Raw genomic sequence first — 72,089 nt, 5'->3', positions numbered from 1 at the left:
GGTTTTCTAATTTTGTTTTTTTTTTTGTTTTAGGTATTGGGCTAGTTTAGTGGGCTTAGGGTTTTTAGTTACTGGGGTAATTGTATTGGGTTTTAATGTTGGGTCAAAATTGGGCCTCAACAAACATCACATAACATCTTAGAGTTTATTCATTTCAATATTGAATACTAATTTTTCAAATTATCACTTGAACATATTTGTTAAATATTTATATCATCATTTTTCTAAAAATAATGATTGAAAAAGAATTGTGAGGAAAAATATTTTGATAAATCTTCTTTTAACATATATCATCTTTTCGACTAAACTATGCATATAACATTATCTTTGTACACTTCCGTTGGACCATTTTATCTAAAGAATGTCACATGTTTAATATAATGCATGCTATTACAAAGATAGATCGATGCTCCTATAGCACTACAATATGGTACTTTTAGACCAACTAAGATAAGGTGCTTCTGGATCGAAGATTTCTTTATCATTCTCTTGAAGATGTAAGAAATTGTTTTGATTCACATTAGAGATATTATAATCATTGGGGGTATTTAATAGATGTATTTTATCAATATCGAATCTCTTTTTAAGACTTTATTGGTATATGCCAATTTATATATGAATATTTCATATGTTAAGTGCTCAATCTATAAGTCAAGATAAAACTTTATTTTTCTAAGATCTTTTATCTCAAACCCTTCTTTAAATAATCTATTATTTTGTAATCTCTTCAGGAATTCTAACAATAATCATAATAAAACTATAATCATGATCTCCCTATAAAAAAAATACATATAGGCATGTTAGATCATTTTAAAATTTTCTTTCAACTATTATTCACTGAGTCGAATTAACTGCATATGTTTAAATAATTTTAATTCAAATAAATATTATTTATATAAACATATTGATCAGTTTCGTGAGATTTTCTATATGTTTCTAGCATGCTAAATCATATAAGGATTTTAATATAAATTTCACTACAGTGATTCATATAAAAAGTTGTAACAACAACCATTAAATACATGTTAAGTTTTTCATGAAGTCCAAACTAATAAGGAATCTAAAAGTTATTACATTAACCACAAAAAATTATTATATCTTTTCATAATCAATGTCAGAACTTTACGAAATCTCTTATATTACAAGTCATAATTTATATCTTAAGACTTCATTTTCTTATTTTCTTTTTGCAAGATTGTCAATGTGTACCTCAATGGCTTTACACCACTTTGGTTAGTCATTTCTATTTCTACATTTCTAGAAAATTTTATATTCAAGATCCTCATTTTCTTTCATTATTTCAACAATAATATTACATGCAAAACTATTATTGATAACATTTCATATTAAAATCTATTCATTTTTATTATTTTCGGTTTTAATTCTAAGTATCTAAATCTCTTTTGGAGTTTTAACGATAGTTATTTCTTGGGTCTCTTATAGAACACCCGTCTTTGATTATTATTATTTAATAGTGTTAATAGTTGAATCTAAATTTTGAAATTTAAAAAATAAAAGACTAATATTTAGAAATAAAAGTATATAGATTAAATTCTAATTTTTTTAGAAATATAAAGACTTATGACATATTTTAACCTAATTTAATCTAGTTGATTTATGCAATTCAAAGAAAAAACATATAGAAAGTCTGAAGTTATAATTTTAATGGCTACAATTTTTTTCCCTTGCAACCTTCTTCTATACCTTCTTTCTATTTTACATGTATTTATACGAGGGAGATTTACTTACATTAATATAAAATTAAAACACTTTTGTAATTCTTTATATTATTAATATTTTTGTAATCGAGTCATCATATTTAAGTTGATTAACACTGATCATGTATGTCAAATGTAGCGACGTAAAAATTTTAGCTTGGTCGCTAATTGTGGCGATTTAGTGAAAACTTGACAAACTGAAATTTGATTTTAAAATAAAGAGGGGAGTCGCCACCGACCCCTTTCTTAGGTGTGATCGGACACCTAATGAATCATCTTCTTTTGAAAGAAAATTCATTTTTTAAATAAAAAGAAGGCCGAGTTTAGGTCTACGTCAAAAGCCAGAGAAAATTAGGGTTCGAGAGTCGGTTATGCGCGAGGAAGGTATTAGCACCCTCGCGACGCCCAAAATTGGTATCATGCAAAACACGTGTTGTCTTAATTTTCAAAAATACGAATTCAATTTGACATTTAATCGTGATCCGATTGAAAATACAAGAATTTTTAAATTTTGATTTGTTATAAGGGCGTTCCGTTTTCAACATGAGCCGATGTGATTCATCCAACATAGCGATGAAATCAACGACTTAGTGTTAAACCGATACGTTGCCTCGTGTATTGAAATTAATTAGAAGACAAGAATAAGATTTTCGAGGAAATGCAAAGCAAATTGATATGAAATAAAAATAAATAAAAGAAAGAGCCAGAAATATATTGAAGCAAATAATAAATGTGACAATAATATTAAAAACGATAAGGATATATGCGACATTAAACATAATTCTAGAATTAAACATAAAATGGAAACAATGAATGTATATGTATACGCATATAATAATGGTATTTAGAACATGTACACAATAAATATGAAAATGTATAAATAACATAGTATTAAAAAGTATGTATTTAATGATGTTGAAAGATACGTACATAATACGGTGTTACAAAAAAAAATACATCATGCAGTTATTAAAAATATATATATATAAGATAATACAAAAACATTAAAACGTATATATACATGACATACATAATAGGAAAAAAATCTATGTAATATAGTATTGAAAATATATACAATATGATATTGAAAGGATAGATATATAATATAGTATGAAAAGTATAGGTACATAAAATATATATATTTGTATATATATAAATAGTAATAGTGTAGGGATATACTATATAGTGTTTGAAATATATATCTAAGATAGTAAAAATATAACTAGTAATGTTAAAATATATACGTAATATATACATATATATATAAAATAAATATTGAAAAATGTATGTACATGACATATATGAAAAATATATACATAATAATATTGAAATAAAATAATTAGTGATAATAGTGAAAATAATAGGTATAATAATAAATACAATGATATATGAAAATAATACTATATGTAAAAGTATATACATACTCATATAATAAAATGTATGTACTAGTATTAACAGTAAATATAATAGGGATAAAAATAGTAATAATACGTACATAATATGGTATTAAAAATTTATATTATATATATATATAACATAGTATTTGAAAATATATATACATAAGATGATATAAAAATGTATTCATGGAATAGTATAAGAAACCTATGTAGCTAATAACATTAAAACACATACATAACATATAAAATATATAATATATATTGAAATGATAAATATATAAAAAAAACTATTCATATACCATGTAAATACATACACATATATATATAAATAATAATGGTGTTAGAAATATACAATATAGAGATATACATACAATAGTACAAAGGGTATATAACTAATAATATTAAAATATATACATAATAGTATATAAAAAACATAATACTAAAAAAATATATACACATAATACATATAAAAGCAATATATAGTATAAAAAATGTACATAATATATGCATTGTTAGAAATAAAACAACTAATAATAATACTACCTAAATATATACATACGTAATAAAACATTTAATAATAATAATAATAATATTGGAATGCAAAAAATAAATATAATATTTAATAAAGAAACAAAAACAAATAAGAAAGGACTAAAATTGAACTAATAACAAAGTTTTGGGTGAATTTTAAAATAAAAGATAAACCAGAGGATCTATTTGAATGCGCGTGCAAATGTAGAGGGTCAAAAGTGCAATAACCCCACTTTTCCCAAAACGCGCAGCATTCAGGGGACTAAATCAGAAACCGAAGTAAATTGTCGGGCCAAATTAAAAAATAGCAACAGACTTGATTGTAAAATAATAAAAATACGAAAGGGCTAAACGCGCAAATAGCCCTTCCGTTAAAAAACACGCGGATCCTAGGCCAGAACGGGTCGGATCGGGTTGGGCTATGGCAAAACGAAGTCGTTTTGGGGCTAAAGGGCAGCCTCCAAAACGACGTCGTTTTGGGAGGCTATATAAGGGCCAAAATTTTTAAAATTCTCATTTGCAGTAACAAAAAGAAAAAAAAAGGAAAAGGGGAGAGGGGAGAGGGGAGAGGAGAACTGGGGCAATTTCCGGCCATGGGCAGGTGGCTGGTGGCCAGTGGAGTGGTTGGGGGCAGAGGGTGAGTGGGCTGCTTAGGGTTTCAGTTATTCTGAAACCCTAAGTCTAGAGTTGGGCTTGTCAAATATTGGGCTTGGGTTTAGATTGGGTTTTAAGGTTTGGTGGGTGTTGGGTTTAATTTTAGGTAATTGGGTTTGATTGTAATGGGTCTTGGGTCATTTGTATTTGGGCCCGGGTAATTTGGGGTGGTGGGCTAGGTAGATTTTGGATTGTAAATGGGTTTGGGTTTTGTGGGCAAATTTTGGGCTTCTACATCAAATTTTGTGGATCAATATAATAGAAATATCAAATTGATTTAACAATTTACATGTGTAATTATATTAATAAAATTTAAGTGTAAACTATAAAAATAGTCATTTTTTTGCCTCAGATTATATTGTAGTCACTTATATTTAAAATGTTATATTTTAGTCACTTATGTTATCATTTTATTACGAAATGGTCACTCTACCATTAAACTTCGTTACCTCTCTAACGACACTACTACGTAAGACATCTAAGTTGCATTTAAAACTCATTTGGACTACTACGTAGGACTGTTATTAAGGAGGTAATGGAACTTAACAGTAGAGTAATCACTTCGTAACAAAACAATAACGTAAATGACTAAAACGTAACATATAATTTTTAATATATTTAAAAATTATAAATATAAAGAATCTTTAAAAGCTATATTTGTATATTCATGTTCAAAATATGTGACAAATATTTTTAAAAAAAATGTTTAATATTACATATTTGTCAAACAAACATCCCTTAGTGCTTAACAGCATCAAAATTTGCCTTTATATTTTTACATTAGTTTAAGGTTTGATAAAACCCACTAAGAAAACAGAAAAGCAGACCACCTGAAAGGCTGTTTTGTCTGCACTTTGAAGATTTTTCACTTCCCATTTTTTATTCTTCATTGTCTTTTTCTTTTATTATTATTTTATATTAGTTTTTAAGTCTCTAGAAGAACAACATATGCTGTAATTTTCAATATTTGTTTAATTCTCACAAGTGTCTCTTAATTAATCCAAAGAGGCAAAAACATTTTAAGCCTTTTTTAAATCACTCAATATTAGTTTTATTATCTGATGATTGGTTGGAACTGAATTAAAAATTAGCTTAGCTTTGCCTAATTTATTGACTGCCTTTTTGAATTATTTTATATGCTTCAGCTTGAGAGAAATCATTGCTAAAAAGAGTGTGAAAATTTCGATCGGTTAAAATAAAATTAAAATCGTTTAATTAATTAATTAATTATTAAAATTAATTCAATTAGAGTTTGATTCATTTTTGTTAAATTTCGATTATCAATTAATTCAAATCAAAATAGACATGCTCATAGTTCGTGTCACCTGTCTCGACCTAAAGACCTACTCGAAAAATAAGAGAGTTTGAGCAAAAATATAGGTCCAAAAAATGAGCTTAGACAAAAAAATAAGGCTCATTTTAAAAACGGGTCAGGCCTTAAGTAAGACATTTTTCACCTAAGCCCAGTTCGGCCCGAATTCGCTAAATGAAAAAAAAATCTGCTATTTTTTCTGTTATTTTAATATATTTTCTTGTTGTTTTCTCCCTATCTTACTACCATTTCACTATTATATTATTACTATTTTGTTATTATTATTTGGATATTGTATAACACTTATTTTATTGTTAATTTTGTTATTATTTTAGAGACATTTTCTTGTTAAGTTGCATATATCTTAGTATTATTTAAGTATACATATTTTTAAAATTTTAATTAACTACTAAATATTTTAAAATTTTAATTAATTCGGTTAATGATAATTCAGGTCAAATATTTTACCTGACGGGGGTCTTTACAATTTATGGGAAGTGAAACCTAAGATTTATCTATATATTTTTTAAGAGTCTAATTATGCTCTCGATCTTTAAATTCTCCGCCCATTTTGTAACACACTTCGCCCGTATCCCTCGCCGGAACAGGGTTCGAGGTGCTACCAAATTTAAACTCATTCATTTATATAAAACCATAGCGTAAAAATTTTTGATCAATTTTAAACTTTTCATACACACGTATATTATCCTTTAATCGGGCTTACAAGGCCCAAAATATTCATGAGGCATTATTAAGTATTTACCAATATTTTAGTCTTGTATCATTTACTTACTCAACTTTACAACACTATACATGTCATAGACTCGAAACACTAAGATTTACTTACACCGATAGCGTAGACTTGACAATGTGATAATATCTCTGATGGCCTCCAACCCGAGCTAACCTGACAACCCTAGGGAATATGGGAAAGAAAAGGGGAGTAAGCTTTACGCTTAGTAAGTTCATAAGAAAACAATAAGCAACTCATTAACAAGTTTTATCAATGTTTACAACATAATCACAAATTCACTACAAGTTGTCTTCCTGAGCAATAGTCACTAAATTATTTATAACTGGAGCTACAAAACTTCAAATCAATTGCCGTTAATTTTCCCTCAAAATAGACTCATATATCTTTCATCCATAAAATTTTCAGAATTTTAGGTTTGGCAAATAAATACCAGATTTTTCTTAAAGTTTCCCCTGTTTCACTGTTTGACTAATCTGACCACTCTTCACTACGAATAAAATTTCTCATTGTACAGAATTCAAAATATGTTATATTTGATTTCATTTGAAACTAGACTCATTAAGGAGTCTAAGCATATAAATTTTATCTTATAACCATTTTTGTACAAATTATAATGATTTTCTAAAAACAGAACAGGGGACCTCGAAGTCATTTGACTCTATCCCACGCCACTTCAAATATCTCATTATTAGCAATTCTTTTGCTTACACGGTTTCTTTTATAAGAAACTAGACTCATTAAGCTTTAATTACATAATTTATTCAGCTTCTAATTCAACTCCAACAATTTATTGTGATTTTCCAAAATCACGTTACTGCTGCTGTCCCAAGTAGATTTATTACAAATTTACTCTTTCACACATTCTTTGCATTCACATTATTTAAACATGTATATCACCAATCAATTTCATCACATATCTATAATTTCACTCAAGCATAATCTCAATACAATACATCATGCTCAATGATTCGCATACAACCGTTCAAATTAGCAATTATAAGATGATTCCGCACATAGTCCACCCTTATCGATAATTTACGATGGTTTTGCCCTTACTCACATATATGACATAGGCATTTTCACCTATGCTTCTCATTTCACACTCATGATTCAATTCCAATCGATCTAATATGCATAAGAATATATCACATACCTGGCCAACTTAATGCATTGAACAAATTCAATTGCCGATTTAACACAAGGTCTCATAGTCTTAGACTTTTATCAAATCACCGGCATTTAGCCTGCTAGGTTTTAAACCCGATAATATTATTCACCAGCTTAAAGCTTGCTAGGCTCAAAGCCCAAATATCACCATTATAAAGTCGTCTCATAAACAATTCATATAATATAGCATGTATACCTGTTCACTTTGCTCTATTTAATCATTCAATCACAATTTATAATTTCCTTTTGAATCATTCGATATTTTGCACACTAAGTGTCATTCTCAATATTTCGTACACTGAGTACCATATTTGATTGCCCCGCACACTAAGTGCCACATTTTGTCGATATGTCGTCAGACATTAAAATATTCACGTATATACAATTTATACAATATTAAAGCATTAGAAACATCAATTTAACAATGCTTATTGCATACAAACTTATCTGGCTAAATTGTAGAGATACCAAAGTTCAGTGGCATTTTGGTAATTTTCTCATTTTTCTCGATTTTCCACCCGATCTTGATCTAAATTAATAATTTCATTCAGTATATTAATTTATACATTAAAACACCTCATTTCATACAATTTGGTCATTTTTGTCATTTTTACAAAATTACCTCTAAAGTTTTACTTTTATTCATTTTAGTCCCTGAGCTCAAAACATGCAAATTAACCATTTTTAACCATAATTAAGCTTAGCCAAATGTTCATGGTATCAAAACAGTCCATAATTCACTTTATGGAAAAATTATAGTTTTGCCCCTAATATTTCAACTTCTTTACAATATAGTCCCTATATCATAAAAATGCAAATTCATGAAATTGAGTAAAATTATACTATAGACGAATATCACTAGTGTCTCTAGCAGCTCACACATTTCATTTATTTGACATTTTAACCACAAAGTTTTCACATTTATCAATTTAGCCTTTAATTGTCAATTTCACAAAAATTCACTTAACAAAAAGTGTTTAACTATCAACAAGGACTCATATTCTTCCATTAAACTTCAAAGCCCTATTATACTCATCAATGGCAAATATCAAACTATTCAATGGTTTTGCAAAATAGTCCCCTCATTAGATAGATTAAGCAACAACGATCCCGAAAATATAAAAATAATTAAAAACGGGACTAGAAATGCCTACCATGCATTAGCTGAAAGTTGGAAGCTTCTTCCATGGCTTCTCAAGCCTTCATATTCGGCTGGTAAAAAGAGAATGAAAAAGATGACACATTGATTCTTTTATTATATTCATATTATTATTATTTTTAACCAACTTACAATATTAACCTTTATACACTTTATTTATTACACCAAATGCCAAGCCATCATATCCCACTATCTCTTTAATGGGCTAATTACCAAATAAGGACTTCTACTTTTAAGTTCTATATCTATTTAATACCTTTAGGTTATAGAACACAACTTTTGCACTTTACACAATTTAGTCCTTTTTGTTTAATTAACTATCAAAACGATAAAATTTTTTAACGAAACTTTAATACCATCTTATTGCCACTATGTAAATATTTATAAAAATATTTACAACTCGGTTTATAGAAACAAGGTCCCGATACCTCATTTTCTAAACCCACTTGACCTTAGGGTCATACCACTTGAACTTAATAAATCGCTTATAAAACAAAAATCACAATATCAAAAATATTTTTAAAATCATAATTAACTCGTAAATATTAAATATAATATTTACCAACCTACTCGTTCGAATTTGGTGGCCCCGAAACCACTGTTCCGATCAACCCTAAAAAAAACGGGCTGTTACACATTTAAAATTTAATCTTTTTATTTTTTATTTTGAAAATTTATTCCTTTTACTCTTTTAGTTTAATAATTCAAGTTCAATACACTGTCGTAGGACTAACATTACATGGATGAAAAGTCTATTTAAGTAAAAAAAATTGGTGGATATGTGATTGTAAGGTTTTCGATTCTAAATATGAGATTGTAAAGATTTTCAGTACTATTTTAGAGAAGTAGAGTGAAAGTCAATTTTTTTTTCTTACGTGGCTTTCATGCGGTTTTAAATTGGCCACATGAGTATTTTTTTATTTTAAAAATACTAAAAAATCTAATAAAATGGAGAAATTATTTTATGGACTCTTTTCACCACATCATCCATGGTCCTTTCTCAATTATTTAATGAAATTTCAGCATTTTTTTCTATGTCATTAACATGTAATCTTGGTAAATTTTTATCAAGAACCCAGAACACAAAATCCCGATCTCTGAACCTTAAACTCAGAATCTGAAACCTGAATCTTGAATCTCAAACACTAAACTATAAACCATAAACTCAAAACCCCAAACTCAATACTTGAACCTCGAACCATAAACTCTAAACCCAAAACTTGAAACCCAAAATTTAAAACCTTGAACTCAGGATTTAAGATTCAAGGTTCGGGTTCAAATTTAACATTTTAATAAATAATGATCATAAATTTCAACTAATGCTTGAATATATAGAAAAGATAAATATTGAAACCAATACTTCAGAAAATATCAAAAAAAAAATGTAAGGTCGCTTTATATAAAAGAAAAATGAGTGTATATGAAAATTTGATGGCATTTTGAATGTGATTGTGTCATTTAATGTCAAAACTTTTTGAAACTGAGGAACTTATTATATACACAATCTGGGATTTGTGGATACACCCTGAAATCCTGGACCCATGTTTAGCTGATGCAAAAGTTGTACCACAGGATTGCATTTTTTAATGTATTTATATACATAAGTAACATAATTTTATGGAAAAAAGAATTCACATTTGAATAACATAACATTATTAAACTTTTATTTAATGATATTTTAAGTAATATAGTTTTTTTGTTCGAAATGTAACTGTACGAACGGTATCGATACAAAATTTACTTAATTTTAAGTAGTTGGATTATGAGAAGCTTAAAGTTTTGCTCAAATTTTTTAGTCAAATATGGTAAGTGATGGTTGCACAAGTTTAATGTAAACATCGAGATATATAATTATTGATGTCAGTTGAGTCGAGTGATAAAGAGTTTGATATTTTTAAAGTAAAACATTGAATTCGAATTTTGTAATTAAAAAAAGTATTAGCAAACATCATTTTGGAACATTTTAAAGAAATTCACTCCATCGTCTTGAAAGAAACTTCCATAGAAACTTTATGATCTAACATATTACAAGACAATTTTGCATCAAACCTTGTTCTACTTCAAAAGCATGCCCCCTACCAAAATAGAAAATAATAACAAAAATCTACATTTCTACTATTTTTATCTTTCACGTTATTCCGATTCTTCATTTTTCTTAAAAAATATTCGTATTTAATACGTACTCGAATCCGAATAACGTTTTTTTTAGCCCCTGCAATGATCTGGCCTGTCTTGTTCTTCAAAAACAGGAATGTTAGAAGCTGACAAAGAATAATATCCAACTTCACCTACAATCTTAGTTGAGGCCATCATCTTTTGAGCTTGAGATCGTTTGCAATGTGCAATGGCTCCTTGAATTGGATTCTCGATTTCCGTATTAACGCTGCTGCTTCGTTTAAGAAACTGCAGGTAGGGAAACCCGTTTGAGCCATTCGAGTTTGAAGAAGAAGAAGACGATGATGATGATGATGATGAAGAAGTGGAAGACTTGTTCGTCAAAGAATAACCTTTCGTAGCCGCCATCGAGAACGATCTCCTATGACGATTACTATTACCATTACCGTCGCTATTGTCAACTAACTTCCCTTTGTCCGCATTATTTCGCTTTTTCGGTTTCGAAACCGTAGTTTGATTGCCATCTTTAGCCGCGGCGGATGATTCATCCGTGCAACCTGATTTTCCAAACAAGGCTTTGAGGTAAGCTCTCGAAGCCTTCAACTTTGAGCTGAGCTTGAGTTTTTTAGTCCAAGACTTCTTCGGGTTCTCATCGAAACATCGACTAACTTCCGTCTCGGTCGAGTACTCGTAGAACAACGACATCGACGAGTACTCATCCGGGTTCAGCTCTCTACTAACATAACACGAGTCACAAGGCGAGATATTGCAGGATTCAAACGGAGTGCTCGTCGAAGTCGGTGTCGTAACAGTAGTGGTTAATGGTGTGCCATACGCTTCTTCAGCCACACAATTGTTGAAGTCACCATAACCCGAACCCGAAAATTGAAGCAGATGTGGAGGAAGATGAAGGGGAAGAAGCTTCCCGTTGTAAAAAAGTTCATCAGCTGGGGAACTTGTGGGTTCCTTTTCAATGGAAATTGAAGACATTTGGAATTCAAATTCCCTTGAATTCCTTGAATTTGTGAAATAATTGGAAAATGAAGTGATTTCCATGTCAATATATTCATCATCTTCTTCATTCTCAATGAAGCTCATTGCCGTATATTTTTTTTAATGCAAAGTTTTTTTGAGGGTTTGGAAAGAAAGAGAGCTCATTCCACTTTTTATAAGCAAGAAAAATAACCGCTTGGTACGACTAATTTTCAGTAAAAGAATTAAATTAAATATGGGGTAAGGAAATAAAAATTATTTTATGGATACTTTTCATCACGAGAAAAGATTGTATGAAACTGTGATTCCACGTCATGCTTTTTTAATGAGGGAATGACAAATCAAATTTTTCCTTCTAATTTTTAGTATTTTTAATTAGATTGTTTAATTTGTCATTCTCCTATTGGAAAGTGATAAGGATGACATGAAATCACAGTTTCATACAATTTATTCTCTTCCATCACATCATTTATGGTCTCTTTTCAATTATTTAATGATATTTTAATATTTTTTTCATATTATTGACACATAATTTTGATTATTTTTTACCCAAAACCCTAAATCTCAAATCCTAAACTTCAAACTCAAAATTATGACCTTAAATCCTAAATCTTGAATCCGAACCTTAAACCTAATTCGAATTTGGAATTCAAGGTTCGAGATTGGGTTCAGGGTTCAAGGTAAAAAAATTATCAGAATTATGTGTTAATGACATGAAAAAAATTAATAAAATACTATTAAATAATTAGAAAAGAACCATAAATGATGTGGTGGGAAGGATTTATAAAATAATTTTTGAAAGAAATATATTATTTTGTAAACTATTTCATATGGTTCCAAATATAAAAAAATTGGGACAATTATATATGGAAGTTATTCCAGTTGGGGGACCAACCCTTACACTAATGTTTGTTCTTTTTAATATGATAATGTAAAAGAAATGGTTTGATGAGAGGACTAGGGACCAAAGTATTTGTTTGACATTTTCCTAATTCTTTCACTCACCCCAATCTTTTTCATTTTCCCTCAATTTTTTGTCTACTTTAACATGAATATATTCGTGTTTATTCAAGGCTCAAACTTGAATAATATAGCTCCCAGGGGTGAATAAAGGAGGCAGACAACGACATGGAACCCTAAGAAAAATGAAAAATTGCCTTTTAGTCCTTTCATGAGTGATGAAAGTAATGGTGAAATTGTACTATAACCCTAAAAAATGAAAAGATTTCTATTTAATTTTGTTAAATAATGAATTCATTAAGTTAATATATGATGAAATTTTACTTTGATCACTCTAAATTTTAATAATTCAATTCTAGCCCTCCCGAGGTAAATATGAGGGGGCAAACAGAACTCTTATAAATAGAGAAACTAAAAATTAAAACATAGTGAAATTACACTTTGTCTATGAAATTTTTTTAATTCAGTCCTCTTATAAATAAAAAAACTATAATTTAATATTTAGCACCCCTAAAAATAAAAAAAGATTCTATTCAATCCCTTCAAAAATGATAAAATTATCAATCAATACATAATAAACTTATATTTTAATCTATAAAAAATTATAATTAAATTTCAATCCCTACTAAAAGAATTTCTAAATTTTCCCTTGCAACCCTCTTATTAAACCTCTAAATTGGCCTTCAATAACAAATAGATAATGTGTGAGAACTTCAAGCCAAAAAGGTTCTAAATTGAAAGCAGCCCAAGTTTCAAAACCAGGTTTCCAGCATCATTCATCACCATAAATGCTTGCATGGCTTGTTCAAGAAAAATATAAGTAAAGTTAACTTTTTTTTTATTAGTAAAATAAAATAATGTGATTAAAGAAGAAAGAAAAGCTAAACAACCACTTTTTATTAACATGTTTTCACTACTTTTTACTGGATTCCAGGGTTTGTTTTTTCAACTCGAGTTTCGGAAAACGATATATAAAATTAACATCTGCAATCGTATTTTATTTTTTTACGGATAAAAAAAGGATAATATATTTTTATAAAAAAGGGGAAGACAATGAAAGAGTACTGGATGAGTTGTTGACATCAAGAAAGAAAGGAACAGATGATCCGACAGTTGATGGTGGATGGGGAATATATATCCTGTGAAACTCGAGGACCCTTCCTATTTTTATTTCTTTTCTTTGGGTTTTGGTTTTAAGCTTTGTCTTCCCTTTTAATACACTCTCTTCCACCCCACTTTTTTTATTTTTTCTTATTTTAACCCACTTACTTATGTTGTTTGTTCAATGGGATCCTTTCCTCCATTTAGTTTGTAATTTAATTTGGTCCTTATGTATCAGTTTGTGTGATGGTTGATGTTCGATGTATATGTGATGATGGTATTTTTAACTTATGTATTAGTACTTGTAATTTGATAATGGTGATGTTTAGGGTGTTGAGTATTTTTCTCTCTCTCGTAGATGGTGAAGCTTCTCTATTTATATGATATAGGTATTCATTCACTGATATGCCATACTAAGTAGGTTACATGCATATCAACACGCACTCTAGAATTAACACGTGTTTATGTAGTTCTATGCGCGATTTCATGTGTGACATCACAAGAGAATATCCTGTGAATACCCATTATCGTGCAAGTTTAGTCTGTGAGCTCGATAACATTTGACCCGAACCCATTCAAGTCACATTCGAGTTTTAGGCCAATAAAAATAAGTATCATAACAAAGGGCAAACCTTTTTCTTGGGTATGACTTGATTTTTGATTAAGTGTTGATATTTTTGGACTTCATCTTGAATGTACTAGTGTTTGTGTGGGTAGAGGAAGGTGGTTTCAAATTATAATTTATCAAGAATCAGAAATAGGAAAATTACATTTCAGCTACTGATTTTGGCTGAACTTCGTATTCTTCAATGTTTGAAACCTGATCTGGATCGGTTTTAAAAATTATGTTTTACTATTTTAAATGACATTAAAATATTAAAAGACAAGTCAATTTTTTGTTGTGGATTTAATCCTTATATTTTAGTTTGATTAATTTTAATCCTTATACTTTTTAAATTAATCAATTTTAGTCCCTTTACTTTTTAAATTTTAAAATTTTAGTCCTAACCTTAACAATAGTTGTTAAATTCATTCAGTTAAATTATGTTGTTAGTCATGTTCTTCAATTTGATCATTTTTAATCTTGATATTTTTTAAATTTTAAAGCTTCAATCTTAATGCAAACAACAATAATTAAATCCATTAACTAGCTTTTTTTTTAACTTATGAAAACAAGAAGCTAACATAAAATTACATGTAATAATATATTTGTTGCATATCATCTTAGAACTAACATAATAAATTTAACAGTTACTGTTTACTTGGGGCTAAAGTTTCAAATTTTGAAAAGCACAGACTAAAAAGGATCAAACTAAAGTAAAGCTAAATCCACAACTCATACATGATACAAAGATTAATAACACAACTTAACCAAAAAATTATTTATTCAAAGAATAAGTAAACCGACCTTTGGACATGGTACACTTTCCAAATCTTTTGATTTAGTCCTTTTATAAAAAAGTGATTTAGTCATAATTCTAAAAAATTATCATTTCCTTGAATAATTAATTGCCGCCCATTAACTAAATAACACAGTAATTAGAGTTGTTTATGGACTAGGATGTCTTTACCTTCCCTACTCAAACCCAACCTAAGTTGAGTTAGGCATCCAAATTAAATAAAATTATTAGAAACTAGCTTTTATTATTATATGAAATAGCAAAAATCTTAAGCCGGTCCTGGTGAATTTTGTAAAATCTTAGCTACTGGACATTATTATGATAAACTGTACCTTGTCCATTTTCTTCATATATCTCTATTATTGAAACCATTTTCCCCTATCATTTTCCCCCTTAGCGGGTAAAGAAAAAATGTGTGTCCAAAACAAGCAACAATAAGGGAATTGCTAAGTTGATATGGGGCATAATTATGATAAACCCTACCTTGCTTAACACCTTGTGTCTTTAACAAGGCAATGAGTTACTAGACCTAAATAAAGCAATCATAAACCAAAAGTTAAAAACAATTTCGGATCCTATTGTCTGAGTTCCTGGATATGGATATGCGTTTGACATAATATATTCGACTTTTTAACCTCTTTTTTTTTCTTCAAAGTGGACCGGAAGAGGGGCATCGTTTGCCGGTTATCCGGCCAACACTGGCACCAGCAAAAGCAGAGTAAAAAACAGAAAACAGCACAGTTGCTAGAAAAGAATCTTTTGGAAGAAATAGTGGGGGTTGGAAAATTCTCAATCTCTCCCATCCCACTAGGTTCTGTTGAAAAGCAATGGAGCCCCCCTGCAAAATGATGGTGTTATGCTAAAGATAAGACAAATTCCAAATTTCTATATCAGGAAACCCTTTTTTTCGTTGCAGCTATTTCTTTTTTCTTTTTTCATTGGGGTTCACTATTTCACTATTTGGAAACCTCCCCCCCCCCCACCCAAAGGCTCTCAGTTCATTCATCTTTCTTTTTACCTCTTTTCCTTTTCCTAGTGACAAATATCACACTTTCAAACAATGCGATGTTTTGTGTTTTGTGGCTGTGCTGCTTTTCTTAAAAGAATTCGTGATTGAGATTGATTCAGGCAAGAGTATGAGCTTCTAAATAATATGAGAAAGCTTATACAGTTGCGTGCCAAATCCAAGACTCATACCAAATAACTCAAAAAGAAAGTTGAACCTTTCACATCTAACCCAACCCTATCACACCCTATCAGACCTACGAATTCTTCAACGCTTGAGAAATAATACAGTAAACTGTGAAGAGATGAACCCTGATACAGATTCATGTTTTCTACGAATTCCAGGATTACAGGTATTTACATAAGAATGAATAAATTGAGACCTGATCCAATGTTACAGAGGTAACAGTGAAAACCTTGATTCTAGAATGCAGGTTATACATATATCAATACATGTCATAGTATAGCACAAGGGCTTGCCTATTATAATATATAAGATAATTTTGACCGAGTTTCCACAAGGTTAAATTACCTGACCTATTTGCCTGGCACAGTATCACCAGCTCTCAGTTCCCTTTCAAGTTCATCAAACTCCCAATCACCTATCTCCTCGGTCGAGTAGTCTTGGCTACCCTTCCCAAACTCTGACTCCAGCTTTGCTAATTCTGCTGCAGGATCCAGCAATGGTTGTGCTTCAGCCTTTGCCTTTGTATTATCAGGTTTAGGTTGCGTGGATTCCAGAACCATCTGCATATTCTCGTTAGGAGTATCAATCTTTGGAGTCTCAATTTCCAAAGTTGGCCTTTCAATAGCTTCAAATTCCACTCTTAACTTTTCAATGTCATTGAATAATTCTTTAACCTTAGGGTCACCTTTCCTGGATAGAAGACCGGAAAATGGATTCACAAACCCCATTTAGAGGGAACCATGAAAACACAAGGATAGGAGTACACAGAGAAATTGGAAAGGATGAGTTTGTATGCAATATGTATATATCTAACCTTGAAAGTGTCTCGTGCTTACAAAACTGATCTTTCATGTTATCCACCACACTGAAGGTAGTTATAATCTGAAACAAGGAACTCGACAACGGTAAGAGGAAAAAAGACACAGGGATTTAAACAAAAAGTGAATAAAACTAGTGAATAATAATTAATGAAGCAATATGTGGTTTCATCGTTGCAAAAAAAAAAAACCTCTAAAAGAAAATAAACGAGAGAAGGAAAAAAGGGAGGGAGAAAATATGCATCAGCGGGGACTGAGTGTACCTTGGCTTCATAATCCAAATATTCCTCCTCAAGATGTTTCCTTGGGTTTAATTCTTTGGCATCCTCATCACTTGGACCAGAAGCCTTCTCTGATCTGTCTTTTCGGGGATAAAGATTTAGAAATTGCAGTAAAAATAAGTAGGCCAGAATTATTTATCTCAAACGATACAGATTACCTCTCATTTAACTTCTTCAGGTTCTCTACAAATTTACCAATACGACTAATGGAAGGGGTCAGCTCTTTCTGCAAAAGAGTACAAAGATTCCCAGAACAATGCATGAGAGAGAAAGAGAAAAGGAGCAAAGGTGGGAATTAACCACAACTTAAGTTCACAAAGTGTTTCATCAGTCAGAATGCATTGAATACCTTGTAATCAGAGAGAAGATTAAAGGCCAAGTCCACAAAGAAATCCTCATGTTGCTCCAATTCCTCACTGGAAAATGCAAACAAGTATCAACCAAAAAATTAAAAGAATCCAGTATTAAGTATTAAATTAATAGAATTAAGAACAGACTTCATAATATTCTCTTTCTTCGATGCAAGGAGTTCGAAAAACAGGATCAATGGAGGACGATAATTAGAAACATATTGTCCTAACAGAAGAAGAGTGTTGGATTACATACTTGATTTGCTTGTTCTTAGTTTCTGCATATGTGGACTGGATAAGCCAAGTATCTTCCAAGAAATTAATCCATGTATGGAGAACTTCAGCTTCTGCTCTACAAGCAGAAATGGAATTTGACAATTCATCTTCCTGTTAACATGCCAAAAAGAGTTATTAGATATTTGAATTTCGAACCATGAGACAGGACGTAAAATTATCAAGATGGAGTAATTTATATAAATTTTAGCTTTACATGATTAATATAGAAATTAGGTAAAAACACCCACATGCACACCTTTGTTTTCAAATGGGAAACAATCTGATTGTTAGCTTCGTTAAACTGATCTCTTTCTTCCCGGACATCACGTAGACGTGCATTAGCAGCAGCCAACGATATATTAACCTACGCACATTCCACCAAAATCGTAAAGGCCATAACCCAGAATCCACCTTTTTACACTAAAGGAAGTTAATAAACAGATAGAAATTTCTATGGCATGAACACAAAACGTAAAGTTTTCAAAGCCGCGTGGCTTGCATGGTTGTATGGGAGCTTCACTACTTCATAATTGGAAATAATAACCACTCATTACCAATCAAGTGGAGCCAATTATAATTTAAAATGGACTTAAGTAGAATAATGAAATAAACTGTATGGACAAATCATTCTTATATATGCCATAGCAATCTATTTGCAAAGCTTTAGTAACTTGTGAACTTCACCAATCACCCACAAAGAAAAAAAATATACAAAAGATCTGCTTCAGTAAAATATACAGTCACCTCCAGCAACATGAATAAGTATAAATAAAAGAAACAAAAAATTATTAAAGTAAAAAGAGGGAACAATTCACTATATATGAAGGTAAAGAGAAACAAACATGTAAAAGCACGTTGCAGGAGATTTTTATAAATTTTCCAATGTGTAAGCAACAACTAGAAAACGGAGTGCAGTAGAATAACCTTTTTCAGCTCTGCTTCAAGTTCATCTCTTTGTTTCTCAAGCACTGAAATCTCAGCTACTATTTCCTGGATATCGTTCATTGGAAGAAAATGTCAGATTTTTCATCTAAAACAAGTTAATACGCCAAAACTCACAAGCTGGTTTTCCCAGATCTGCATGGTTTTCATTGTTTCAGTGAAAAGATAATTTATGATGCTAATGAAATCCTAGGCAAAAACAGACAAATAAACCTTAAAGAATGGAACATCCTTAATTTCTACAACATAAATAATTCTTTTTATATATATGGACATGCATTTGGCCTTAATGCTTAAGCTATACAAATGGAGCTAGCCCTCTCCCATCCCATAAACCCACATCCTCAAGGTGCAAAAATAAGACCACCAAATCGAGGCTCATCTTCTAACCAATACCAATGTCCCCTAGGAGACGTTTTGAACAGCATATAATGACATCTAATAACAGAATTATCACTGCTATGCAGTACCATGATGCATGAAATCATGAAAATATGGAAATAATCCTTTGAATGCCAATTTTAGATGATATCATCCAGTAAATAATTTGACATGTTCCATATTAAACCTCCCATGTCATCAGCCTTTGATTAGGAAGTGTACAAAATCCTCCGCAGCAGATCTACCTAAACTAGATCATGATTTTTGACATCACATTTGATTATAGACAATAAGAAAACAACTAGCTATCAAGTTCCAGACAACTTCCTGAAATCAAATATTGTACTCCAACCTAAATTGCAAGATAATAAGATTTTCCTTTTTATCTAGCAGTGCAGAAAAAGAGAACACATCAGTGCAAGTAGACAACCTTCTCTTTTCCTTCAGCTTCATTTGCTTTGGCTACACGAACAGTCAGGGCCTCCTCCTTCTGAAGTCTGGCAATAATAAAACCAATGACCAGTATGCAACAATAACATATTTCAGGAAGATATTTAGATAATTCAAAGCAGAATCAGTTAGAAAGAGCTTCAGATTGCTTTATATGTTGCTTCAGTGCTCAGTCTTCAAGAATTTCATCCAAAATCCAAATATTAAGCAGAAGTAGAAATATTCCAGGCAAGCACCCCCAAGCAATCACCAAAGATGGGATTCAAACAATTTTTGCCAATTAGCATGGCCCAGGGCTACCTTTTGCATCATTAATAATAAGATTGAGAAGGAAATTTAGGTCAAAGGTCATACATAAGACATAAGAGATATAAGTCACACCAAAGACTTAAGCAGACATCCTCTTAAAGCAACCATGAATTCTGGTCACTGTTAAAGTTTCAACCCATGTTTTCATAATAATCTTCATACTTTCTTGGAAGTTTTCAAGTAGGAGATATCTAGAAAAGGTCAAAGTAAATTGTACAATTTCAAACTGAACATCAATAACTGCAAATTTTCTTATAGTACCTAATGAGATACTTTTAAAAAAAGAATCAGCCAGGCCTCACTAACCCTTAAACATAAAACAATACATCACATATAAATGCAGCTGCTATTCTAAAGTAACAGCATTGATAAAATCAAAAGTTACTCAGAACAACTCTAAAAGATCCTTGGCAAACCTGTGATCTGATATGCGTTTCTCAGCTTTTGCACAGGAACTTGCAAGAGATTCGGATAAGATCTTCAACTTATCAACCTGCTCAAAGAAACAATATAAAGTAGCAAGTTACAAACAGACGCCCCAAGAAATGCTGCATTTGCTAAAACAGATACCCATCTTCTATTTTTTTAGCTTCAACTGCAAAAAGATGATAAACCCCTAAATTAAATATTTTAGCTAGATGAAGCAAACTTTAACAGAAAGCAGGTTGCATATACATATTCGTGCATAGTAACCTAATCAGGAAACAACCAAATATCAAGAAATATATACCTTTTGAGCATGAATCTCAGGAGAGTCTCCGTTGTTTAGAGACTTCTTTTTCAGTAAAATCTTTTCCAATGTGGAACAGTTTCGTATATCTGCAAGTGCCTCTCTCAGAGCCTACCACAAAGATAAGGTGGTCAGATGTCATATTTTCCTCCAGGGGAAATGTATTGAGAAGCTCATATCTGTTTAAGTGGAAACGTAGCCACAGTAAAGATCACTAAATAAGTATAATCAGCTAGTAAATTAGAAACATGAGTAGCTTCAAAAAAATTCAGGACTTTTTAATTTTTCTTTGGGGAGGAGTAGGCCTTGTCAACTTGATTTCAAACTGTTGACAAGAGCTTGTAGCCACAGTAAAGATCACTAAATAAGTATAATCAGCTAGTAAATTAGAAACATGAGTAGCTTCAAAAAAAATCAGGACTTTTTAATTTTTCTTTGGGGAGGAGTAGGCCTTGTCAACTTGATTTCAAACTGTTGACAAGAGCTTGTAGAATTAGATATCATATAGAGCTCTAGGTTCTAGCATATCATGCTCTCGATCTTCAAGATGCATCATGTCAAGAACATCAGCAACTTCAAATTTAATTCCACCCTCATTTAATTCAAGGGCAGGTACCAACAATCCTCCTACTACACAACTTGTAGTCGATAATCATGAATGGGGTTTTCTTCCTCACCAAGATCAGATTTATCAAGGAAACTACCTTCTGGTATGTCAAACTAGATGTGGGCACCTTCCAGAATCTCCATATGGGTTCCCACTTGTTCCTGTCGCAACCAAGCATAAATTGCACATGACGATTCTTCAACCACAAGTTTCACTGCATTCAATTATGTTTCTTGACATTGATTTCCTCTTCGTTGACCACAAGTGTATCAACCTACCTTAAAAGTAAACCCTAATATAAACCCTAGGAACTAATTAGGCTATGATACCAAAATTAATGTGGTTTAGGGGGAAACAACAGTAAACCAATGGAATTAGGGCTGAACAATCGAGTAAGAAAGAATATGGAACTCTAGAAAACGTGGGGCCGTGGAAAACCTTCTCTCTATTAATTCAAAGAAAACAATATGAATAATGATACTCTGACTAATAAATATTTTACAACTTGTTTATAATATTCTTTCTAGCAAATAAATTTCTAATAGCCCTAGATTTAAACCCTAAAGATAACTAATAATCTTAGCCCTAGATCTAAACCCTAACGGTATCTTATAATCTTAGCTATCCATAATATATCAATAATTTATAAATGTTACTGAAATAAAAAATAATATTTAAAAGCTCATGTGTCACTCAACTATGAGTCTAAGCTGGTTTTTTGTTTTGTATATGAGTTATCAAGATGCACCAAAATGAGAGCAAATGAGACAAAAAGCAATCCATATAAAGACAATTTGCAGGGGTAATCAGTAAACAATGATTAGAACATCACTATTCTGCTCGAGAGAGAGGCAGAGAGAGAGAGTAATAATCTTAGCCCTAGATCTAAACACTAACGGTATCTTGTAATCTTGGCTATCCATAATATGTCAAAAATTTATAAATATTACTGAAATAAAAAAATAATATTTAAAAGCTCACGCGTCACTCGACTATGAGTCTAAGCTGGTTTTTTGTGAGAGAGAGAGAGAGAGAGCAGTCTGGGAAACACCCAGAACATATCATTCTGTGGCAAAGCAATATCAAATAACACTTATTCCAATAAGAAATCCAAGAGTTTCTGCCACATTCTTTTGCAGCTTTATCAAGTGCAAACAGATTATTCCACAACTGATACTTTAAAGAACCGTATGCAAGAGCAACAATGAAGCAAAAAGAATAATTAGCCTCAAGCAACTGCAAGATAAACAAGCAAATTAAACCAGTATAATGTTATACTAGCAATTTGATTTGTCCAGATTGAAAACTAACAGGAATTTTGAAAATCATTTCCCTGACATTAGACCAGATTTTCTACTTAACATACAATACACTATAAATTCCAAACTTCCGCAAAATAGATAAGCAAAGTTTACCATAGCTCAAATTAAACTCATTGCTCACCTCGATAGTCACTTTAGCAGTCTTTTCTGATGCATTATCATGACCTTCTTTTGGTGTGCTCAACTTATTGAGTTTTTTCTTCAAATCAGAAGCTTCAATATCCGATCTGTCATTGGAGATGATAAGATACAAAATATTAATTTCTCTTGCTTAAGTAAGTGTAGCAATCAAAAACCTCAAATTTCAATATCTAAAATTTCTGGAAAATATGGTAGCTACACAACATGAGCCAAAAAATATGATACTGATTCCTCCTCTGTTAAAATAGGATAAGCAGGTAGATTTATGCCAACATAGATGCAAACTGGGCACATGAAAATATGATCAAAATTAACTTTTATTCATGTCTAACAGAAATATCTTAGCTAGATATTAGAAGTTAAAACTCATTCTAAGAGGGAAAATTACACTATAATTATTAAAGAAAAATTCAATTAGACACTGCCAAAAGCTATGTCACCCACTCAAGAGCGTTGAATATGGGTATCATCCATCACAGGTAAGCTCAAATTTTTTCAGTATTTATTATACAGTTGGAGAATCTTACCTCCGTACCCAAATCCAGATAGACATTGGATATGGGTGTTGGAAATGGGTATTTTAGGAAAAATGAAGGGCCAGGGTAAAATAGTCCAGAAACATACAAGATGTTGGCATTGTCAGAAACATGAACCGAGAACCCAAAGCCAAAGTAGAGAAAACATAACAGGGAAGTGTAGGCATTATAACATGGGCTGAAGGACAGGAAATGGAAGTATTTTTGTTTTGAACTACCTTAAAAGATCTGCACTGGTTTTCAACCCTGTTATGGCACTTTGCACAAACTGAAGCAGTTCCTCCCGTTTCACCTATAAATTTCCATGTTTGAGGAATAAAAGAAGGGAATAAATTAAACTTTGAATCTTTCTAAATTGCACTCAGAATGTAGCATGGGTTCCAACAAGTTACCAGCACTTCATCTTGGTAGCTAGAAAAGGCAAAAGCTAGATCCTGTATACTGCTGACTACAGCATTGTGAACTTCTTTTCCTCCAGTAAGGCAAAGCCTGCAGGTATTATTATTTAATTAAAGGAAATTACCAAAATCCTATTTAAGTTTCAGGCTAAATGTTCATAATAATAAATTATTTGTCCCACTTCACCAAACAAAACATACAAGAAAAGGCAGAAAATGAAATTATTCTGCATATGTTAGAAACAGTCACTTTTAAACTCTGTGATGGCAAAACCTCAACGTTGGCATTCCAGCGTATAATAAATCAATAGAGATAAAGTGAGAGGACTTACCGAAACATCTCCTGGAGCAGAGAAATCTCTTCCTCATTAGGAGCTTCAATAATCTGAAACATACAAAATATTTAACCTGCGTTAACCTCAATGATCAGGTATTCCAAAAGCATAAAAGTTAAATAGAAAAGTCCATGCCTTTGGAAATAGTAAGCTCTTTCATTCATGATATTAACTTGTTAGCTAATAATGACAAAAAGGTCTCACAAATTCTGAACATGGCTTGATAAAAATTACAGAAAATCAAACATACAATCTTACATGAAGACATCTAAGATACTCCAGCAGAAAAGATAACATATCTATAAATAACTTAAATGTACTTATATTGATAGAACACAACAAACTAAGAGCTTTCTTATAATTTTCCTTAAAGATGATTCAATCATTAAAATTTCTACTTATTGCCATACTGAGCTCAGTAAATGTATCACTAATTTTTTTTGTTTTTATGATTTTGATAGCATAAGGCATAACAGGTATTGAAGGAGCTTCATAGCTTACTGTGTTTGATAGGATTTAATGATCTTAGAGAACATTTAAAGATTAAAGCTCCAGTTCTTGCATGGAACTAAAGACTAAGAACAATTTCCAGTAAAGCTGTTATAACCCTCGTGAAGTGCAGGAATTCGGCATTCATTTGTTTTTGTTTGGAAAATCATTACTCAGTTATCATTAAAAATATCAAAAACTTAACCAGGCCCATGATAAAATATAACTATCCGGATTGTTTATTTTAGTTTTTTTCTTTTTTCAGGGAAAGATTTAGATCCAGAATGACCACACCTGAAATGTTGACTTTTCCGAAACTTCATCTAATGCCTAATCCTCTAAAAATTAGTCAATATCAATGCTAGCAAAGCATGGAAATAAATGCCTAAAAATGTTTATGATACATTCAAGATTCTACATTATCTTGATGAATTCTGATTAAAAAGAAAATAGGAACAAATGACCAAGATACCAAATCATACCATAGATATTGTTATGCACTCCAAAGCCTGGCTTTGAAGGAAAACCTCTTGAAAATTCATCGGTGCATCCCCAATATCAGAGTCACAATACAAAACCTATCGATCATTAAAAATGATCAAAAGATAGAGTCATGACACAAGAAACTTATTCGAAATGTAGCATTAGTTCAGCAATTGAACCTATTTCAGGCACACAAACAATTAATCGACAGCATTAGTTTCAAAATGCAACAAATAAAAATACACTTCATGCAACAAATAAAAAGGAAATCTAAGGATATGACAATAAGGTATATTAAACTATTTAACCTAACTCATGAAAGAAACACAATATAATTTGATCTCAGACTACGCAACCAAAGTGAACCTACCTATCCCCTTGTTGAGCAGACATTGAAAAAAACATTTAATTTACAACTCAATAAGTAACCTTAATTCACTGCATTCAATTTGGTGTTTGTTAACAAAAGGAATAACTCACCAGTGACGGCCTTTTTGGGGTGTCCTTTGCTTCATCAGAAGCAAGAACTTCCTCAAGGCTCTTTTGACTGCCATCAGATAACTTCTCAATTTCTTTGAGTGCAACCAACCATCTTCTCAGCAGCATAGCTCTCTCAAAACCCCTACAAGAGATTGCTGCTTCCTCCAATCTTTTCACAGTTTGCCTTACACTTCTGATACTGCGAGACCCCTGCATAACTACGCAATTTAAGCAAGTCCAACAACAATACTATAGGATGCCAACAACAGGAAAAAGAATTTCTAAAAGTAAACAAGGTAAATAACTATCTAGGAGCGCATTAAATCAAGTCAGAAATGACAGCTGACTATGATGTGACATCTGACTAAATCACAAAGCTCTTACTTAATATCAGTTTACAACATCACAAGCCACATTTAAGATTAGATCAAATAACAGCATAACAATATTACTTGAACGGGAAATTGCCAAATCCAATTAAAATTAAACAAAAAAATGCAGTAAAATATGTATATGGATGTGGCTAGTGTATAGAAAAATAATTTATTCCGCCAAAGAGACACATTTCTCCAATTATAATTCGATTTTAATCGCATTTTGTTGATTTAGAATTTTTTAAAAAAAAACCTGTCTAGATTATTACATACATTTCAGTATCTTCTAACTGAACAACCAAAACACACAATCAATTTTAAACCAAAATGAAAACGCTAAAACTATAATCTAGCAACTTCATAATAACAAATTAATTCTTATGAAAATAACTCTAAATTTCCAATTTTTAAAAAAGAAATCAACATTGCAAACCTTTCAAGCTAAAAAACCATTCAGCATGAAATTGCAACATGAAAACCTCAAACTGCAAATAAATAACATTTATAAAAATGAATGGCAAAAAGAAAAAAAAAAGAAATTACAATGCGATCTTGAAAGAGTTTGGCTCCTTCAGCGACAGCCTGGCCAGCATGATGAACAACAGTATCGGCATAGTTTTTGATGTTTCGCGTGATGTTATTATTGTTCCCAACCTCCACCGCTTTGTTCACCGCCGTTCTCAGCCACGACATTTCGTTTATTTTCTAGCTTTACCGCTAGGTCGATCAATGCAATTAGGTTTAAGCAATTTACTACTTTTTCTGTGAGGAAATTTTAGGGTTTTGGAGTTCTGAGACAGGAAATGGGGGAAAATGTGTTCTTCGATCGTTATTGTACTTTTTGTTCAAATGATGAAGTGTAAGAAAACGACGGCGTTAAATGTGGAATTCTAGGATGATGCGACGTGCTGTGACCAACAGATTTTTTTCTTTTTCTTTTCTTTTTATCTTAAAGCTAATTATGTAATTTTTTAATAATAAAAGGTTCAAAAATAATTTATTGGGCATTGAAGTTGTTATTTACTTCTTTAACAATGGGTTATAACAACAAATTAAATAAATTAATTTAGCCTTTATATTATTAAAAAAATTAAATAAATTTAAATTATAATAAAATTAATATTTATAGTATAAAAAATGAATTTAAAATTATTTTTTATAATTACGATTCAATTCTAAAGAAAATATTTTATTAACAATATTATAAAAACTTTAAAAATCTTAACTTCGCTAAAGAGTAAATGATATTTTTTAAATAGTAAATATTAACTTTATTTTAATTCGGCATTATTTTTTAATAATATAAGGATTAAATTAATCTATTTAACATTTGAAAGACTAATTTTATCAGGTCCTAGAAGGACCTCTCAGGTATAATCACCTTTCATAATGTGTTACTATGTTTAAGTCAGTTCGATGAATTATAAAATTAAAAACAACTTGATGATGAAACGATGCGTTATACATCTAAAATAATGAGTATGTATTTAAATATACTTACGATGATAAAATATTTGGTATGATGAAAAATTATCATTTTTAAGGAATTAATTAGTTAAAACGTAATACGGATATTTAGTATGCACAAATTGTTTTATTTCCTTGGAAGGTAACTTGCCGCTGGAAGTTTAATGGAAAGTTACTCCCTTGATAATTGGTGAGAGAGTTAATTTCCCATGTGATGGAAAGTAAATAAAAAAAAATGTTAAGACAAATCAACTTTCTTTTGTTTATGTTTGGGTATTAACTTATACGTCCTAAAAAAATACATAAATGTTACTTATTCTCTCGTTCTCAAGCCTTTACAGCTCCAATTTATTGTTGCAAAGTAATTTTCTTTTGCTATTACATAGCAATTAATTTAAGAAAAGATAAACTAGTAACATCCTCATACAGTACATTCAAAGCAAAATCAGGATATGGGGACCAAGCGTAAAAGTTAATAACCATTCTTTCTACAACCTTTGCTAAGTAATCGACCATCCTATCGCATTATTGATGCACATGCCTAATACCAATATCTCAATCTTAACGCAATAGGTCTCAGATGGCATGAATTACATACGAATCCGATTGTTGTATCATCAGTGATGCAGTGCTTCCAAACAATCTATTTCTAACAACACATCACGACAACCATGGATTATCTCGAAACATTATTAGGATTATCTAGCTGACAATACACTGGATCAATCTATTCAGACAGCAACGGTCCTAAAGATTTGGCACGACTTTGTTTTTTCACACTTTAACCCACACTTGGTTATCTCATGCATAAACGTACCAACCCCCCTCATTGCATGCATGGGATCTTTTGAAGAACAAGCAATAAAGTGGCCCACTAATGTGTTGTCGTCCTCAATGATCACAGCTGTATGATTCGATTCTAGTAAGGTAGTAGAACTAATAATGACCAAATTGAAATTAGGTGGGATCCAAGGCTCATTTCCCTTACTTTCTCTTACCCCTATCTCCTTGGATCGATCTTTTTCAGTGGTAGATTGTGGCTCTTTTCCATTAGCCTTCATGATTGGCTCACCATTAATTTTTTCCTCCACGTCAATCATTCACCAACCGCTCATAATTTGATCCCTTTAAAATCTCTCACATTGATTCTTTCCCTTCCAAATGTGTCTTATTTTTTGGTTTAGGATATTCAATTTCCTTATTGTTCCCCTTTTTAACAAGTCATAGTTGTATCACTAGGCAAATATCTTTATTTTCTTTACTATCTTTTAAAATATTTTTTAATTGATATCAAATTTTAGTATTAAGATAATATTAATACATATATCTAATATATGGATACACTTTAATTTATATCTAAATGTAATGAGAAAAAAAAGCTTGCAAATTTGTACATCTTCACAATACTGAGGAATATGCAAGTTGTTTTTAACTGCATTCATGCAACAGATCTAATTAAAATGTGAGAAAATCATATCTTTTAAATTAATACAAATATTTGTGAATAAAAATCGTTAAAATATATGAACACTATATTATATTTAATAAGGACAATTTTATAAAATAACATTAACATTGTAAAATAATTTTCGTAACAATTACATTTTTATCATTCACACATTCTATTGGTATCACAATCACATGTAACAAAAATAAAATGATCAATGTTAGTATTGTCAAATAAAGGGCCTATTGAATCCAATGGACTTTCTTACCTCTAATTGAAAAATAAGAGTTCGGTTGATAAAACCTATCATTGTATCTTTATCCAAATATCAAATTATGATGAATTTGAAATGGAAATTGTCTTACAAGTTGTGCACGAATGTTTTGATAGAATCCAAATGAAACCTAAGTATTGACAAGATGAAGGTTAAAATAAAGTTGAGTAAAATATTAGTAGATTGAAAACTTAGCATTTTTTACATGAAAGGCTATATTTGCTTGCTTTGTGAGTTTCGTCATATTATCCTTATTATGAGGGTGGCAACACTTTTAATATGATATGATTGCTGATAATTAATTGTTTTATTGTGATTTTCAGAAATAAAGGCATCCTGTCATTAGAAGGATTAACCACAGAAGCTTTATGTTTAGTGTTAGTATTTAGCAATGTTAGTAGTCATACATTATTAACAAATATTGATTATAAAGTGAATAAATAATATATTTTTTTAATTTATATAATTCGGTAGTGAAAGTTCATTTCCAAAATCAAGAAGTGGTCAAGTTAGATATGTTTAATATGGCAAATTACATAAGACAAAAAGACAATATGGTGGCTTTATTATCTACATTGAAGATTTTTTGTGTTTTTCATCTGAATCTCCAGCCACTTCCAAAAGAGATACCAATAGATTCTAAAGCTACAATAAATGAAAAAAGTAAAAAGCCTAAAAGAGGAGCACATTTGTTGCAAATATGTATTAAATTTCCGTATCTATCAACTGTATGACCTCTATAGAAATATGATTTCATTGAAAGCAACATGAATTGCACTTGATAACACTTATGGAAACAAGAAGAAATATATAAAAATGTTTCTTACATTGAGATCTTTTGAATTTACCATTGCTGGTATAAAATTTATTGTAAATCAAGTACTTGAGTTGCAAATTCTGACCTGCAAATTAAGTGAAATTGAGGTTAAAAATCACTCGAGATGCACTCATTATTGTTTGAATGGAAATTTTATTAGTGAAAAAAGATCTTGAAAGATAAAAAGAGCATTGAATTTGAAAGATATAATTCAAATGAACTAAAGAAAGAAGTACTAATGAAATGTGTTTCTATTGTAGAAAGAAATGGCATTTTATAGGAGATTGCAGATTAATTTTTTTTAGAAAAAAAAAGACTACTTATGGTTCTGTAGGTACAAACACAACCAATCATGTTGAACAATATATGAAGAAACATATTGCAATGGTAGCTAAATGCAAATTCGCATGGAGAATGAAGCTCATATGGCTACTACAATAGAATCTTCCAAATGGTGGTTGGATTCTGGAGTTAATATTTATGTGTGCAACAACAAAAGACAATTCAAAACATGTGAAAAATGTAGAAGACCGGAATAGATCCTAATGAAAACTACAATGTATCTAAGGTCATTGGAAAATGATCAGTTAAATTGAATGTACGTCGAGATAAAAGTTAAACTTATAATGTTCATTAATGATTATTTTCATTTCACCTATGCTTTTTATTAAAACAAAAGATGAAGCTTTTGAGAAGTTTAAATAATTACAAATCAATTGTTGAAAATTAAAAGGAAAATAATACTAAAATTCTTTGAAGTTAGACTTGCACTTGTAATTACTCAGGTTTCATAACTTGCCTTGTTTGAAATTGATAATTTTTTTAAACAAAATAGTTGGGCCATGATCTTATTGATCTCGTGGATGCATGTTGTCTCATATTTGAATATTGATCATTTGGAGCATTAAATAATTGTGCATCGGGTCGAATTAGATCCCTTTTATTAAGGAGATTGGATCGACTAACTTGAAAACTTATCTTGTAATATCCTGATTTTGGGCCTAGTCGGAATAGTGGTTTCGTGACCACAAAGTCCGAGATAGAAATAATTATTTTATGATTATTTTGAGGTTTATGATATGATTGCATGATTGTGTGAAAATTTCGTGAAGAAATTTTATGCATAAAGTGCTTAAATTAAAATTAGGGACTAAATCGAATAATTTGCAAAACTTGCATTCTAGAAGTTTCTAGTATGAAATTGTTTTGAAATATTAATTAGGAGGTCTTAAATAGCAATTTTACCAATTTCTAAGTCTATGGACAAAAATTGGACATGGATGGAATTTTTGGAAAGTTTAGTAGTAAGGGCATTTTGGTCATTTAGGGGTAAAATGAATTAAAATACAAAATTAACAGCCAATTTTGCTCATCTTCAACCCCATGGCCGAATATAGCAAGGAGAAACCATGGCTAGGGTTTTTCAAGCTTCCAAGCTCGATTGTAAGTCCATTCTAGCCCCGTTTTTCAAGTTCTTTACGTTTTTGGAGTCCCGGTAGCTCAATTAAGCTTATGCTAGCAATAATTCAACCCAAGGTTCATATTTGGAAAAATACCCATGGGTGAAATTTGTGTATTTTGTTGTTTTATGATAGAATATGAAGTTTTAAATTATGTTAGACAACTTGTGCTACTCGGTTTTAAGCGAAAACTAGCAAAAGTGCTTAATCGGTAAAAATACCTAATAGTCATAAGTACCTGTTAGAGTGACAATTTGATGTTGCCATAGAAGGGAAAAATGATCAGCATGTCATAAAACATATGAAAATAGGCTGAAGTTTAATTTACGAGCTTTGGGGCAAAAGTGTAAATATGCAAAAGTTTAGGGGCAAATTTGTAATTTTGCCAAAATATGATTTTGGGTCAATTTTAATAATGTGAGTCCTAATTAGACTATATTTTAAATGATAGAGCAAGGAAAACTAAAATTCGGGCTAAAATAGGGAAAATACCAAGTTGTGGACGAAATGGTAAAAGTAGCCATTTTCGCATACGAGGTAAGTTCATGTGTAAATGTAGTAACATAATTGTCATTTTAAGCAATTTAATGTTGTTTATATGATATGATGCTGATTATTATCATGAAATATTATGCTTTGTGGTTTTTGTTGAATAATATGTAATTATGTGAATTACTTGATGAGTATGAACTATCACCGAAGTATCAAATTCGATATTCCGTGGAAGATGGCAAAGATGAGTGATCGAGGAAAACGCCCGATTGAACCTTAGGAATAGATTAGGATAAAAGTGACATGTCACTAGGATGGTTGAGCATCCGAACTCGTTGAGTTGAGTCCGAGTTCACTTATGGATGCAAATGTCCGAACTCGTTGAGTTGAGTCCGAGTTCGAGAGATGTAACTAGGCATCCGAACTCGTTGAGTTGAGTCCGAGTTCACTCATGGATGCGAACGCCCGAGCTCGTTGAGTTGAGTCCGAGTTCACTTATGAGCGGGTTACATAGTAGCTTGGCTACATATGTGGCACTTATGTGCAAACTTTCCATGTATCCGAATTATATTCCGATGTGTTCAACGGGTAAAATTCTACTCAAACGGAGGAATACTCGAGATGAAAGGGACGTATTGGTAAGTGTTGTGAAATGGACACTTTAGGCAGGTATGTTCTTAACCCTCGGGTTGGAAATAGATACAACAACGGTAAGATCGTAAGATGATGAATGATATTTAGAAAATGTGATATGAATGTCTCGGTGATGATTATGCAAATGATGTTTTATGTTTGCTTATATAGTTATGTTGCTTGCTATTTGCATGTGAACTTACTAAGCATTTATGCTTACTCCCTCCTTTTCATTCCTTGTAGTGTTGACAAGTCAGCTCGGAAATCGGAAATGGGCGGCACGCTCACACTATCCGTATACCATATTGGCATAATGGCTTGTATATTTTGAGTATGGCATGTATAGCATTATAATCATTTTTTGTATATGGCCTTATGATATGGTTATTGAGTGGTATGGAAATGCTTGGTAATGATTAGCCATTGGAATGGCTAATCATGATCATATTTGGTATTATGTATGCTAAATTGCTAGCTAATCCATGGAAACCATGAAATAGGTAAAATTTACCATAAAATAGATTCAGACAGCAGTAGTGACGTGAGTTTGAAAAATCACTAAAAATAGTAGAGATACAATTAGATGATGAATAATATATGGAATTGAAGAATTATGAGTCTATTTTCATATGGATGGAACAAAACAGGTATATGAGTTATATTTTATGAGATGTTTAAATTTTTGTGAAACAGGGCCAGAGCAATTTCTGGATCCCTTGTTCTGACTTTGGAAATTCACCATAAATTTTTCAAAGATAATTAGAAGTCATAATTTATATGTACAGATTTCTTATTGAGTCTAGTTTTATTAGAAGCAAACAGTATAGTCATTGAAACTCTGTACAGGGAGATATTTGATTCGTAATACACAGAGGTCAGAGGAGCCAAACTATGAAACAGGGGAGACTTTAACTAATAAACTGTACTAATTTGCTCGGCCAAAAATTCTATAAAAAAATTAGTAAATATATATATGAGTCTAGTTTCAGGGAAAATTTACGGAATTGGATTTCGAGTTTCGTAACTGGAGATATGAATTTTTAAGCGACTATGACGCAGATTGTTAGCTTGACTGAAAATTTTAAAAATAAATTGTTTGAGCTGTTTAAGTAATGAATTAAGTCTATCAACACCTCGTGTTCGACTCCGGCGACGGTCTCGGGTACGGGGTGTTACATATCTTAAAGATATATAAATAATCCTAACCTTTATTAGGATACTCTCAATACTATTTTGAGGCTATATTTGTGGGGATTGTGATTGTGATTCATCTTTATGTTAGCAAGTACAAAAAGCTTTATTTTCAAGACTTACATGGATATAATGAACAAAGAGTTTTTAACACTTAATTTGTTTATTAGGAATTGTGTTTGAGAGTGATGTTTGTAAGTAAAACAAGTGTGTCACTTAGTTTTATAATCTAAATTTTCTGAGAGGAAAACTCAGTGGAAAGATATCTAAATCTTAGGTGTAAAAATGAGGTTGATACATTGATAAATGGTATGACTTAAATCATTGTTTAGATGAGATTAAAGATAGTGGATTGTATCTCTAGGCAATACCCTGTAGAGTGGAAATTGAATTGTATAATCAATTGCTTTTGTGTTATATTCTTTAGTTTTCACATTTAGCAATTATAACCGCTCATATTGTTCTTACAGAATTCGGTTGTTTTCTTTAAAGCATACAACGAAAAATCTAGACATATTAGCATAAAGCTTGACTATATTAAAGAAACAAACTCTAACGGATTAATTACCATTACATATGTCAAAAATCTAATAACAATTTGGTATATCTTTCACCTAAATGATTACCAAGGGATTTGGTACGTATTAGTACAAAACAAATGAGCTTAAAACCTTTTATTAGATATTAATAATGGGAACCCAATTTTTAATAAAAAAAGTTTAATTATAAAGTAAAAAGGATAAAAACAAATTATTATTATGTGATGCACTAATAAAATCCACTTTAAACAATAATGTTATGAAAACTAGTGTGATCCATTGCATACAGAAGATGAGTTAAATCCTTTTAACATAATTCATTGATTATTTATTGTCTAAAGCAATAAATAAAAAATAAACTCTATGTATATGAACATAAAAAGTGGTACTACTTTATCAAGAATAATTAAGAAGTTCTATATAAATATTTATGAAGAACATGACAAACACATGGCCATGTTAGTTCTATGAGTAAAAATATTCAGATAGGATTTTGAATTAGGATTACTTAGGGTGCATATTCAATTCTAGTATAAGGAGATATGATTTACCAATAAGTGTTGGGTAGTGATGATAACGGGGTAGGGTAGATTTTTACTCACCTCGAACCTTGATAAATCATCTCAACCCCAACTCTTAAAGAAAAAAATCTGCCCCAAATTCGAAATTTAACAGGAGACCTGACTCTGACTCTGACTCTGACTTCGACTCGAATTTAGATTAATTGTTTTATTTTTTATTTTGAAGCAAATAAAATTATATTTTTAATTGTTATAAAATGGTCATCTAACTATTTAATTTTGTTTTTTTTGTTTTTTTTGTTACTAGCTGGCTAACTTAAAAATAGAAGCACCCAAAAATCCTAGTTAGTTGGGTGACCAAAAAAGAAAATATTGAATAATTAAGTAATCATTTTGTAACTTTTCATAATTCGGTGACCAAGAGAAAAAGATACTAATAGTTGGGTGACCATTTTATAACTTTTCATAGTTAGGTGACCAAAAAAGAAAAAAAATCCATAGTTGGGTGACTACTGTCGATAAATGGTATCTATAGAGGTGAAGAAGGAGGAAAGTTGGTTCTTCTATTCTAGGGTCAAGAGTTGAAAAAGTAGGGGGCTTAAGTAGAGAAGGTCCGAACTTAGTGTGTTAGGGTTTTATGTGTGGAGAAGAGTGCCACTACTATGCTACACCTTGGGGTATTTATATGTAAGTAAGGATTCCTAGGTGGTCCTCTTTTGAGAATATCATATCCATTAATAGCAGATGCCTTGAGGGTCCTACCAGGTGGTTAAGGATGGACAATTTTGCATTTAGGGATACAAGGCATGCAGGTAGTCGATCACTAAGTGACCATTCAGATGGTGCAATGCGGAGGGTTGTTTGCGTTTGTCTCGAGGATAACTTACGGATGGTCTTGAGGCAAAGTCACTTTATAACCTACCTCTCGATTGGGAGGAGTATTGTTATACCTCTACTCCGTTAATGACATGTGGCAACATGATAACCTGCCAAAGCGACACTCGCAAGCGACCTTCTGCCTTGTACTGTTTGGATGGCCATTCAGTAACCGACCACTCGTGTGCCTTGTACCCCCAATGAGGGATTATCCATCCTTAACCATTCAATAAGACCCTTTTTTAAGCTATCCACTATTAATGGATATGATCTCCTTAAAGAGGAGACCATTCGGAAACTCTCACTTACTTATAAAGACCTTAAGGTGCAACATAGTAAAAGGACTTCTCTCTACATACAAAACCCTAACACATTAAGTTCGACCCCTTTTTTTTTTAGCTCCTACTTTTCCAACTTTTAACTCTAGAATAGTTACACTAACCTTTCTTGACACTGTCTCTTTTTTTTTTCTTATCCACCTTTGTGGATACCATGTATTAATAACTACTACTGCAGTTTACTCAAATTACGAAATGTTTAGATAATCTAAAAAAAAAGTTAATGGGCTGGGCCAAGCAGGATTAAGGCTTAATTCAAAAAAAGAATTTCAGGTTTGTTCACGAACTTGAACTCGACTAATTTGCTGAACTTTTTAAATATTATTTTAAATAATAAAACAAGCGGGTCGAATTGATTCAGGTTGAAAAATTTAAACCAACCCCAGCTCAAAACGAGTCGGGGAAGTCAGTTTGACTAAAACGACGCCGCTTGGCTTAAAGATATTTTAGAACAGTTCCCAACGAAAGCGGTAGAAATAGAAAAAATAGCGAAGAGAGGGACAACCAAAACCCTCTCTGAAATCCCTAATCCCTGGAATGGACAAAGAGAAACCCGCAACCAAACGGTCCCGGGACCACCATGACAAGCACCACCGCAGCCACCACGGCGACTCTGACCACCACCACAGCCACGATTCCCACCGTCGTTCGGATCGTAAATCTTCATCATCGCGCCGTGAAGAACGCGAGAGATCTTTCGAGAGGGAGGGTTCGAGGGATAGGAAGCATCGTGAGGATTCCTACGAGGAAGCTGAAGCTGAAGCGAAGAAGAAGAGGAAAGAGAGGGAAGAGAGTGAGGAGAGAGGAGAGAAGAGGGCCAAAGTTACTGAAGGAAATAGAGAGGTAAAAAGAGAGAGAAGAAAATTTGGGGATAAAGCAAAAGAAGAAGAAATTGAGTTCTCCAATGCTGCCAGTGGTGGTGATCCAGTTCAAAATGTAATTCTTTCTAATTTTGCTTTAATTTGATATCTATTTTATTACTCTCTGAAGCGAAAAAGCAATAAAATGCCATTTAAATGCAAAACCATATAAGAAATTTAAGTAATTAAAAATTGCTAAATGCATGAAGTTTATAGTTGCATATATACTAAGCTTGTTGAGTTTAGAACTTCATTATTAGTATTTTTATTTTGTTCTCCATTTTCTTTTATTTGAAGTAAATTTTAGGAAATAAAAAGCAAATACAACAAAACCAAGTAGCAAAATAATTATTTTAATGGAGCATTAACCTTATTTCTTTGTTTCCTAGTAATCTGTATCCTTTTGAAGTTCCTATGAACTTAATTTATGTGGAATTGTATATAAGTAGTGTTTTGAGTAGAAAACATGGTCTGGTTCCTTAGAACTTATGTGGTTTTGTGCCTGTTTGAACTTTGAATTCTCTTCATGTTATACATTAGTTACAGGTAAAAATCTTTTCCTTGTTTTTCAAATGACTATTCTAGGTGGATATTGTATAATTCTGTTCCGTGTTGTGGTGATTTAGTTCTTTGTACATAAATTGTAGAAGAAGTTTATCAAATTTTCTCTTTTCTTTTTCTTTCGTTGAGTTGCTTGTTTAGAGGGTTATATAGCTGGAGGAGGCATAGTTGTTTCCTTCTTACTTTTGCAGCATATTTGAGGCTTGTAGAAAGTAGATTTTATAATGTCACAGATTTGATTAACTTCTCTCCTTAGAGATCTTTCTTTGACCCTATTGTTGATGTAATATTTCACAGTTGTTGATTTTACTGTATGCTTACTTAAGCATACCTAGACAGCTGAGAGATTAGCTAATGCATCAATTGTTAGAATGAGATCTGAAATATTATATAGGAGTTTGTTCCCTTTGCTAAATTTTCTAGCATGTTGCTGAACTTGTAAGTGTTTATGCTGATGTGAATTTACTTTTCCCATACCTGCAGGGTGCTGCTCTGGCATCATTACCAAGGACTGGTCACTCGCCGTCTACCAAGGTATCTTCCGTTTCTACTGCTGAAAATAAAGCATATAGTATTACCGGATCTCATGAGGTTCCTGGATCTAGTACAGATGGCTCTGCTGCTGTTGGGAGAAGTGGTGGCAATCTCTCTCTTGATGCCTTAGCCAAAGCTAAAAAGGCTTTACAAATGCAGAAAGATTTAGCAGAGAAACTGAAGAAGATACCTTTGGTAAGTTCTTAATCTTTTTGCTTTTGGTCCTGAAGGTTTGAAGGTTGAAATATTCATGTTGTATTGGTATTATTATATGTAGTTGAATAAAGGCACAGGCTCCAGTTCAGTGGCGACTAGTGTAACAGTTCAGGGACCAGTCTCATCAGTGACTACAGCAATTGCAAGTGGACCATCAAGCTCGTCAGTGCTTCCTTCTACCTCTGCAGCAGCAGCTTCTATGAAGCCACCAGCTGGTGGGGTGGCTGCTGTTCCTGGTCTTGCTTCAATATCAAACTTAGAAGCTGTTAAACGTGCTCAAGAATTGGCTGCTAAGATGGGATTCCGCCAGGACCCTCAGTTTGCTCCTCTAATAAACTTGTTCCCTGGACAGGTGCAAGCAGATACTCTGGTTCCTCAGAAACCCACCAAGGCACCTGTTCTACGTGTCGATGCACTTGGTAGAGAAATTGATGAACATGGTAACCTCATAAATGCAACCAAACCAAGTAATCTTAGCACCCTCAAGGTTTGTCAATTTTCTGGTCTTGGTGCAATGTTTCTTATGTTCTTACTTCCAGTGCAATTGTGTGCTACTTTCAGGGCCTGCCTTTAACTGATCCATTTGATTTTTCCAGGTCAATATTAACAAGCAAAAGAAAGATGCATTCCAGATCCTTAAACCTGAGCTAGAGGTGGATGCAGAATCAAATCCACATTTTGATGTGAGGATGGGAATCAATAAAGATAAGCTTCTTAGGCCAAAAAGGATGACTTTTCAGTTTGTAGAGGAAGGGAAATGGTCGAAAGATGCTGAGATCATCAAATTGAAGGTATTGTGTTCTCTCTCTCTCTGATTCTTCCATCAGTTTTTTGTCTGGTTTTGAGATTATTATCTATCCATTACAGAGTCAATTTGGTGAAGCAAAAGCAAAAGAGCTAAAGGCAAAGCAAGCACAGTTGGCAAAGGCAAAGGCTGATATAAATCCAAATTTGATTGAGGTTTCAGAAAGAATAACAAAGGAGAAATTGAAAGACCCAATTCCTGAAATAGAGTGGTGGTAAGTTCATGATACTTTCATTATTGTACACCTTTAAGCTCACATACCTCTAATTAATTAAATCACTTAGGAGATATTTGTTGATTCAACATGTTGTCAAACTAAACCCAAATAATCCATCCAGCTGGTGTTATATGTGAGGAAGATTTATTTATTGCTGAAATGCAGTTCTTCGTAGCAGTCGCTGCTGTTTTACTTGCTGCTGGCTGTAAATATTGGGTTGCATTTTCATTCTTTATGAGTATTTTGTTTGGATACCAATGTTAGTTAAGGCTATGTGGATTTTGTTGATAATATTCAAGCTGAGTCAAGGCATGCAACTTCATCATATTTTTAAAGCTGAAAAGCCTTGGCATCTATTTCCAATCTTATATGTAATTTCATCATTTAAAAATTTAAAGGGGACATTACAAGTTAGAACTGTCATTTCATTTTCTCTCATTGTTTGTATGTCTGGTGGAATGTTTATTGTTGTTTTTCAGGGATCTGCCTATTCTAGTTTCTGGTTCTTATGATGACATCGCTGATGATGGTGTTATGTCCAAAGATAAGCTGAAGAAGGAGAAGATTACTATTTATATTGAGCATCCCAAACCAATTGAGCCTCCTGCTGAGCCAGCTCCTCCTCCGCCTCAGCCCCTGAAGCTAACAAAAAAGGAGCAAAAGAAACTTCGCACTCAGCGACGGCTGGCAAGGGAAAAGGATAAACAGGAGATGATTAGACAGGGCCTAATAGAACCTCCCAAGCCAAAAGTTAAGTTGAGCAATTTAATGAAAGTTCTAGGATCTGAAGCTACCCAAGATCCTACTAAGCTTGAAATGGAAATCCGTAGTGCTGCTGCCGAGCGGGAACAGGCTCATGTGGATAGAAACATCGCTCGCAAGCTTACCCCTGCTGAGCGCCGCGAGAAGAAAGAGAGGAAGCTTTTCGATGACCCAAACACGGTGGAGACCATTGTTTCGGTTTACAGGATCAATGACCTCTCACATCCCAAGACCCGCTTTAAAGTTGATGTTAATGCCCAAGAAAACCGGTTAACCGGTTGTGCTGTGATCTCCGAGGGTATTAGCGTTGTAGTTGTGGAAGGTGGAAGCAAGTCCATCAAGAGGTACGGGAAGCTCATGCTTAGGCGAATAAACTGGGCTGAAGCTGTAAATGACAATGATGATGATGGAGACGAAGATGAAGAGAAACCCCCTAACAAGTGTGTGTTAGTCTGGCAAGGTAGCGTTGCTAAATCAAGTTTCAGCAGATTTTCTGTTCATGAGTGCATCACTGAAGCAGCTGCAAGAAAGGTTTTTGCTGATGCTGGAGTGGGCCATTACTGGGACCTTGCGGTTAATTTCTCAGACGATGAATTTTGATATTATTAAAAGGCAATTTTCCTAAGTATTTTCCCGCTTGACTTTATATTATGAAATGTTGTGATTAAGAACTACGTTCCTGCAGTTGTTCTATCATCTTCTGTGCTAATCAACTTTTCCCGGTTTTAAATTATCCTTAGTTGCAAAAACCCAATCCGATTGACTATTCGAGATTGATTCGATGGATAATTATCTAAACAGAATCGGATTGGATTGAGAATTAATAAAATTATATGCTACAACGAAATAAAATTATTATTCCACCGGAACATTTCCTTGGAAGTGTCTGTCCGCGGTCAGCAATTCCAATGAGAAAAATTGCAAATAATTGGGGCAAAAAAAATTCCACCACTTAAAAAAATAGAAAAATCCACAACCTAAATAAATTATTATTTTTATCAAAAATTAAAAAAACAAACAAACAGAGATTCCGTTTCTTATCCGACACACAGAAGTGGATTGAAGTGAAGAAAGAAACAACCACCGAAAATGTCGGCAGCGCTTCCTCCACCAGCTTCATCTCTCAAACTAACGGCGACAACCTCATTCCCAACCTCACGCGCACTCTTCCTCGCTTTACGCAAACCCCAAATTTCCATTATACCACGTGCCACTCCTGACTCCGACGCTGACTCATCAACGGAACCCGACTCCTCGCCCTCCTCGGAGACCTCAGCCGACTCCGACCCATTCGAATCCCGTCTCTCCCAGGTCCGCCTCCGTTACCGAATCGGAGCCGGCAAGAAAGCGGAGCGCCGAAAATCAAAGAAATCCGGATCCGTATCAACTTCGTCGTCTTCCTCCTCCATCTACCTCCCTCCGGTGCCTTTAAAAGAGGCGATTTCAAATGGGTTGAAAGTGGATTTCGGGTTTAGCCCATATAGCGAGAGAATAAACGGAAGGATCGCGATTCTCGGGTTGACGGCTTTGGTTTTAGTGGAATTGGCTACGGGTAAGAGCGTGATAAGTTATCATACGCCAGCAATTATCTTTATTCAGATTTATTTTGTAGCTGCAGTTGGGGCTTTGTTCGTTAAGTACGAGAAAGAAAAAGTTAGTGTTTGGCCACCTTCTCAATCTTCTTCACCTCAAAATTGAAAAAAAAAAGAATTTTTTTGGGGTTTTTAGTTAATATGAAGTTAATTTGTAATTTTATAATGTGATTTATTATGAGTATTTATTAAGTACGATGTTTTAGTTTTTGCCATTGATGTTAGTGTATATATTATATGTATTTGAGTGATGAATTCATTTTTGATGCAACTGGTAGTGGAGCTTTAAGCTTGTTATACACATACAACTTGGGCAAGCTTTGCCTAAGGAAATGTAAGGATTCTAGCTTCTAGATTGCGCCTTGTTGCTTTGATAACACCGGGTCTACGATGCTTGGGTAGTGGTCGACAGCTGTTTCGTGAGATGTAGCAACAAGGTAAGATGGTAGTGGCGGAGCTTTTCTCCTTACAGCAACATTTTTGTGAATCGGCATTTGCAGGCGCTGTTTCTCCCGGATAGGCCATTTTCGGAGGATCAAATGCAGAAGGTAATTGTGCATGGCTTGTGTTTGAATGTGGTTTCATAGGTAGTGGAGGAGGATGTCTTGCAGGAGGAACCATGAATGATGTTTTAGTTTTTGCCTTCGTTGTTGGGTTATATGTGTGTATGCATATACATGTACATATATGAATTGGTAATGGAGGTTTAAGGAACTTTGGCATGTAGAGGGGAAATGAGTAATTATGAAGAGACGTGATCTTTTTTTATTCTTTGTGCAAAATGGACACAATATTGTTGATTATACTCTTTTAGGGTTCATTATACATAGTTAAGCTTATTATACACATACATATACATGCACTTCTTTCCTGGGTCCCCTGCAGAGAGCTTTTTTCTCAAAATATGTTGGAATGTCTTGAAAATTTGCAAATTTCTATAGTATCAGAATTCGAATTTGTATAATTACTTAAGATCAAAGTCAGTATATTATTTGCGTTAAATCTAAATATTATTATCGGAATTAAATAAATTATCTGTCAAGTTCTTGAGCCTCTTAAACGAGAAATTAATTTATAGACCTTTCTTACCATATCATTTATAGTCTATTTTCAATTATTTAATGACATTTTAGCAATTAATTTCGAATTTCAAATCCCGAACTCGAACCTTGAACCCTAAAATAAAAACCTTGAACTTGAACATTGATTTTTTTTAAGATTTAGGGTTTAGGGTTTAGGATTTATGGGTCAGGATTTGAGGCTCAGGGTAAAAAAATTATCAAAATTATGTATCAACAATATGAAAAAGTTTGTTGAAATTTCATTAAACAATTAGAAAGAGACCATTGATAATGTGATAGGGATGGTCCATAAAATAATTTTTCCCGCTAAACATACAAATTTAGCAAGAAAAAAACTTTAAAAAGTAAAGATGATAATCGGTTTGAACTTTGAATATCCAAATCTATTCCATTATCTGTAAAATTATAGTAGATACGGATAATAAAATTCAAAAATCAATCTTTGATACTAGTTCGAATTTATTACAATAATTATAATAATCCGATTGGAAAACATTAGCTATGAAATATGAAATTGAATCGCTATTTTCTTTGATGAGTTTTGCGATAAGTTGAGGGACCAATTATTTCAACAACTTAAACCATTCAGAAATAGTCTAATTATCGTAGGAAGCTCTTACACGACTCATCATGTAGCAAAACTTAATAATTGATTATTTAATTTTGATAAATGAATAGAAATTTAACTATTTATTTTTATTATAATTAAAATATTCATAAACTATTGGCTATTTATTACATGACTACAGGAAAGTTAGAGGGTTCTCTTAGTGAATGTTCATTTGTGTCCTTTTCAATTCTCTCTAGGCATCATTTCTGCTAAAAGAAACCTCTATAAAGCAGTGTCTGGTCGGGGATTCACTGCAATACACACCATTTCATATCGACTAATACCATCCATGGCCTCCACCACCACCACTGTGAGCTTGAAGCTTATATGCAGAAGCAACCTTATGACAATATGTTATAAGGTTGCTTGCAAAAGAGGGCATGGTCGTATGTCTTGCAAACCCTTACGAGAGCGTTGAAAAATTGAGTGATTCATTCATTCTGCTAACAACAAACAAGGACACGTAGTTGAAACCTAAATATTCTTCAAGCTTGCCAGCCAATGTTCCTGTCTTGTTGCCAAACATTCAATCATCAACAACACAGGTTTTACCAGTGTTCATATGGTTATAATGGACTGTATGATGAGAGCTGTTTGTATTACACACATGATCCACAACTACTTGCCCTTCTTGCTCTGGAGTCAATGAATCCCTGCAACATTTGTACACCTGCCACCAAATAAGGTTTCAACATCATCACCTACTGCAAAGGAGGGTTCTGTGAAAGGGGTCATTACGTATACAATCATGGACGACCTGACAGTCACACCGATCTCGACTATTTCTATAATAGCTATGCTCCATAACTTCAACCTCGAACAAGTCGAGGATTTGGAAGAGGAAGTGGTAAATGTAGGAATGAATGATGTGAACATTATTATCCCGTTTGTTTATAAGTTGTTTTAAAAAAGATAGGAGGTTCCATGGCTTTTGTTTGGTTTATGTTTGAGGGTTTGGAGCTCTTGAAGTCACCGCTGGAAGACACAAATTTTGACCGGGCCCAAAACCAAACAACCCAAACCAAACCCAAGACCCAAATCAAACCTAATAAAAAACCATTAGCCCAAAACTAATACAACCCCAAACTTGACCCAACAATCCATAAGACCCAAAACCAAATTTAAAAACTAAACTCAATTCAGCCTAACTTGAAGCTCAATTAAGCCCAAAACCATAAAACACAAAAAAACAAAAGAAAATCCTAAGTGCGTCGCACCTAGGTCTGCCCTTGTCACGTCCACCGCCACTGGCGCGCCTGCAGCACCGCCACTGTCATGGCTCCGTCCACTTGCACCTGCAAAAAAGAGTAGAGAAATCATTAAGCAAACAAATTGTAAAAGGCTATATAAAAGCCTAAAAGCAATGTAATTATTTTGGGGGGGGTTTATCGAATTTAAAAACAGATTCAAACACACCAAACAAATCGAAAAAACAGCAAGCAGTGGAAGAAAATAAAAACGTGCTAAGGTCTTTATTTTCATTTATTTTTTATTTATTTATTTTATTTCTTCTTCTTTATTTTCCTTCTTTGAATATATATGCATACTCCTATATTTTCTTTATTTTCCTTTAAAAAACAGTTTATATATATAAATATATCAAAAGTAATAAAAAAGAAAAAAATTACCTTTTTTTCGAGTTCTGGCCACCGTGCACGGTGGTAGACGGCGGCGGACCGGAACTGGAGTTCCCACTGGACCCTCAGGCCCTGCAGAGAGAAAAAGAAAAGGTGGAAGGTTTTTTTTAAAAACAGGTGCTGAAATGAATTCTTTTTTTGAAAAATTTGCTTAAATAGAGGGCTAAAACAACGTCGTTTTAACCTAGGCCCTTGAACTTCAAAACGACGTCGTTTTATGCTCAATCCATGCGACCCGACCCGCTTTGGCATAGGATCCGCGCGTTTTTCATAAATGGGTTATTTTCTCTTTTGATCCTTCCGCTTTTTATGGTTTTGCAATCAAGTTTTCTTATTTTTAATTTTTACCCCATTATTTATTTCGATTTCAATTTGGTCCTCCCTTATGCTGTGCGTTTTGGAAGAGAAGGAAAAATTTCCCTTTTGGTCCCTCTTTGTTATTCGTGCATGCAACTTGGTCCTTTTTCCTTTTTATTTATTTTTGATTTGCCTCAAATTGCTGTTTAAAAGTTCAATTTAGTCCTTTTTTATTTATTGCTATTTTATTATTAAATTAGTTAATTTAATAATATAATTATTATTACTATTATTATTACTATCATTATTATTATTATTATTACTATTATCATTATTATTATTATTACTATATTATTTCTATTATTATTATTATTATTACTATTATAATTATATTTTCTTTTTGTGTTTATTTACATATTATTTTATTATTAATTAATTTAATATTATTACTATTACTATCATATTTCTTTTTTGTATTTATTTACTTATTATTATTCTTTAAATACACTATATTTTATCATTACTTTTTATCATTGTTTATTTATTTATATCCTTTTTATACAATTTCAAAATTCAAATTATTTATTATTTGTAGTACTATTATTAATATTATTATCGTTATTATCAATATTATTTAAAAAAAAACTGTTTTACATAATATTTATTTATTTCTTTGTTTACTATTAGGTTTTTTTAATTTTAAATTTTTTAGCTTGCTCATTTATATTATCGCGTTTATTATCATTCTGTTATGCATATTAGTACTGTGATTTATCATTACTACTTTTACATTTTTTACTACAAATTCGTGTTACATTTTACCCGATACATTAAAAATGTTGTTTTAAATAAGCAATATTTCGTATTTTGAAATTCGAAAAGTCGTTTCTTAACTTACGGAGTTTCGATTTTCTCGATAAATCTGAACCAAAGAAACGTTTTAAAATTTTTTAATATTCTCAGGAATTAAGAAAAGATCGTGTTCTAACTTACGGAATATGATTTCTTTCTAAAACTAAAATAGTTAAATTTCTTTCAAAATAAATAAAATTTTCGGGGTTTATTCTCATTTCGAGGATTTAAGACATTGCGTCATAATTTATATAATGTAATTCTTTTTCTCGATTAACATGAAATATGTCATTTTCTCGAAAAATTTTCAGTTAAATAACTTTTTAACAAAGGATCGTATTTTAAATTTCTTCAAAGTTCTCAATTTTCGACACTAAGACATTAATTAATCAACTAGGTACTGATTTTGGGCGTATCGAGGGTGCTAATCCTTTCTCGTGCGTAACCAACTCCCGAACTCATCTTTCTAAATTTCATAGGCTAAAATTGTTGTTTTAATAAATCAAACTGTTTATTGAAAATAACTACTTTTCGAGGTGACCCGATTACACTTTATAAAAAATGATTGGTGGCGACTCATTTTTTTCGTTTTCATTCTTAAAATAAAAGTCGACTCCTCGTTTTTTCAAAAAAAAAAGTTTCGACAACCGCTAAAGTCCAAGACCGATTTTACTGATCTGTTCCTTACCCAAAAGACCAGGAAGAAGTGTTGTAAATGATGACAAATGCTTGATGCATCACTGATAGGTTCAGAAATCTGCAAAAGCTGTTGACTGATGTAGAGATTCTCGTTGCTCATTTCCTTATGTTGATTTCAGTATTTAGATGTTTTTGAAGTTACTATTATGAACTCAGTCAGAGGGTTATTACATATGTTTGATCTTTCAATGATTTGTTCATGTTATAATCTAGTTTCAAACTAATGTTATTAAAACAATTGTTGGACTGGTGAACCGGTATAAAGCAATGGTGAAAAGCAAATTTATATTAGAGGGGGAAAATAAGAAGAAATGTGTTGGAGAAGTGTGTGACTTGGCAGAAGAGTAGAGCTAGAAAAGAAGTTAAGAGAGCTTTAGAAAGGAGCAGAATCCCACATTTCTTAGAGACAGACAATGCCACTCTACTACCATGGTTTATAAATAAAAGCGCAGATGAAACTAGCAAAAGCATGGAGCCGTGCTGTGAGCACAGAGCGAACTATTCTTTCGCCTTTTATTAAAGAATACAGTATGCTCGCCGCTTATAGCGGCATACGCATGTTTTTGGAGGCCTATTTCCTTTCTGGAATGGCCCATCAAGTTCTAGTTAAAAATATTCTTTTGATAGTGATCCTCTCTTGGTTGCCAACACTGCTAGCTTGCTTGAAATTTCAGATAATGTTTTTATTTGCTGCCCGGTTCCCTCCACTGTCATTACTTTGTTCAACAAGTGAATTATTTAAATTGATCGTTCGTTACCGCAAATTAACTACCATTGTTCAGATAAGCATAAAATAATTATGGTATCACATTGAAACCTATTAAATGGTATTACTATAATTAAAATTAAGCATAAGATAATCATAATATGAAATTGAAACCTGTTTACTGAAATAAATTCAGTTTAGAACCTAGGAATTATTATAAAAAACTGAAAAGTGGTTGTACCGGTCCAATTTTGACCAGGCCTAAATCAGCCCAATATACCCAAGCCCAAAACTAACCCCAAAGACCCAGACCCGATTACAAACAAGCCCAAACCACCAGCAGAAAAAAAAAAACAGAAGCAGCAAACCCTAGGGCCACTTGCCTCCACTTGCACTGCCTCCGTCCCATCATCCCATCACCTGCAAAACAAACAGAGAGCAGAAAGCACGCAAAAGAGAAGCAAAACAGAGCAGAAGCAGCAAGCAATAGCAGAGATTAAAAAATATTTCTTTTGTAATCGGCTATAAAGTCGAAAAGGAAATCGAACGAAAGGGGACCGATTTTTTTTTTTAAAAAGGAGGTTTTTTTAAAAGAAAGTGGTAGCACAGAGCATTAAGAATAAAAAAGCAAAAGGTTAATTTGGAATCCTATTACTTGTGCTTTTTTTCGGTTTTTCCCCTTTCTCGTTATTTATTTTCCTTTTTTTTACTTCTTTCTTGGATAAAAATATAAAGAAGAGGGGAAGAGGGAACTTACCAGGATCCCGAGGGTCGCGTCGTCGGAGTTCATCTCCGTCGTCGGAAACGGACTCGAAAGGGAGAAGGAGGGGACCTTCTTCTTTTGGTCTTCTTGGGCTAAGGAGAATATCGCCTTCGGGTGCTCCAAAATCAGGGTCAAAAAACCCCTTTCGCGTAGCCCCGACCACCACCTACGGTGGCTTCATGGCGGCAGCGAAATGGGTTTCTTTGAAACCCTAGCATAGATGAAAATGAAGAAAATGGTGGGAGAAAGGGCTGCTATTGGTTTTCTGGAAAAGAAAGAAAATAAGATTCTTCTTTTTTTAAAAAAATGGGACTTTATATGTTAATAAAATGACACCGTTTTTGGGGGAAGTCCAGGTGCCAAAACGGCACCGTTTTGGACAACCCATGTGTGACCCGACCCATATGCTGGAGGATCCGCGTGTTTTTACTTTGACGGGATATTTCGGATCGAGTCCTTCCTATTTTGTGGATCTTTTCAATTAAGTCCTTTTTGTTATTTTCGTTTTTATAAATTTTACCTTTTAATTTATTTAGTTTTCAATCAGACCCTTACCCATTGATGCTTCGAAAAGGGCCTAAAAAAGGGGTTTAATTTCTTATCTAGTCCCTCTTCTTTGTTTGCGCGCTTGATTTAGTCCTTTCCTTCTCTATTTATTTTCAAATTGGCCCCGAGCTTTTATTTTAGGTTCGATTTAGTCTTTTTTTAATATTTTAATTAAATTAATTAATTTAATCTATTATTTATTATAGTATTATTATTATCTTCTATTATCATTACTATTTTTATTCTTGCTGTTATTATTATTATTATTATTATTATGTTTTACTATTTGTAATTATTATTATCATTATTTTATATGTTTTATTTTATTTTCAATTTTTAACCCTTTTTTATATGTTTCTCTATCTATTTTTTTTAATCTTTGGTTTGTTTATTTTTATTATTATTAGCATTTCGTTATTTATTTACTTTTGTATATTATATATATATATATTTACTTTTAAATTTTATATTGATTAATTTAATATATTATTATTATCTATTATCTATTATTATTATTATTTTAATTACTGTTACTATTATTTCTTTACTATTTAGTATATTATTGTTACCTTTTTTATTATTTTTATTACTATTGTACTATTACTATTATTATGCTTCCATCTATATTTGTTTTCTTATTATTTATTTTTCATTTATATATTTATTTTTCTTACCTACTTGTATCTTAGTTATTACTATATTTTAGGTATTATATCTATATTTATGTTTAGGTATTAACATCATTATTTTACTATTCTTATATTTATCATGCTATTATTATTATCACTATTATGACTATTAGCACTATTTTTATTACTATTATTTTTATTCCTTTTATTATTGTTTATTATCAATATTTATTATTATTGCTATTATTGCTATTATATTTTAATCTATATTTATTTTATCTCTTTATATCTATGTTTATGTTTTATGTATTATACCTATATTTATATTTACGCATGAACATTACTATTCTACTATTGCTATTTTTTTTTTATTTTCATTGGCAATTTTACTTATTATCATTTTGTACCTTTATTAATACTATATTATTCTTATTTTTACTACTATTATTATTATCATTACTATCACATTATTAGCATATTATTTTTTTATTAACACATTTTTACCTTTTTGTCAACATTATTATTTTTATTTTACTATTTTATATTTTACTTATTTATTTATCGGTTTACTATTAAGTTTCTTTTTTTATTCTTATTATCCTTATTTATTTTTATTTTCATCATCTTTATTATTTTTATCTGTTACTCTCTTCTTAAGTTACATAGCTTGCTCATTTCTTTCATTTTTGTCATTTATACTAATTCATTATTACGCTTGTTAACATCATGATTTGTTTCTTTTCGTTTTTACTAATTCGCGTTATATCATCCTTTACCCGACCCAAAATAATTCTTTCGTAAAAGTAAATATCCCGTATTTGGTAATTCGAGACAATCGTGCCCTAACTTACTGGGTTTCGACTTTTCTCATTTAACCTAAATAACGAAATAACTTACCGGGTATGACATTTTGTTACCTCAAGATAAGATTTTTGTTAACAAAGGCAATATTCGGCATTTGGAAATTCGAGATATCGTGCCCTAACTTACTGGGTTTCGATTTTTCTCGTTTACACTAAATAGTCGAATATCCTTTTAAAAAGGTCAAAATACATGAATTTCAAATAAAGGCAAGCTCATTCTCAAAGTTTGAAATGTCGTGTCCTAACTTACTGGGCGTGACGTTTTATTACTTCAGAATGAAGGAGTCCTAAACATCCGTTTTAACTTATTCGGCCATCTTTTAGCATCAATTCGAAGAGGGATTGTATTTCAAAGTCTTTCAAATTTTCAATCTTCGACACTAAGACACTAATTAATCAACTAGGTACCAATTTTGGGCGTATCGAGGGTGCTAACCCTTCCTCGTGCGTAACCGACTCCCGAACCTATTTTCTTGATTTACATGGACCAAAATCGTTATTTAAATAAATCAAACCATTTATTAAAAACAACCACTTTTATGAGGTGACCCGATCACACCTCATAAAAAAAGATTGGTGGCGACTCTTTTATTCGTTTTCATTTTCAAAACTTAAGTCAATTCCCCTTTTTTTCAAAAAAATGGTTACGACAGGGGTAATATAGTATTTGATACTTGAGTTTGATTTTAGTGTTCAATTTAGTGCTTGAACTTTTTTTTTTCAATTAAGTACCGATGTTGAATGTTTAACATACCCAGTCGAACACTAAAATTTAGGTGATACCTACTACATACAGTCAGCAGCAAACAAAGACACCCTTTAAAAGCCTATGGTTTCTAACTACGCTGCTAATAATGTACCACTCTTGTTTCCAATCTTCAGTATCCACCACCAATCTTTTTGTTTGTCCATGGAGTTGTTACACTTATATGGTCATGAATGATCTAATGGCTAGGCAGAACTATATCCACAATTTCTGGTATCACTTTCCTCAACTAGTTCAAAATCCAGAATGTCATTGGTATGGGAGTGGATGAGGTAAAGGATCCCTTTTTAAGTATATATTTAAATATGCATGCATGTATGTATATTTATTTCATTTGAAATAACATTGGCTTAGAGCTTATTTGTGCAAATAGGGGCATGAAATTGCTTTCGTTGCAGTCCCAGACAGTGCTTACTGTTGTGTTCCTTGGGAAAGAAGAAACATAAAGTATCAAATTAAGTAATGTGGTGTTCTTGCAATTGGGTCGGGTGAATGGTTTGGGAACTCTTCGAAATGTTGTCCACTGTGCAGTTGGTTTGTTCCCCAACAATCGCAAGGATTATTCTTCAGTAGCATACTTTTAGTAGCTTTCCTATGGGTTTGGTTCATAGAACCGAGAGCGTCTAGGTTGGTAGACCTGCAATACTCAAGGTAGAGGTACTGGTATAGGGCGTGTAATAATTATGGAGCTCATTAGCATGTGGGTAGACTCGAACCACCAATTGAGTCATATAGGCCACTTACCTACAACCATTGCTCAAGTGATACCTTCAATTGTTAGAGGATTGGTAGACTACTCGGTGAATGAAACTTTGAAGAGTCAGCCCCCTAGCATGTCTTTTTTGAAATTTAAGTTATCCTTTTCAATATAAATAAACGATAGATTATGTTTGTCGAAACCATTTTTTTGGTTGACTTTTTATTTGAAAAAAAAACCAAAAATGGAAATGAGAGTCGCCACCAATCCTTTTTTATGAGGTGTGATCGGATCACCTCGCAATTAAATAATTTTGATTTACTAAAACAATGATTTTGGTCTACAAAATTCAGGAAAATGGGTTCGGGAGTCGGTTATGCACGAGGAAGGGTTAGCACCCTCGTTACACCCAAAATTGGTATTAATTGATTACTTAATGTCTTGGTGTCGAAAATTGAAAACTCGAAAAGAATTTAAAATACGATCTCTCTTTATATTAATGTTAATTTCAATTAAAATTACTCGAGTAAATTAAAATGTTAAAACGCCTCCTTATCTCGAAGTAACAAATTGTCATATCCCCTACGTTAGGACACGGCACCTCGTATTCTTGAGAATAAGTTTGCCTTTAATTATTTTTATTTAAAACTCATGTACTTTAATTTTAAAAGAATATTCAGTTATTTAGGTTCAACGAGAAAAATCGAAACCCAGTAAGTTAGGGTACGACTTCTCGAATTTCCAAATACGGAACATTACCTTATTTTGAAAATTTTCTTTTTTGAATAATAATAAACCGTATTTTAAATTGATATGCATTTTTATTCGGGAATGGTACATCAGTTGACGAACGCATCTAAATTCAATGCATAAAATAGTGATAAAAGAGACAATGCATAATAGGATGATAATAATAATGAAAATGACAATAATGATAATAATAATACTAATTATGAAAATAATTAATAATAAATAATTTTTAAAATTAATGAAAAAAGGGTAATAAATAAGTAAGCAAAAAAAATGAAAAAGAAAAAAAAGAGTAATAATAACCATAATAAAAAAATAAAAAATAAATAAACAAAAGGAATGTACCATGTATACGAATAACAAACCATTTTTTAAAGGAAATAATAATAAAATAGATAAATAAAATAAAATGATAAAATATAACAGAAACCATAAAAATAAATAATAGTCAAAGAAAGGGTTCAAAATAAATAAACAAGGATTAAATTTCCATTTAGACGAAATTTTGGGATGGATTTTAAAATAAAGAAATAAAGGGGCAGATTGAAAGGCCTAAATAAAACGCGCACAAAGGTGGGAGGACCAATTGGGAAATTAATCCTAGACCCACTAAACGCATCATTTCACAAGGGCAAAAGTGAAACAAAATTAAAATTTCAGGGTAAAATTAAAAAAATGAAATGGGACTGAATTAAAATAAAATTTAAAAACGAAAGGATTGAAAGGGTAAATAGACCCTTATTTAAAAACACACCGATCGTTCGGGTCAGATTCTGGGTTTGGTCTAAAACGATATCGTTTTGGGGCCTTTTTGACCCTTTCAAAACGGCGTCGTTTCCTTTGCTTAAAGCCAAAAAAATAAAAAAAACTCATTTCTGCCAAAGTTTAAAAAAAAACTTCAAAGCACCTTTGTTTTTCTCTGCTAGGGTTTCTAATCCGGCTATGGGTCCGGCCGTCGGCCATTGTGGCGACCGCCGGTCAATGGTGACTGCTTCGCCGTCCACGGTGGCCGAAAATTTCAAAAAGGCCATTTTCTTTGGCTTTTTGACTCCCCTAGTCCAAAAACTCCATCTTTCATTAGAGATGGTAGCCTCGGCCCCCCATTTTCACGATGGCATAACGAAAAGGTAAGGTTTCGGCTTTTCATTTTTCTTTTTCGTTTGTTTCTTTAAAATAAAAACAAGTAAAATCACAAAATGAAAAACACCATTTTTAATCGTTTAAAATGAAAATAAAAAAATAAGAATAAAAGAACCACCTTTATGAATTTTTGATTGATTCTCTATGTTTTTTTTAAATTTTTTCTCTGTTTTTTTATTCAATTTTCTGTGTTTGTATTCAAAATCTATAAAAAAAACATTACATTTTTCTTGAGGCTTTTATAGCCCGATTTACAACCATTGTTCATTGCTACTTATTATTATTTTTTTCTTTGGGTGCTTCACTTCTCTGCAGAAGCAGTTGGGCGGTGGTGGCAGAGCAGTTGGTGGCTGACGTGGGGGAGCGGCGTTGGTAGGGTGCGACGCTTAGGCTAGGGGCTAGGGTTTTTTCTTTTTCTATTTAGGTTTTGGGCTGTCTAGGTCTTAGGGTTTTATTTTTGATTTGGGCTTCTGTTTTTTGTTGTTTTTGGGCTTGTAAGGGACTATTTCATTTTATTTAAAGCCCGGGTAAAATTGGGCTATTACAATGGTCTTGCTCAATTTTTGTAAATTAAACTTTAAGTCCAACAGCTATAACTATGATATATGAACATCAGAATTTTCTATTTATAACCCTAATCTTGGGATCTAAAGTAATGCTTAAATTGAGCAGGGTTTGGATCACCCGTATCCAAATAAATTGTAATTGTTTGTAAATCTATCCCTCTCTCGGAACTAGGATCGAATCTCCCTTAAACTTGGAAACCATAGCCATATACTTAGAGTTAATTGATGTAAAACTTAATACCAATAATATGAGACTTGAAAATAATGGGAAGAATCACTTGTTAATCACTTCAACTCAATTTGTTTGAGACCCAATGAAAAAAAGTAGCCGTAATTTTGCTTTTGCCTATCTATTTCTAGTCATTGATTGATATCTAATAAAGCATGGCTACCAACACTTTTTTTTTATTGGAACAGAAAAAGTATTACTTTACATTATATTTGTATTTCTTATTGGGATAAATTATCATAATAGTCACTTTTGTTTGCCTCACGATACATTTTAATCATATATGTTTGAAATATTACGCTTTAGTCACTTAGGTTAATATGTTGTAACCTTTTAGTAACTGAGCTGTTAACGGTGTAACGGTAAGCAGATGTCAAATTAAATCATCATTTCAAACAAAAGTTTCAGGTTAAATTATACAATTGGTCTCCATATTTTTATTTTTTTTGAGTATTTTAAATTTTTTGTTTTTTGTTCTTTATTTTCCATTCTCCATCTTTTTCAAGTACTTTTTCTATGCTTTCCATTAGTCTCTATATTTTTATTTTTTTGAACAATTTATTTTTTCTTTTTCTTTTTCTTTTCTTCTTTCCCATTAATTTTATCAAATGGAAAACACAGAAAAACTACATTAAAAGAGATGGAGAAGGGAGGAAAATAGAGGAGGGAGTAGAAGAGAATGGAAAATAAAGAAAAAAAGTTAAAAGAAAAAAAATTAAATTGCTCAAAATGAGAAAATATGGGGACCAATTGTATAATTTAACCTAAATTTTTTATTTAATATGATGATTTAACGTGCCATGTTAGCTTACCGTTACATCGTTAACGATAATTAACGGCTCAGTGACTAAAATGTTACAACAAGTTAACGTAAGTAATTAAAACGTAACATTTCAAAAATAAATGACTAAAATATAGCCTGAAGTAAATAAAAGTGATTGTTTTAGTTCTCATTATATTAATTTGTTAATTAATTAAAATATGAGTTTAGAAGGTAAAACAAACATGAATTTCTACGATGAAATTTATGGACAATGGTATTCCTTTGTGAACCCATTATGAATGTTTTTCCTCAAAATTTGTCTATATTATGGCTCTCTTTATATGAGTTTTGTCTTTTAATTTATGATGCTGTTAATAGTTGCAAAATAACATAATGTATATTAGAGCCTGAGGTTTGGCATTTGCTTGTTTTATATTCTTTGGATTTTTTGTTATTTATTTTTTAAAATATTAGTATTGAAAATTTTTGTTTTAACACATATTTGAACATATGTAAGTGTATAGAAAACTGATCAATATCTATAATCGATACTTATTATCTAGTTCCAACAATACATGGTTTAGTGAGTTGGTTTTGTAGGTAGTTTTCTTAGTTGCTCTAAATATATAAATTGAAAGAAAAAAATTACAAATAAGTTAAATAATTTGAGAAAACAGAGAAACATGCCATGGCGGCAGCCTTTACGACTACTGCAACAGCAGTGGCGGCGGTGGCTGCTGTCGTGGCGGTTGAGGCTATCACGGTGGCGGCGGCTGTTGCAGCGGTATAGGTTGTCGCATTGGTGGAGGCTGTCGCGGTGGAAGCTTTCGCGGCGGTTGAGGCTGTTACTGCGGTTGAGGTTGTCGCTGCAGTGGAGGCTGTCGAGCCGGCAGTTCAGTTGTCGCAGCGGTCGAGGCTGTTGCTGCGGTTGAGGTTGTCGCTGCAGTAGAGGCTGTTGAGGCGGCGGTGGCGGCTGTCGCGACGGTCGAGGCTGTCGCTGCGGTCGAGGTTGTCGTTGCAGTGGAGGTTGTCGTGGCGGCTGTCGCCGCAGTAGAGGCTTTCGCGGCGGTGGAGGTTGTCGCGCCGGTGGAGGTTGTCGCAATGGGGGCCACTGTCGCACCGATGGCGGTAGCAGTAGTCGTAGTGACGGTGGCAGCAGTGGCGGCAGCGGCGGCAGCTGTTGCGGCGGTGGTTGCTGCCATGACGGTTCCCACCGCGGCTTGCAAGATGTTCTACACTCCCAATGAATAATATAGTTGCATCCAACTGTCTTACATTGAAGGGACAGATCAAGGCAGTGCTTACCACATCTATGACATTCTGGATAAAACTCAACCCTTTTGACAAAAGTGAGATGATGTGGATGATCTTTTTCTGTGTAGTTGGTCCCAGGCTTGATGAATGTGGATATTCTTTAAGAACACAATTGCGATGAGCTGAAGTGTTACAAGCTGAACAATGATAAAACCAATATTTGGGATTCCTTTTCTCTTCACAAATATCACAATAATAATTTTCTGAATAATTGTCATCATCCTTGTGATAAGTGAGTTTGAAAGGATGTACATCAGAACTATGTTGAGCTGTAAGAGGCAATGTAAGACAGTTCTATTCCCAATAAAAATTGCACTGCTTACAAGTGAGCATCCAACCTTTAAAAAGCCGACCACAACCTCTACACAATTGATAATTCTTGCTATGAAAGCTATGGAGGCGATGTTCATGTCCTTCACATTTAGGCATATCAGAAACCAAAGAACATCGCAAACAATTACTTACTTGGCATTTATCACAGGTATAGGCAAAGCCACTTGTAAAATATTTGCACATTTTACATTGAAAAATGCAACCAGAAGTAAGTTTAAGAAGCTTTTGGCAATAGTGAAACCAAAGATGCTTCTTAACAGGTAATGCAGCACAAGCTTTGTGGAGAAAGAAATCACATTGTGAACAATAACAATAAGAAGTATCGATGGGTAGAAGGCAACCGTCGCATTGTTTAAAATCCCTAATGTCTCCACTCAGTATTAAGTTATGTGGATGAATTTCTCTCAAATCGACAGGTTCATTTGAGTCCGTCTCTTCTTCTGTTTCTGTAGAGTCAACCTCGTAATACAAACGACTGTAATTTGTTGCACACTTTACATGGACTATGTAATTGCATTTAGAACAAAAGTAACTCCCATGCTTTGCGTTCACCTCCTTCAAGCAAAATCTACATTCCCACGATTCAGATTCATTTTGGTCCAGGAAATATGTGTGGTAAATGCGGTGCTGATGCCGATAGAATTTGATGACGCGTGGCACTGAAATGCAATTTTTATGGACAAAAATACCGCATGTGGAACAAATATAAGGAACATAATTCCCTAGAGTGCCACAAGCATCACAAACTGAGACTTGTCTTGGAAATAGGGTAAATGGATGTTCATGATGAAGTTTATCTTCTATAGTTGGTGGTGATGACACACACCTACTATGAAGGACAAACTTGCAAATTGAACAAAAATACACGACAGCATTAAGGTTGGTGGTTTCTTGGCATATTTGACAAGGATGATATTCGTCGACAGATTGAAGAATAAGAGGGTGTTCGCGATGGAAAGGTTGATTGATTTTGGTAGGTATTGTGGCACATTGGATATGAAGGGCAAATTTGGAAGGTGGACAACAATAAACAAATCCCCGACGTTGGGGTTTTTGACAAATCTTGCAAGAGAGTCTTTGACTGTTAAATTGTAAAAAGAGAGGATGTTCTTGGTGAAAGAGGTGATTGATTTCTGTTGGTAGATCAACACATTTTGAATGCAGGTAAAAGCCACAATTAGGAGAAAAGTATACATAATCTAATAATGGCTTACAACAAGCAAAACATTGAGCTTTTTTGAGTTCTTCAGTAACATTTCCTGTATTGATCGATGGATCCATACGGGAAATGTCTTGAAACTCTGCATTTCCTTTCTCAGCAATGCTATGAGAAAATAATGCACATTTGATGTGAAAGTTTAAATTGCAAGAACAATGATAAACAAAATTCTCACAGGGTTTTTCACAGAAATCGCAGGTACCTGTACCGGCGTTGTATGGATTCCTTGCAAGAAGATTAAGGTTGTGGTCGCGATGGAAAGGGTGATTCATCTGTGTAGGAGCCTCAGCACACTGCTTGTGTAGATAAAACCCACACTCCGCACAACCAAAGCTGGAACCTGACACTGACTCCCCACATCCTGAGCATTTCACCTTTTCAATTTCGTGGCCATGGCTTTCATTGGACACTAGTGGATGTTGATGGCTAAAGTGTTGAAGGCTCATCTTTGTGTTTTTGCTTGCTTGTTTGTGTATTAAATAACAACAAAATGGGTTGATGGAAGCTAAGCTTATAAATCAAATATTTATATTGTTGGAATTCATGAGAATCATAAAATGCTTGTGAGAATGGCAAATAATAGTAAGTCTGTTTTCCTTAATTCTAAGAAAAGAATAAATGATTGTTCATTTAATTATTAGTCTCGAAAAATTAGAAAAAGAATTACTTATTATATGATTAAACCATTTAGATTAATAGCGTATTCTCCTTCATAAGAAAATGAATATTGAAAGGAATGATAATATAGTGGAAAATTTTAATTATATATTTTAATTTTCAATGCTTTAACTTTTCCCTAGGTTATTGTGGGAGTAAAGGAATAAAAGTAAATCAAGTCTAATTATTAATTTTAAAGAGTAAACAAACAAACAAATATAACAAGAGAAGAAAGGAATTTTACTTTATCTTATGGTTTAATCAATAACATGTTATTATACAATTATTTCTTATAAATTCTTATCTTGTGAGTAAATAACAGAAGGGAATATATGAGTGATTTTTTTCATTAAATTAATTTAAATTTCTTCCTATTAAATGTAGAATTCTAACTTTTCCTAGCTCGAATAATCTTTTAGATTAAAATAATATTATTAAAAAAACAGAAATAGAAAATTGTAAGACTATTATGGTGTTATAAACCTTAACTTTGAAGAATGAAATCATAGACGTTGTGCAACAACTCGAAAGTTAGTAGTGTCGAAAACGGTGGTTTCGAAATTTTATTTTCGATTTGCGAGTCCGTAAATATTATTATAATATGAACGAGGTTAGTATAAAGTCTAATTAAAATTTGGTCTATTAATTTTGTTAATCTGATAGTTAATTAAGGTATAATGACTAAATTATAAAAATGATAAAAATTAATTGTTATGGATTTTTAATTAATTGGAGGACCAATTGAAAATTTGGGTGTGGATGTCGATTGTAATCCACTATCACATGTTAATTAAGCTTATAGGTTAATTAACTTAATTTTGATTAATTAAAAAACTAATTAAGATATAAATAACAACTTAAAATTGTCATTTTCTTTCTTCCACCTTTTGAGCTAAGGAAAACCTAGAAAACCAATAATGAAGTCTTAAGCTATCCAATCCTTGCATGAATTAAAATTCCATTTTTCATAAATTTTATATTTTTCAGATAGTATATGTTTGATTTAGTTAACTCTGGTAGCATTTTTCAAAATTGTTTAAGTTTTTTAAAGTTGTCATTGATGAGTTTTTGAAGTTTTTGGTGTTTAATGGTTAGATTCTAAACTTAGATATGAAACAGGGCTAATTTGTAAAGTGAAAATTATTAGTTTTGAACATAAGGATTAAAATGTTAGTTTTGAAAAATATTTTGAAATTGGTATGAATTTTCTGTAATTATAGACAATAGATGGTCTTTGAAGGATGTAATTGAGATCGATTTTCAAATTGAGGCTCAAATTTGGAAAATATGGTAATTTTGGTTTTAGGGACTAAATTGAATAAAATGAAAAAAATTAGGAAATATTTTAAAATTAATCTGTCATATTCTTATAATAGGATGTTATAAAGTATTTGGAATTGATAATGTCGAAACATTTTTTTTTGAAAAAGGGGTCGACTTTGATTTTTAAAACGAAAACAAACATGGGAGTCACCACCAATCCTTTTTTTATGAGGTGTGATCGGATCATCTCGTAATTTGATCATTTTAATAAGAAGTTCTTATTAAAATGATGATTTTGGTCTACGAAATTCAGAAAAACGAGTTCGGGAGTCGATTACGTATGAGGAAGGATTAGCACCCTCATAACGCCCAAAATTGGCACCTAATTGATTAATTAATAATGTCTTAGTGTCGAGAATTGAGAATTTGAAAAGATTTTAAAAATACGATCCTTTGTTAAAATATTATTTAATTGAATTTTTTTTGAGAAAAGGGTATATTTCATGTTAATCGAGAAAAAGAATTACGTCCCGTAAGTTAGGACACAATGTCTTAAATTCCCGATACGCGAATAAACGTCGAAGAATTTATTTTAAAAGATATTTGTTTATCTCGGTTTTAGAAAGAAATCATATTCCGTAAGTTAGAATACGATCTTTCCGTAATTCCACAGATTATTTAAAAAAAACGTTCGATTGTTCGAATTTATTAAGAAAATCGAAACCCCATAAGTTAGGGAACAATCTTTCAAAATTTAAAAACACGGAGCATTGCTTATTTTAAAAACGAAACTTTAAATGCATCGCGTAAAATGTAACGCGGTTTTGCGGTGAAATGTAAAATTGGTGCGGTGTTTGCGTGCAAATCAGGATAATAAGTATGTTAATGTAAATGAGAATATGAGGAATGGAAATAAAATAAAATAAACAAGCTAGAAATAAAATAATCAAATAATAAGAATAACAAACTAAAAATTTGAAACTAAAGACCTAATATTACATAAATAAATATGGTGTCAAACAATTTAAGAGTAATAATATTAATAATAATGATGATGATTTTAATAATAATAAGATAATAATAAAATAAATAAATAAATAAACTAAAGTTTTAAATTTATATTAAAGGATATAAATAAATAAATGATAAAATAAAATCAATGTATATAAATTTTTTTAGATAAATAAATATAAAGGAAATTTGGGGCAAATCTAAAATAAAAAGAAAGGGGAGGACTTATCCGAACACGCGAATAACATGGAGGGACTAAAAATCTTCTCCAAAACAACGTCGTTCCCATGAGGACTAAAATGTGATCGAAATAAAGTATGGGGTAAAAATTAAAAATAAAGAAAAACCTAATTGCGAAATGATTAAAAAGCGGAAGGACTAAAGGTGCAATTAGCCATTCCATAAAAAACATGCGGATCCTAAGACTGGAGCGGGTCGGGTCTTAGGTTAAGGTTCAAAACGACGCCGTTTTGGCCTACATGCACTAGCACCAAAACGGTGCCGTTTTATGCGCTTATAAAGGTTAAAAATTTTCACAAAAATTTCATTTTAACCTCCAAAAGCAAAAAAAAATTGAAAAAACTCTCTTCCCTTTCTCTCAAGGCCCTTTGGTCTGGCCATCGCTTCGATCATCGGCAGCCGCGCCACCGCCGGTCATTGACGACGGCGCCCCAAAAAATAAAAAAAATTCCCTTTTTCGGCGATTGAAAAAAAAGGTAAGTTTTCTTTTTTATACCTTTTTTTATATATATGTATATAAAGAGTTTTGAAAAGGAGAAAAATAAAGAAGATAAAAAGAAAAATAACCTTAGCACGTTTTTGAACTTTGTTGTTTTTTCAATCTGCCTTTTTTATTGACTGTATATTTGAATCTATTTTGGTTGCATTTAAGAGAGTAATCCTCCCTTTTGAACGTTGGTTTCACATGGCTTATATAGCCATTTACAAAACTTTAATCTATTATTTCATATGTTGTCACTTCTGCTTTTTTGGTCCTTTGCAGGTGCAACTTGGGTGGTGGAGCAGGTGGTGGTAGTGGTAGAGCTGGTGGAGACAGGTGGAGGCGGTCAGACTTAGGTGCGGCGCATCTAGGGTTTTTCTTTTTGTTTTCTGAAAATTTTTGGGATTTTGGGCTAGGGTTTTTTAGGTTTTTGGCCATTCGGGTTTGGGCCATTTGGGCCTTGTAATTGGACAATAAATGGGCTGTTTTTGTTTTTTCTTTGTAATTTTTTGATGCATTTTGTGTCTTATTGGGCCCCAGGCAAAATGGGCCTGTTACAGATAAATTAAAATGAATTATTGTATAGATTAAGAATTAAACCAATCTTGTGGAATTGTATTACTATGTTTAGGTCTAATTGTCAAGTTGAGTAATTTATTGTGTATAAGTGTAAAGTGAGGTAAGTTAATGTTTTATGTCCATGACCTACTAAGCATTCAAAATGCTTACTTTGTTTTTGTTTTCTTTTTCTATAGTTCATACGCTTATGAAACCTATTGATCAGATCGCCTCAAAGCTCACACAATCCAAATTTGATTCAATAGTCTTTTTTTTAATCATTTTATGTTTGGTTATGTTGCATGTACATAGGTGTTGTGTGTTTTAGTTGCTTTAAATGTTGGGATGAATGGAAATTTGGGAATGATAGTTTGGTTTAACCCTTGTCTCATGTAACTTATAAGATGACATGTTGAGTATGAAATAATAGAGAGGAAATGAGATTAATAAATTGGTTATAGGCATGGTAAGTTAACTTGAGTTGAATAGGTTGAATTGGAGAGCTTTGGTGTCAAATTAGGCATATTGACTTGGTTGATTGGTGCTGATTAAATGTTGTGTTATGGCATATTTTTGGATTGTTTTTGTGCAGGTTGTGTAAAATGCTTCAAAGGGTATGTTTGAAGGGTTGACATGAAATAGTCATTAACTATTAAAATAAAATAATATAAATATTAATAATTTTATACAGTTTTTATTTATTGAAAATTTTTATATAGTCATCTGAACATTATTTTAACATTTATATTGGAGTAGAATTATATATTTAGTATAAGTTTCTTTTTTTAATATGTTCTAAATTACATAATATATAAAAATAATATAATATAAAGTATTATAAACTTAAAATGGGTGGGGCCGGGCTCGAGTTGTAACGCCCTAAATTTCTATAATTTCAGCTTTTGTGATTGTTGAGCATGAAAATATCAGGACTTTTGTTTTGAATCATTTTGGCATAATATATATGTGGTTTAAGAGGTTATGTGCTCTGGAGTGTGTTTGGGAGGTCCCAAGTTCGAGCCTTAACTTGGGCTAAGTTTTGGTTTTTATTTGAATAAAACCTGACTTTTGGTTATTGAGCTTATAATAATTTATTGGTAGGAGCTTAATAGAATGGGGTTGCCGGTCTAGTGGTTAAGTGGCAAGGGATGATGCCTAAGATCTTAAGCTCGAGTCGTAAGTGTGGCATCATTTTACTGATAAGTCGTGCGGACGTTTGAGTTGGACTAAAACACTAAAGGGAGGGTAGGGTTTATCAGATGTTTGCCTAACCTGTTTTCCTTTTGGCTCTCTCTGCCGTTTTCTTCTTTTCCCAAACCCCTTGCTATCGAAATTTTATTTCTTTTACCCCTTTCCTCCGTTTTTCTTTCTTTCGATTAGTTTTGGCGTACTGCTAGTGGTTCCATCGGCTCAATAAGTATGGTTTTGTTAAATTGTATGGTTTCTTTTGAAGATCGTTTAAAAGGGATTTAATTTGCTATTTAGGGGACAATCAAGGTTCTGTGAATCACTAATCGGGGTTCTAAACAACGAGTAATTGACGTTATTCGTTGAAGGTAAGTAGATCTCTTGTTTTGGGATTTGTCTATTCTGAACTGTTCGAATCAAGAGACTGAAAATTTGGCTTATGATTGACAATAATAGGTTCTGGAGTGTTCGGGATTGCGTTAGGCTTCAATCGAAACTAGGTGTGTATTTCGATTGCACAGAAAATAGGTTTCGGTGAAAGCCAAAATAGAAACTGTCGACGCCACACGGGCGTGTGGACTGCCCGTGTGGAGGTCGTGTGGAGATACACGGCCGTGTGATCAACAAGCCTGTCGTGCGCGTGCCACACGAGCATGACAGACATGGGCGTGTGGGCCCACACTGGTGAACCATACGGGCAAGGCCAATTTGGGCTGTGTGAACCACACGGGCGTGTGGGCTCACACGGGTAGCCCACATGGGCGTGTGAGCCCAATAATTTGATTTGTTTTGGAAGGTTGCACGGGTCGCCCTAATCAACTGTGACCTGTTAAAGGGGTCGGTAAGCGTTACTTAGGCCCTATTCTGTGACATGATATTGAGATGTACGCTAGCATGTTATCCTTAGCATGTGTATAAATATTGATCTGATCTGAATATAGTACGTACAATCTATTTACTATTTGAAAGCATGCCATGACATTATTTATGTTGCATTGAGTGGGGTTTGATATTGAAGAGAAGGAAGACTGAAAGGCTCTTTAGCCGTTTATCTGGCAGCTTCACTGTAATTATTGATATGTGCCGTTACACAGTACCTTATGGTGTGTAGGGTTGATTTATCCCCATACTTGGTGTGTAGGGCTGGGTGGGTTGAGTTTATCCCCACGTGGTGTGTAGGGGTGGACAGAGATGGTGTGCAGGGTTGGTGGGCATGCACTGTACTGCTTGATATGCATGTATATCTGTATAGGCTAAGGCCCGAATGTATCTAATACTGTTCTAAGTGGGCTAAAGCCTACACTAATTATGTTAGGAGTTCAGGCTCGATTATGACTGCTTGATTGTTATCTGTTTGCATGAATGCTTTACTGTAGGGGCGTACACATTGAGTTTGCGAAAACTCACCCCTTTATTGTTTTATTTGTCAGGTAATCCCCAGCAATAGATGGATCAGTGCAGTGGAGGGCTCGACGGTGACCACCGCTATATATACTCTGGTTTTAAGGTTTAATTGAATTTATCATTTTAACTGATATGTTTGAGGACTTTTATGTAATTTTTGAAATTGAGCTTTTTGATTTTAACTTGGGATTTTGAACTACTATTTATGGATTTTGAAACTGCAACGTATAACTATAACTTTATTTGTTTTTAAGTTTCCACGTACTAAGGGATGGTTTCAAGCTAATCAATCAATAGTACACATTTTCTGAGTTAAGTAAATAAAACAAGAGAAGAAAAGAATTTTACTTTTATCTTGGGGTTTTATCAACTATACAATTATATATTCTTATATATGAGAGATATTTTTCATTAAAATTAAATTAAATGTTTAATTCTTTTTTTCTTCCTATTAAATGTGGAATTCTAACTTTTCCTAGCTGGAATAATCCCCGTGAGTTAATGATGAAATTAATATACATATATATTTAGTTTTACATAATCATAAATGAATTTCTTTTAGATATTTATAAAGAATGAAAATGCAATTAAATATAATTCTAAACAAAAATCTTAGTTTAAACTTAATAAAAGAATTTTGTTAATCAGATAGTTAATTAAGATATAAGGATTAAATTATAAAAATAAAAAAAATATTTTTAATTAATTGAAGGACAAATTAAAAAGTTGTATCATTATATTTAAGTCAAACGATGTGGATGTCGATTGTAATCCACTATCACATGTTAATTAAGCTTGTAGGTTAATTAACTTAATTTTGATTAATTAAAAACTAATTAAGATCTAAAAAGCAACTTAAAGTTGTCGTCTTTTAATTCTTTTTATTTTCTTCCACCTTATGAGCTAAGGAAAACCTAGAAAACCATTGTTGAAGTCTTAAGCTATTCGTTCCTTGTATGCAAGTGAATTAAAAGTTTGTATTTCGTAAATTTTATGTTTTTAAGATAATAATAAAAGTTTGGTTTAGTTTATCCGATTATTATTTTTTAAAATTGTTTAAGTTTTTTAAAGTTGTCATTGATGATTTCTTGAAATTTTTGGTGTTTAGTGGTTAGATTCTAAGCTTACACATGAAAAAAAAAAGACTAATTTATAAAGTGAATATTGTTAGTTTTGAGCATAAGGACTAAACTGTTAATTTTTAAAAATATTTTGAAATTTGTAGGAATTTTTTGTAATTATAAACAGTAGAGGGTCTTTGAAGGATGTAATTGAGATTGATTTTGAAATTGAGGCTCAAATTTGAAAAATATGGTAATTTCAATTTTAAAGATTAAATTTAATAAAATGAAAAATTTTAGGGAACATTCAAGAATTGAAATTAAACTGTCATGTGCTTATAACAGGATGTTACTAAGTATTTGAAATCGATAAATTAAAATGAATTATTGTATACATAAAAAATTGAACCAACCTTATGAAATTGTATTACTATATTTAGGTCTAACTGTGAAGTGAGGTAAGTGATAACTAAGCATTCAAAATGCTTAAGCTATTTTTTTTCTTCATTTTGTAGTTCATACGTTTGTGAAACTTATTGATTGGATCGCCTCTGAGTTCATACAATCCAACTTTGATTTGGTAACTTTTTTTTAATCATTTTATGTCTAGTTATGTGGCATGTATATTGTTGTAGGCCAATTTTGGCCCCTTTATGTTAAACTTCAAAACCCTTCATACTAAACCCCAAAACCCAACACATTAAACTAAAACCCAACAAATTAAACCCAAAATTTTACCCAAACCCGAATAGCCCACTAAAGCCTAACCTAAAATTAAACCTAATTACCTAGCCCAAGCCCAATACCCATTACACAAATTTTTTTTTGAAACCCTAATCTACCCTAGCCGCCTCTGCCTTTTGACCAACTCTCTGACTCCTCTGTCACCACCCACTCCTCCACCGGCCACCTGCTCTGCTGCTTCCAACCACCGCCCTGATCCTGCAAAAGGGAGGCAAACACGCAAAGCACAGGAGCAAGACAATGTAAAAATGGCTATAAAAGGCAATCTAAACAAATGTAAGGGAGGCCTTTTTTATAGAAATACAAACATCAGATTTTGAAATAGAAGCAAAACAACGTGTTAGTTCTCAAAAATAAACAAAATAGTCCAAAAATAAAGAATCAAAAGCACCAAAACAGTAGCAGAAACCTTAAGGTGATTTTCTTGTTTTTTTAATCGGTTTCTTTTTCTCCTTTCTCCTTTCTTGTTTACCCAATCACATATACATATATATATTATTAAGCAAAAAAAATAATCCTTTTTTCGAAATTCCGGTGGCCGGCGGTAGACTGCGGCGGTGACCGGTCAGGGGACCTTGCCGGAACTTGGACCTGCAGAGAAAACAAAGAAAAGGTTTTAGTTTTTTTTTGAAACAGATAATAAATAACTTTAAAACAAAAAAAACTTAACTTATATAGATGATACAAAACGACGTCGTTTTGGTCGGCACCCATAAGCCCCAAAACGACGCCTGTAACGCCCCAATTTTCGGGAATTCTGTGAATGTTGGCAAAATTTCATGCTTTAATTTTGTCATTTGTGAGTGAAATTATGAAATAGGACCTATGTGAAAATGTTTGAAAATGCTATAGGCTAAATTGAAGTGGCCAAATAAATAGGAGTGCAAAATAGGAGGATTTGCATGACAAACCTCCTATTTTACATGAAGTGGCCAGCCATCGTGTTGTTGTAGACAATATGAGCACTTGATATCCATAATTCATGGTACAAATTGATAATGGGTTAGGTAAATGTTCCATGATAATGAATTAGGTAAATATTCCATGATAATAGGTTAGGTAAATGTTCTATGATAATGGATTAGGTAAATATTCCATAATAGTGGGTTAGGTAAATGTTCCATGATAATGGTTTAGGTAAATGTTCCATGATGGGCATTTCATGTCTTTTGTATTAAAGAATTAAATGGATGAAATATGAAATTTTATTAAAAGAAAAAGGGGTGAAAAGAACAAAGTTTTGTCCATCTTTGTTCATCATCGCCTAAAGTTAGAGAAGAGAAAGGAGAGGAGAAAGCTCTTGAATGTTCGGTCACTTGGGGAAGAAAATTGAAGGTAAGTTCATGGTAGTTTGCTTCTATCTTGATGTTCATGAGTTCTTCTTGATTCTACCTTAACTCTTGAAGCATATTTTGGTTTTTAGTTGTGTTGTGAGCATTTAGTCATGAATTAAAATGAAGGAAATGGTTGTTGTTTCATGTTCTTTTGATGAAAAAGGGAAGATAGGTGAAGTTGAGCCAAACAAATGAGCATGCATGTGCCTTAGATGCTAAGGGAAAAAATCGGTTAACATGTTGTGCTTTAAAATGATGAAATGGAGATTATACTTAAGTAAAATCATAGATATGTGATGATTGATTGGTGATATACATGTTTAAATAACAAGCATACAAGTTAGGTGTGAAAGAGTGATTTGGTAATAAATCTGCTTGGGACAGCAGCAGTAACGTGACTTTGGAAAATCACCATAAATTGTGGAAGATGAGTTAGAAGCTGCATAAATTATGTAATTAAATCTTAATGAGTCTAGTTTCAAATGGAATAAACGACAACATATTTTGAATTCTGTACAATGAGAAATTTGATTCGTAATGAAGAGTGGTCAGATTAGTCAAACAGTGAAACATGGGAAACTTTAAGAAAAATCTGGTATTGATTGGCCATACCAAAAATTCTGAAAATTTTATGGATATAAGATATATGAGTCTATTTTCAGGGAAAATTAACGGCACTTGATTTGGAGTTTCGTAGCTCCAGTTATAAATGATTTAGTAACTGTTGCTCAGGAAGACAACTTGCAGTGAAATTATGATTATGTGGTAGACATTGACAAAAATTTGTTAATGAGTTGCTTATTGATTTCTTATAAGCTTACTATGATCTGTAGGTGTGGTTGGCCGAATATTGTAAGGGGTTAATACGTAGTTCGTATTTGAATAGTTAGATTAACGTGTTAGTAATCCAATTGTAGGCAGTTCGTGTGTGGATCTCGTCAGCATATCGTCGCAAACAGGTGTGTAACTAACACCCTCTTTCTTAGTCTGGATCGGCAAAAGTCGAAAAGCCGAAATGCCGAAAACCGGTATTTTGTAGATTTGCGAGTGTGCGAATGCTCGTGAGGTAAATCGATTAATGTTTTTGGTAAGCTGCAAAATTTGGATTGCAAAGTGCATGATTTCTGTGCCCTCGATATTTTTGGGCTTAATGGGCCAAAATTGGAATGATGGGCCAACGGGCCCAATTCGGTAAGAACCCTCGGTAGTGATTCTGTTAGTACGTGAAAGGTAGGAATATGCATGAAAAACCCTAAAATAGATAAATTACTGAAATACCTTTAAAAGTGGAAAATTTACAGTTTTACCCCTAGGAGATAAATTACCGAAATACCCCTAGGGTTAAATTGACCTAAATGCATGTTTGACTGTTGTTATTTACTGCATGCCATGTTGTTATTATCTGATGCATGGGACTGGGATATTGACGGAGGAAGTACTGAAAGTGGCTTGTCCACGTACTGGAGGCTTTGCCTCAATTTACTGTTAACTGAGCAGCAAGGCTGCAACTGTGGAGTGTTGGGCTGGGTGGGTTGAGCTATTCCCCACATGGAGTGTATGGCTGGTACGGGTGGAGTGTAGTGGTTGGTGGGTTGAGTAGTCTCCCTAAATGGGCTTGTATATGTTTACTGATGTTGCATGTATTTTGAAATGGGCCTATGGACCATACTATTATCTGAATAAGGGGCTAAGGCCCAGTTTATTGTAATCTGAAAAGGGTTTTGGCCCAGTACCACTGTTACCCAAATGGGCTTGCATATGTTTACTGATGTTGCATGTATTTTGAAATGGGCCTATGGGCCATACTGTTATCTGAATAAGGGGCTAAGGCCTAGTTTATTGTAATCTGAAAAGGGCTCTGGCCCAGTACCACTGTTACCTGAATGGGCTTAGGCCCAATGGGATTGAGCTGACTTGGGCTTTGAATGGGTTTTCCTTACACACTGAGTTTCCCCAAACTCACCCCTTTTATTTTCATCCACGCAGGAAATCCCCAACCATAGTGGGCTTGGAGCTGTGAGGGAATTCGGAGTGGCCACCCGTTCTGAAAGTTTGATTTTCTTCTGGTGAACTGGACATCCTTTTTTTTACGTTTGAAGTTTTAGGTTTTTAAATGTAATAAGGTCACTTAATTATTTTTTATGGTGTTAATATGTGTTACTAAGATAAGTATTACTTATTTTAACTGTTGAAGTTGGAAAGCTTTAGGGCGCGTTTTCAAAAACAACAATTGATTTCAAAATAATACGACAACAAGCAAAGCTTCCGCAATGAAAGTATTTTCCAAAATTAATCACTTTTCCTAAAAATGACTTAATCAAAATCGGTTTCCTAGAAATATCCATGACGTTAAGGTGTGGCAATGGCGGTATGCATGTCTAGGATTGGATCCCAAGGGAGCTTGGTACTTAAGCAGTCTGATGAACTCACCACCTCTTTTCCGGTTTCCTACCTGGTGCACAGCTTCCATTCACTTTAACCTATAATGAAATTATCTTTTAAAACACTAAGTAAGTTTTTTCTGGATCAACAATATAAAATGTTTTGAACGCTTCGATGTGGCATGTCGGATTCGGTCATAACGTCTGGGCCGGGTTTGGGGTGTTACAACGCCGTTTCATGCGATCCGGTCCGACCCGACCCATACCCGCTTAAGATCCGCGTGTTTTTTATGGAAGGGCTAATTGCACTTTTAGCCCTTCCGTTTTTTATAGTTTCATAATCTAATTTTTTTGTATTTGTAATTTTACCCAGAGATTTTATTTTTGTTTTATTTTAGTCCTCTCCTATGCTGCACGTTTTGAAGGGAGGGATTATTGGCCATTTTAGTCCCTTTTAGTTATTTTCGCATGCAATTTAGTCCTTTTTACTCTTATTTACTCTAAATTTGCCCCAAAATTTTATTCCAAGTTCGATTTAATCCCTTTTAGTCATTTTTGCTATTCATTTATCCAAATTATTGCTATTATTATTATTATTCACATGTATGTTATCATTTATATTATTGTTATTATTACTATTTATCATTATTACCGTTATTATTACTATGGTTATTACTACTACTATATTATTATTATCTTTTTATCTTCTATTATTATTATTATTATTATTATTATTATTATTATTATTATTATTATTACCATATAATAGTGTATTTCTTTATCGTATAGGTATATGTATATATATTTATATATAGTATTATTTTTCATTACTTATTTTTAATATTTTATTATATATATTTTTTGTATTTCAATATTATTACTATTATTATTATCATACATTAGTGTGTATTTATATTCTATATGTATATATATATGTTTATATATAGTGTTATTTTTTTACTTTACTTTAATATTATTATTATTATTATTATGTACATATATATTTCTACCATCGTTAGTTTGCACACATATATTATTATTTATATTATTACTATTATTGCTAATTTTTTTTATATCTATTTCTATTAATATTATCATTATAATCCCATTTTATTATCATTCTGATTAATACATTTTGACTTTTACTATATTATTATTATTACTATTATTGTCATTAACAAATATTATTATTATTGATGTATTATTATTCTTTATTACTATCATCATTATCTTAATCTTTCTTCGTATTACTATTATTATATATTTTTATTACCATTATTTTTCATTAACATATTACTATTTTTTTTACCATATTATTTTATATATTATTGCTGTTATTAAAATACTATCATTATTATACCTATTAATAATATTATTAGTACTAGTATTGATTCTCACTTAATATTTATATGTGTATATACATGTACGAATTTATGTATTACATTAATAGTTTTTTATATATATATTCTTATCATTTCTAATATATATATGTCGTATATGTTTATGTATATATCATATATGTTTTATACATATTATGTATCTATATTTT

General features: G+C 32.3%; 6 protein-coding genes, 2 long non-coding RNA genes and 1 other non-coding gene across 11 annotated transcripts; 4 read left to right on the top strand and 5 right to left on the bottom strand.

Annotated features, from left to right (window-relative positions):
* Window positions 1–10,676: 10,676 nt before the first annotated feature.
* LOC107897767 (probable membrane-associated kinase regulator 4) lies at window positions 10,677–11,965 on the bottom strand. The gene has a single exon (XM_016823336.2). The coding sequence runs from the start codon at window positions 11,903–11,905 to the stop codon at window positions 10,898–10,900; it is 1,008 nt and encodes a 335-aa protein (XP_016678825.1). The 5' UTR covers window positions 11,906–11,965; the 3' UTR covers window positions 10,677–10,897.
* A 4,597-nt stretch (window positions 11,966–16,562) lies between these two features.
* Window positions 16,563–27,054, bottom strand: LOC107897766 (uncharacterized). Its single transcript, XM_041078121.1, has 18 exons — window positions 26,699–27,054; window positions 25,782–25,991; window positions 25,301–25,396; window positions 24,327–24,379; window positions 23,989–24,085; window positions 23,815–23,888; window positions 23,041–23,146; window positions 20,991–21,101; window positions 20,677–20,753; window positions 19,932–19,998; window positions 19,103–19,168; window positions 18,435–18,542; window positions 18,159–18,289; window positions 17,902–17,968; window positions 17,711–17,778; window positions 17,535–17,628; window positions 17,268–17,335; window positions 16,563–17,143 (listed from the first exon to the last, which is right to left on the bottom strand). Exons 1-18 carry the CDS (start codon window positions 26,846–26,848, stop codon window positions 16,804–16,806), a joined length of 1,983 nt encoding a protein of 660 aa, XP_040934055.1. The 5' UTR covers window positions 26,849–27,054; the 3' UTR covers window positions 16,563–16,803.
* Window positions 27,055–36,663: 9,609 nt separating this feature from the next.
* On the top strand, window positions 36,664–40,898 carry LOC107930725 (protein RDM16). Of its 3 annotated transcripts, XM_041078119.1 has the most exons (7): window positions 36,683–37,146; window positions 38,115–38,165; window positions 38,237–38,360; window positions 38,443–38,868; window positions 38,978–39,172; window positions 39,249–39,400; window positions 39,883–40,898. In XM_041078119.1, the coding sequence occupies exons 1-7, from the start codon at window positions 37,115–37,117 to the stop codon at window positions 40,763–40,765; spliced, it is 1,863 nt and encodes a 620-aa protein (XP_040934053.1). In that variant the 5' UTR covers window positions 36,683–37,114; the 3' UTR covers window positions 40,766–40,898. The 3 variants fall into 3 exon arrangements, with proteins under 3 accessions (XP_016717923.2, XP_040934053.1, XP_040934054.1); XM_016862434.2 differs by having other exon boundaries at window positions 36,664–37,146; window positions 38,115–38,360; XM_041078120.1 differs by lacking the exon at window positions 36,683–37,146 and having other exon boundaries at window positions 38,117–38,165; window positions 38,242–38,360.
* Window positions 40,899–40,973: 75 nt separating this feature from the next.
* On the top strand, window positions 40,974–41,972 carry LOC107934209 (uncharacterized). Its single transcript, XM_016866586.2, has one exon. The coding sequence runs from the start codon at window positions 41,255–41,257 to the stop codon at window positions 41,861–41,863; it is 609 nt and encodes a 202-aa protein (XP_016722075.1). The 5' UTR covers window positions 40,974–41,254; the 3' UTR covers window positions 41,864–41,972.
* Window positions 41,973–43,516: 1,544 nt separating this feature from the next.
* Window positions 43,517–47,034, bottom strand: LOC107934188 (uncharacterized). The gene is made up of 5 exons (XM_041078612.1): window positions 46,884–47,034; window positions 45,078–45,236; window positions 44,667–44,744; window positions 44,057–44,119; window positions 43,517–43,960 (listed from the first exon to the last, which is right to left on the bottom strand). The coding sequence occupies exons 1-5, from the start codon at window positions 47,032–47,034 to the stop codon at window positions 43,935–43,937; spliced, it is 477 nt and encodes a 158-aa protein (XP_040934546.1). The 3' UTR covers window positions 43,517–43,934.
* Window positions 47,035–47,407: 373 nt separating this feature from the next.
* LOC121209002 (U5 spliceosomal RNA) lies at window positions 47,408–47,523 on the top strand. The gene has a single exon (XR_005904120.1). It is a non-coding gene; the product is annotated as a U5 spliceosomal RNA (small nuclear RNA).
* A 221-nt stretch (window positions 47,524–47,744) lies between these two features.
* LOC107934180 (uncharacterized) lies at window positions 47,745–48,714 on the bottom strand. Its single transcript, XR_001693822.2, has 2 exons — window positions 48,398–48,714; window positions 47,745–48,060 (listed from the first exon to the last, which is right to left on the bottom strand). It is a non-coding gene; the product is annotated as an uncharacterized lncRNA (long non-coding RNA).
* A 4,831-nt stretch (window positions 48,715–53,545) lies between these two features.
* LOC121207748 (uncharacterized) lies at window positions 53,546–54,419 on the top strand. The gene is made up of 2 exons (XR_005902860.1): window positions 53,546–53,781; window positions 54,110–54,419. It is a non-coding gene; the product is annotated as an uncharacterized lncRNA (long non-coding RNA).
* Window positions 54,420–56,960: 2,541 nt separating this feature from the next.
* Window positions 56,961–58,664, bottom strand: LOC107934179 (uncharacterized). The gene has a single exon (XM_041078611.1). The coding sequence runs from the start codon at window positions 58,662–58,664 to the stop codon at window positions 56,961–56,963; it is 1,704 nt and encodes a 567-aa protein (XP_040934545.1).
* Between the last annotated feature and the right edge of the window lie 13,425 nt (window positions 58,665–72,089).

This window comes from Gossypium hirsutum, chromosome A10 (genome assembly GCF_007990345.1).
Source record: "Gossypium hirsutum isolate 1008001.06 chromosome A10, Gossypium_hirsutum_v2.1, whole genome shotgun sequence".
Lineage (NCBI taxonomy): Eukaryota > Viridiplantae > Streptophyta > Magnoliopsida > Malvales > Malvaceae > Gossypium > Gossypium hirsutum.
The sequence above is the reverse complement of the archived record's forward strand: the minus strand, read 5'-3'. Positions and strand labels throughout refer to the sequence as shown.

Coding starts and splice junctions, on each gene's coding strand:
- LOC107897766 (XM_041078121.1), bottom strand. CDS start 26,848: ATGTCGTGGCTGAGAACGGCGGTGAACAAAGCGGTGGAGGTTGGGAAC. Junction 25,992..26,698: donor AACTCTTTCAAGATCGCATT/GTAATTTCTTTT, acceptor GTAGTTATGCAG/GGGTCTCGCAGTATCAGAAG. Junction 25,397..25,781: donor CCCCAAAAAGGCCGTCACTG/GTGAGTTATTCC, acceptor AATGATCGATAG/GTTTTGTATTGTGACTCTGA.
- LOC107934188 (XM_041078612.1), bottom strand. CDS start 47,034: ATGAGCAACGAGAATCTCTACATCAGTCAACAGCTTTTGCAGATTTCT. Junction 44,745..45,077: donor GGCCAGAACTCGAAAAAAAG/GTAATTTTTTTC, acceptor TCTTTTTTGCAG/GTGCAAGTGGACGGAGCCAT. Junction 44,120..44,666: donor CGTGACAAGGGCAGACCTAG/GTGCGACGCACT, acceptor ATTTGGTGGCAG/GTGTACAAATGTTGCAGGGA.
- LOC107934179 (XM_041078611.1), bottom strand. CDS start 58,664: ATGAGCCTTCAACACTTTAGCCATCAACATCCACTAGTGTCCAATGAA.
- LOC107930725 (XM_016862434.2), top strand. CDS start 36,748: ATGGACAAAGAGAAACCCGCAACCAAACGGTCCCGGGACCACCATGAC. Junction 37,147..38,114: donor GTGGTGATCCAGTTCAAAAT/GTAATTCTTTCT, acceptor CCATACCTGCAG/GGTGCTGCTCTGGCATCATT. Junction 38,361..38,442: donor AACTGAAGAAGATACCTTTG/GTAAGTTCTTAA, acceptor TATTATATGTAG/TTGAATAAAGGCACAGGCTC.
- LOC107934209 (XM_016866586.2), top strand. CDS start 41,255: ATGTCGGCAGCGCTTCCTCCACCAGCTTCATCTCTCAAACTAACGGCG.
- LOC107897767 (XM_016823336.2), bottom strand. CDS start 11,905: ATGAGCTTCATTGAGAATGAAGAAGATGATGAATATATTGACATGGAA.